At 41.4% G+C, this 72089-nt stretch overlaps 1 protein-coding gene and 1 long non-coding RNA gene across 2 annotated transcripts; both read right to left on the bottom strand.

Moving 5' to 3' along the window:
* Nucleotides 1–28248: 28248 nt before the first annotated feature.
* On the bottom strand, nt 28249–37394 carry mylipa (myosin regulatory light chain interacting protein a). Its single transcript, XM_043719071.2, has 7 exons — nt 37100–37394; nt 36274–36464; nt 31955–32140; nt 31390–31587; nt 30949–31113; nt 29685–30102; nt 28249–29489 (listed from the first exon to the last, which is right to left on the bottom strand). Exons 1-7 carry the CDS (start codon nt 37184–37186, stop codon nt 29400–29402), a joined length of 1335 nt encoding a protein of 444 aa, XP_043575006.1. The 5' UTR covers nt 37187–37394; the 3' UTR covers nt 28249–29399.
* Nucleotides 37395–55257: 17863 nt separating this feature from the next.
* Nucleotides 55258–63595, bottom strand: LOC148141159 (uncharacterized). Its single transcript, XR_015752791.1, has 3 exons — nt 63318–63595; nt 62906–63015; nt 55258–56149 (listed from the first exon to the last, which is right to left on the bottom strand). It is a non-coding gene; the product is annotated as an uncharacterized LOC148141159 (long non-coding RNA).
* Between the last annotated feature and the right edge of the window lie 8494 nt (nt 63596–72089).

The following is a 72089-nucleotide window of genomic DNA, read 5'->3' as shown; positions in this document are numbered from 1 at the left end:
CCTCAGAATTCCCTCCAACAACTTGCCCACCACTGACGTCAGGCTCATTAGTCTATAGTTCCCTGGTTTGTCCTTACCACCTTTCTTAAACAGTGGCACCACGTTAGCCAACCTCCAGTCTTCGGCACCTCACCTGTGACTATCAATGATACAAATATTTCAGTAAGAGACCCAGCAATCACTTCCTTAGCTTCCCACAGAGTTCTAGGGTACACCTGATCAGGTCCTGCAGATTTATCCCCTTTTATGCATTTCAAGACATCCAGCACTTCCTCCTGTGTTATATGGACATTTTTCAAGATGTCACCATCTATTTCCCTACATTTTATATCTTCCATGTCCTTTTCCACAGTAAATACTGATGCAAAATACTCATTTAGTATCTCCCCCATTTTCTGTGGCTCCACAAAAGGCCGTCTTGCTGATCTTTGAGGGGCCCTATCCTCTCCCTAGTTACCCTTTTGTCCTTAATGTACTTGTAAAAACCCTTTGGATTCTTCTTAAATCTATTTGCCAAAGCTATCTCATGTCCCCGTTTTGCCCTCCTGATTTCCCTCTTAAGTATACTTCTACTGCCTTTATACTCTTCTAAGGATTCACTTGATCTATCCTGTCTATACCTGACATATGCTTCCCTCTTTTTCTTAACCAAACCCTCAATTTCTTTCGTCATCCAACATTCCCTATACCTACCAGCCTTCCCTTTCACCCTGACAGGAATATACTTTCTCTGGATGCTTGTTATCTCATTTCTGAAGGCTTCCCATTTTCCAGGCATCCCTTTACCTGCGAACATCTGCCCCCAATCAGCTTTTGAAAGTTCTTACCTAATACCGTCAAAATTGGCCTTTCTCCAATTTAGAACTTCAACTTTTAGATCTGGTCTATCCGTTTCCAGGGCTATTTTAAATGTAATAGAATTATGGTCACTGGCCCCAAAGTGTTTCCACACTGACACCTCAGTCACCTGCCCTGCCTTATTTCCCAAGAGTAGGTCAAGTTTTGCACCTTCTCTAGTAGGTACATCCATAACCTGAATCAGAAAAATTTCTTGTATACTTAACAAATTCCTCTCCATCTAAACCCTTAACATTATGGTAGTCCCAGTCTATGTTTGGAAAGTTAAAATCCCCCAAAATAACCACCTATTATTCTTACAGATAACTGAGATCTCCTTACAAATTTGTTTCTCAATTTCCCCCTGAATATTAGGGGTCTATAATACAATCCCAATAAGGTAATCATCCCTTTCTTATTTCTCAGTTCCACCCAAATAATGTCCCTGTATGTATTTCTGGGAATATCCTCCCTCAGCACAGCTGTAATGCTATCCCTTATCAGAAACACCACCTCCCCTCCTCTCTTGCCTCCCTTTCTATCCTTCCTGTAGCATTTGTATCCTGGAACATTAAGCTGCCAATCCTGCCCATCCCTGAGCCATGTTTCTGAAATTGCTATGATATCCCAGTCCCATGTTCCTAACCATGTCCTGAGTTCATCTGCCTTCCCTGTTAGGCCCCTTACAATTAAATAAATGTAGTTTAATTTATCAATCCTACCTTGTTCTCTCTGCTTTGTCCCTGCCTGCACTGACTGTTTGACTCGCTTCTGTTCTCAACTGTACCAGTCTCAGATTTATTTCTTTATCACTATCTCTATCACTTCCTCACCTTACTAGTTTAAATCCTCCTGAGCAGCTCTAGCAAATCTCCCTGCCAGTATATCCAATTTAGGTGCAGTCTGTCCTTCATGTACAGGTCACGTTTACCCCAAAAGAGATCTCAATGATCCAAAAATGTGAATCCTTCTCCCATACACCAGCTCCTCAGCCATGCATTCATCTGCTCTATCCTCCTATTCCTGCCCTCACTAGCTCATAACAATGGGAGTAATCCAGATATTACTACTCTCGAGGACCTCCTTTTTAAATTCCTGCCTAACTCTCTGTGATCTCCCTTCAGAATCTCAACCTTTTCCCTTCCTATGTCGTTGGTTCCAATGTGGACAATGACCTCCTCCTGGCCCCTCTTCCCCTTGAGAACATTCTGCACCCTCTCTGAGATATCCTTGATCCTGGCACCAGGGAAGCAACACACCATTCTGATTACTCACTGCTAGCCACAAAACCGTCTGTCTGTAACTCGGACTGGAGAGTCCCCTAACACAATTGATCTCTTGGAACCCAATGTACCCCTCATTGCGTTAGAGCCAGTCTCAATACCTGAGAATCCATCACCCTGTACATTTTCCAAAAATAGCATACTTGTTCGAAATGGGTATGGCCATAGAAGACTCCTGCACTAACTGCCTACCTCTCTTACTTTTCCTGGAGTTAACCCATCTATGTGACTGTATCTGTGACTTTTCCCCCTTCCTATAACTGCCATCCATCACATCCCTTGCTCATTGCCTCTAACTGCCTGTCCAACTGAACCATTCGATCTGATAGGATTCGCAACCAACGGCATTTTTGCAGATATAATCTTCAGTAACACGTAAACTCTCCCTAAACTCTCACGTCCAACAAGAAGAGCATATCACTCTACTAAAGGCCATTTTTGGTCCTTCACAATCTACAGACCCAGAAAATAGCACTGCCTTATTCCTCTACAAAACACTGCTGCAGGTTAAATTAATAGTTATGGCTATATTTTAAGTTCAATCAAGATACATATCTCAATAAAACATATAATCAAGAAAGAACCCACTCTACTCACTACTGCAGACTTACTGTAAGGCCACGCTAAAATATTCACTTCTGTTTCTGTACTGTGACCTCTACCAAATGGGTTCCTCCAAGATTAGTTGTGAATTTCACTGTTTGTTAATTTTCTCAGATGCACTCCGATGTCCAGCGATACATGAATTCAAACAGCAAAGGCAGTAACTGTGCAGGTTCACTGCTCTGTCAGTTTCTTTCATTCTCTCTCTCCTGCACTGACCTCACCATATACTTCCTTCGTCTGTTCTTCTCCCTGTTAAAAGTGCTGTTGTTTTGACTATTTTTTCCTCCAAAGTTCCAAAACAATGCAACAGCATATAAAACAGTAATTGCTGCTCCTGGAATTCGAGGAAATCACCTCCAACACCTAAAATACCTCAATCATTGAGAGCTGTTACAGCCAGAAATTTGTAACCTCTTTGCATCCCCTTCACAAGTTACTTGTTTACATCTATTTGTGTTGCCAGCAAATCAAACCTTCCCGTCTTCATCTCAGTCATTTGTGTAATTTAGAACAGTTGAGGTCTTAGCACCATTTATGGCACAGCATTTTTGTCAATTTGTCAACCTAAAAAAATTGTACCTACTCTTTGCTTCCTGTTAGCCAGTCAATCTTGATGAAGGGTCCTACCCAAAATGTCAACTATCCTCCTCCTTGGATGCTACCTGACCTGCTATGCTTTTACCAGTGCCACACTTTATCGACTCTGATTCTCCAGCATCTGCAGTCCTCACTATTTTCTAGTCAATCTTCCAAAATGCCAATACGCTGCCTCCTGAGATATTTTCTGCAATAACCTTTGCTGTGGCACTATATCAAATGCCTTCTGGGAATCCAAGTTCAGTACATTGAATTGAATTGAATTGAATTGAATTGAATTGAATTGAATTGAATTTATTGTCAGGTGTACTGAGGCACAGTGAAAAACTTTGTCTTGAGAGCAATACAGACAGATCACAGAAGTAAGTAGATTAGATGAGTAAAGAATAGTAAACAACATAAAAACAAAAACATAGGTACACGCAAATATTAAGAGTTTGTGAGTCCATTCAGTATTCTAAAAACAATAGGGTAAAAACTGTTGTGAAACCGGCTGGTGTGTGTGTTCAGGTTTCTGTATCTTCTCCCCGATGGTAGAGGTTATAGAAAAATATTGCCAGAGTGGGATGGATCTTTGAGAATGCTGGCGGCCTTTCCTTGACAGCGGGCCTGGTAGATGGATTCTATAGATGGGAGTTTGGCCTTTGTGATTGTCCAGGCCGAGTTCACCACTCTCTGTAACCGTCTCAGATCTTGAATGGTACAGTTGCCAAACCAGGTTGTGATACATCCAGACAGAATGCTATCGATGGCACACCTATAAAAGTTGGCAAGGGTATTCGCCATCATGCCAAATTTCCTCAGCTGCCTGAGGAAGAGGAGACGTTGTTGGGCCCTTGTAACCAGTACGTCCACACGAAGAGTCCAAGAAAGCTTGCTATGGATGATCACTCCCAGGAGCTTGACACTCTCCACTTGTTCCACCTCTGTGCTGTTAATGTGTGGGAGGGGGGCATGAGTAACATCCCGCCAAAAGTCAATGAGTTCCTTGGTTTTGCTGACATTAAGAGCTAGGTTGGTCTCAGTGCACCATTTTTCCAGGTGGTCCACCTCCCGTCAGTAGTCTGTTTCGTCGCCATCTGAGATTCGACCGAGTATGGTGGTGTCATCAGTGAACTTGTAAATGGCATTAGTCTGGTATTTGGCGATGCAGTCATGGGTATACAGTGAATACAGTAGGGGGCTCAGTATGCTAGAATGCAAATGAGGAGACATTTCTTCAGCCAGAGAGTGGTGGGCCTGTGGAATTCATTGCTACGGAGCGCAGTGGAGGCCGGGACGTAAAATGTCTTCAGGGCAGAGATTGATAAATTCTTAATCTCGCAAAGAATTAAGGGATATGGGGAGAGTGCAGGTAAATGGCATTGAAATGCCCATCAGCCATGACTGAATGGCAGAGTGGATGGATTGGCCGAAATGGCCTTACTTCCACTCCTATTTCTTATGGTCTTCTGCACTCTCTCTTCAAAAGAATGCCAATAAAACATGATTTCCCTTTCTCAAAACCTTGTTGACTCTGCCAGATTGTCTAAGTGCCCTGCTATAACTTCTTTAATAATAACTAAGATTTTCCTATGATTAATGTTAACCTAACTGATTTTTATTTGCCTGCTTTCCATCTCCCTCACTTTTTGAAAAGGGGTTACATCCACTATCTTCCTACCTAATGGAACCATACCCTAATTAACAGAATTTTGGAAAATTAAAACCAACACATTAACTATTTCACTAGCCAATTCTTTCATGGCCATAGGGTGAAGTCCATCAGGACATGGGCACTTGTCAGAGTGCAGCTCCAACAATTTACTCAGTACTATATTTCTAGTGATTTTCCTGAGTTCCTTTCTTTCTTCCATCTCCTGAGTTAACACTACTGCGATATTACTTATAACCTCTATAGTGAAGACAAATAAGCAAAGTACTTTTTCAATTCATCTGCAGTTTCTTTATTTTCTATTATTACACCTCCAGTCTCACTTCACTTCATCTCTATTGACCTATCCTTTATTTTAATTTGCTGATTCCCTTTAGCCAACTCTGTTGTTATGCCGTCTTAATTGCCCTTATTTAAATTTTTTAAAATTAGTTTTTAAATGCACTTCTCCCTCTCCCCCAAACTGAACATAAAATTCAATGATATGATGATTGTTATTACCTCGGGACACTTTCACTATGAGATCATTAACTAATCCTGTTCACATTAACAGGAGGATTGAGAACTGGAAGACACTGATTTAATGTGGGTGGCAAAAGAACAAGGTGACAGAAGAAAAAATTTTTTTTATGCAGTGTTTGGTTAGGAACAGGAACTCAGTTCCTATGAATATCTGGGAGGAGGATTCAGATATGATATTTAAAAAGGGAAATATATAAACACCTGAAGAAAAGAACTTTGCAGGGCTATAGGTGGATCAGTGACTAACTTAGTTGCTCTTGCAAAAACTCAGCATGTACACAACAAGCTAAATAGCCTCTATCCTTTCTTTGATTCCATGATTCTGAAAAACTTTGTTTATATGCAACAGAGTAGATGAAAATAGCTAAAATATAATATTGGACATAAATTAAGGTATGTTGAATTAATATAGTATACTACACAGATGAAACATTTTAACAAGGCAGTTGCATGTTTTGGAACAGTTTATGAACAATGTGGTGATGCTGATATGTCTGTGAATGTGAAGAAGAACAAGATTGCTCGTTTGAATGTGCTGTGAGTTCAGTATGAGTCAGGAAATATTTCAAAGTAAACAGCCATTTGCAGAGTAAACCCATATGGGAAATACATTTTAAGGAATGGGGTAACATTTTGGAAGAACTCCATGTTTCTATTGGTTCAAAGAAATTAAACTGATTTTTAAAAGAAATACGAGTGCCCCTAAGTTATAATTTTGCACATGTCAATCCCCAAAGGCACAGAAGACTACAGACAGGTTTATTATGCTCCAAAATGCAACAAGCACAGGTTATAATAGCCGAGATGCATGAAGCACAGATTCATTATGTAATGACTTTCATCCTTTTTAACAATCTCTCCTAAATACAGCTGAGCAGTAACCTCTGAAGTTATTATTAGCACAGCCTTAAAGAAAATACATTGGAATAAATTGCACCAGTTCATATTAGCATTGGTCTGATTATTCTTGGTAAAAATGAGAACAACTGATCAGGCTTTATTGTAACTGAACATTCAGCTACAGTGTGAGTTCAAAAATACAGTAATGTGGGAAGGGAATGTGGGATCGTATTCAATAATGACAGAGATTGGTGAGTGGCAAAAATAGCCTCTTTATTGGGTATCCGTAGTAGCACAGTTAGAGGTGGCGATCGAATCCAAAGTACAGGTTTACAGTAGCCTCTTTAATGCACAGTTTTTACGTACATTTAAAATTTTAGCAGTATGGTGTTACATAGTTATATCTATTGTACACAAGTTTGCATGACATCTGTCATAGGGAAGCAGGAGATGGTTTAAGCACTTGCTAAATGCTGACTGTTACTCCTGATGGGATTAGAATGTCTGTCCGGTCTGAACTTGCATGATTAAGAAGTATTGGTCCTTTTGCTTTAAACTTGGTGATGTTAGTAGAAATACTAGACCTATATGATCTAAATAAATGAGAAATTATACGCATACTAAATAAAAGTATAGAGGATATTAAACTGATCTCCCACAGCTGGGTCATGAGAATACATCTACCATTATCAGTTCTGATAGTTCCTACACATTCATTCATGCAGTTTCACAGAAGCGTTGTTTTGATGGTAAGTTTCTTAAAGGGGGTAGCAGCCATATTTAATATGTATCTGTAAAGTATAAATCTATATGTTAGTACAAGATAGCAGTCCTAAATCAAAGTTAGAAATAGAAATTACAGTGTTATAGAAATAGGTAGTGTGTAAGGAAATTTCAAGGAGATAGAAAACAGCAGACTATAGGGTCATCTTAGTGGAGGGAACTGTTTAATGTCCTGCAGCCTATTCAGGTCCCGAGAAACGGTTACTAAAGGCTAATTAATATTATAATCTTCCTATAGTTTTGAGGGAGTTACGGAAACACGATGATGTGGGGGCATTGTTCTGAGTATGTTACAGTATTAACATGTATTCAGGGATAGCCTTTGATACAGAAATGAATCAAAACACTGCTTGCAGCATGGGGCCAATAAGAATTGGCAGCCGAGGATGAGATGTTTAGTTTATGTTGTAAGACTAAAATGTGCTACAAAAATGCAGTTTTATGAATGAATGAATTGAAATGAGGTATAGTAAATGTATAGCATCAAATGTGGTTTTATGAATGGAGAAATAGAAATGCAGTGTAGTAAACACAGGGCACTGTGATCATAATACAATATCTCACCGCGATAGGAAGACGACAAAGGATGATCTAATAATTTCTCGTGGAGGGACAAAATCAGCCATTGAGTTATTGTGTCATGCTTTTCCTTATTGAAGGTGTCACATGCTGAGAGTCTTTAGTACAGATGAGAATTAACCAGGTTTAAAGTTACAATGGTCATGCATTTTGAGTGAAAACCTACACATGCACTGGTTATTGGTCTATTTTCCACAGATTGTATCTCACTCTGATTTGAAAATAACCTTTGTTTGAATGTCTAATAATAAAATTGATTTTGTTTTCAAATCCTCTCACATGTTTTATCTCAAGAAATAAATTTATATTTGCATGGCACCTTGGCATTTCCTCACAGCACTTGGAAACACAACACCTGAAAGCATAACACCAAATGATTTATTTGTAAACATTGTGGTGTAGGTCATGGAATCATGGAATGGTTTCAGTACAGGAGATCATGTTGCTTGTGTTTGTACCAGGTTTCTGCAAGAGCACCTTCTGGAAGTCCCATTTGCCTACCTTTTCCCTGAACATGTGCAATGTTTTTCCCTTTAGATCACTATCCAATTCTCTTTTGAAGGCCCCAATTCAGACTGCATCCATACTGATCCTAAACACTCATTGTGGAAACTGTTTTTCCTCAGGATATTGTTGTTTCTTTTGTCAATCACCTTAAATAGATGACCTATTTCTGGATCCTTCTGCTAATAGCAAGTTTCACTTTAGCTCCTCTCAAGACTTTGAATACTTCTATTAAACCTCATTTCAACCGTCTTTGGTCAGAGGAGAACAGGCACAACTTCTCCAACGTTTCCACCACTTGAAGCGTTCCTGGAACTTCAAGAATGTTTTCAGCACTCTATGATGCTTAGCTTTAAGTAAGGGAAATTACAAAGGAATGAGGTCAGATCTGCCTAGACTAGACTGAGAAAGGATTCTGGATGAGTGGTGCTGGAAGAGCACAGCAATTCAGGCAGCATCCGACGAGCAGCAAAATCGACGTTTCGGGCAAAAGCCCTTCATCAGGAATAAAGGCAGAGAGCCTGAAGTGTGGAGAGATAAGCTAGAGGAGGGTGGGGGTGGGGAGAGAGTAGCATAGAGTACAATAGGTGAGTGGGGGAGGAGATGAAGGTGATAGGTCAGGGAGGGGAGGGTGGAGTAGATAGGTGGAAAAGGAGCTAGGCAGGTCGGACAAGTCCGGACAGGTCAAGGGGACAGTGCGGGCTGGAAGTTTAAAACTAGGATGAGCATGCTCCTGCCCCACTGAACTCATCTCTACCTACCTCGACACTGTCCTATCCCCCCTAGTTCAGGAACTCCCCACATACGTTCGAGACACCACCCACGCCCTCCATCTCCTCCAAGACTTCCGTTTCCCCGGCCCCCAACGCCTCATCTTCACCATGGATATCCAATCCCTCTACACCTCCATCCGCCATGACCAGGGCCTCCAAGCCCTCAGTTCTTTCCTCTCCAGACGTCCCCAACAGTATCCTTCCACCGACACTCTCATTCGTTTGGCCGAACTGGTCCTCACCCTTAACAATTTCTCCTTTGAATCCTCCCACTTCCTCCAGACCAAAGGGGTAGCCATGGGCACACGTATGGGCCCCAGCTATGCCTGTCTCTTTGTTGGCTACGTAGAACAGTTGATCTTCCGTAATTACACCGGCACCACTCCCCACCTCTTCCTCCGCTACATTGATGACTGCATTGGCACCACCTCGTGCTCCCGCGAGGAGATTGAGCAATTCATCAACTTCACCAACACATTCCACCCTGACCTTAAATTTACCTGGACCATCTCTGACACCTCCCTCCCCTTCCTGGACCTCTCCATCTCCATTAGTGACGACCGACTTGACACTGACATTTTTTACAAACCCACCGACTCCCACAGCTACCTGGATTATACCTCTTCCCACCCTATCTCTTGCAAAAATGCCATCCCGTATTCCCAATTCCTCCGCCTCCGCCGTATCTACTCCCAGGAGGACCAGTTCTACCATAGAACACACCAGATGGCCTCCTTCTTTAGAGACCGCAATTTCCCTTCCCACGTGGTTAAAGATGCCCTCCAACGCATCTCGTCCACATCCCGCACCTCCGCCCTCAGACCCCACCCCTCCAACCGTAACAAGGACAGAACGCCCCTGGTGCTCACCTTCCACCCTACCAACCTTTGCATAAACCAAATCATCTGCCGACATTTCCGTCACCTCCAAAAAGACCCCACCACCAGGTATATATTTCCCTCCCCACCCCTTTCCGCCTTCCGCAAAGACCGTTCCCTCCGTGACTACCTGGTCAGGTCCACGCCCCCCTACGACCCACCCTCCCATCCTGGCACTTTCCCCTGCCATCGCAGGTACTGTAAAACCTGTGCCCACACCTCCTCCCTCACCTCTATCCAAGGCCCTAAAGGAGCCTTCCACATCCATCAAAGTTTTACCTGCACATCCACCAATATCATTTATTGTATCCGTTGCTCCCGATGCGGTCTCCTCTACATTTGGGAGACTGGGCGCCTCCTAGCAGAGCGCTTTAGTGAACATCTCTGAGACACCCACACCAATCAACCAAACCGCCCCGTGGCCCAATGTTTCAACTCCCCCTCCCACTCTGCTGAGGACATGGAGGTCCTGGGCCTCCTTCACCGCCGCTCCCTCACCACCAGACGCCTGGAGGAAGAACGCCTCATCTTCCGCCTCGGAACACTTCAACCCCAGGGCATCAATGTGGACTTCAACAGCTTCCTCATTTCCCCTTCCCCCACCTCATCCTAGTTTCAAACGTCCAGCCCGCACTGTCCCCTTGACCTGTCCGGACTTGTCCGACCTGCCTAGCTACTTTTCCACCTATCCACTCCACCCTCTCCTCCCTGACCTATCACTTTCATCTCCTCCCCCACTCACCTATTGTACTCTATGCTACTTTCTCCCCACCCCCACCCTCCTCTAGCTTATCTCTCCACGCTTCAGGCTCTCTGCCTTTATTCCTGATGAAGGGCTTTTGCCCGAAACGTCGATTTTGCTGCTCGTCGGATGCTGCCTGAATTGCTGTGCTCTTTCAGCACCACTGATCCAGAATCTGGTTTTCAGCATCTGCAGTCATTGTTTTTACCTAGACTGAGAAAGGAGTTTAGCAGCAATTTGCAAGTTTATTCTCTCCCTGTTTGTTACGTTTTTGATCATTTTTATTGGCTTTTTAAAAAAATCTAATCATATTCAGCATTATTGGAGGATCTACAGCCTTTTACGAAACCTGTCTGGTCATCCTTAACAATAAAGGGCAGCACAGTTTCCAATCTTAACGCAAGGACCTTATATAAAATGTTAAAACCAGAGTTCAAAAGTGAGCTGGGCCTATAGGGAGCACATTCTTCTGGAATCTTCCCTCAGAGATGGCGGAGACGATCATGACTACACTAGTAATTTTATATATATCTAGCATTGGTACTGATAGGATACTCATAAATCCTTTGTCTAACTCACAAGGGAGACTGTCAGGGCCAGGCACATGCCCACTCTGCAACTGTTTCACAATCTCCTGCATCTCTTGTACTGTTAGGGGGCATTAAGGAAAGACACCTCTTCAGAAGTAACACTTGGAAGAGTTAGGTTCTTAAAGGATGAGGCGTTCTTCCTCCAGGCATCGGGCGTAGAGGGAGTGGCAGTACAGGAGGCCCAGGCCCTGCATGTCCTCGGCAGAGTGGGAGGGGGAGTTGAAATGTTCGGCCACGGGGCGGTGGGGTTGATTGGTGCGGGTGTCCCGCAGACGTTCCCTAAAGCACTGTGCGAAAAGATGTCCAGTCTCCCCAATTAAAAGGAGACCACATCGGGAGCAACGGACACAATAAATGACATTTGTGGAAGTGCAGGTGAAACTTTGATGGATGTGGAAGGCTCCTTTGGGGCCTTGGATGGAGGTGAGAGAGGAGATGTGGGCGCAGATTTTGCAATTCCTGCGGTGGCAGGGGAAGGTGCCAGGACAGGAGGGTTGGGGGGTGTGGACCTGACCAGGTAGTCACAGAAGGAACGGTCTTTACAGAAAGCGGAATGGGGAGGGAAATATATCCTTGGTGGTGGGGTCCGTTTGGAGGTGGCGGAAATGTCGGCAGATGATGCGGAGGTTAGCAGGGTGGAAGGTGAGGACTGGGGGGTTCTGTCTTGTTGCAGTTGGAGGGATGGGGTTTGAGGGCAGAGGTGCGGGACATGGATGAGATACACTGGAGGGCATCTTCAACCACGTGGGAGGGGAAATTATGGTCTTTAAAGAAGAAGTCCATCTGGTGTGTTCTGTGGTGGAACTGGTCTTCCTGGGAATCGATACGGCGGATGAGGAGGAATTGGGAATACGAGATAACATTTTTGCAGGAGATAGGATAGGAAGGGGTGTAATCCAGGTAGCTGTGGGAGTCGGTGAGTTTGTAAAAAATGTCAGTATTAAATCATTGATGGAGATGGAGAGTCCAGGAAGGGGAGGGAGGTGTCCGAGATGGTCCAGGTGAATTTAAGGTCAGGATGGAATGTGCTGGTGAAGTTGATGAACAGCCCAACCTCCTCGCGGGAGCATGAGGTGGTGCTGATACAGTCATCAATGTAGCGGAAGAAGTGGGGAGTGGTGCCAGTGTAACTACAGAAGATGGACTTTTCTGCGTAGCCGACAAAGAGACAGGCATAGCTGGGGCCCATGCAGGTGCCAATAGACTGGTCCCTTTTGTCTGGAGGATGAGGGAGGAGTCAAAGGAGAAATTGTTAAGGGTGAGGACCAGTTCAGCCAAACAAATGAGAGTGTCAGTAGAAGGGTACTGGTAGAGATGTTGGGAGAGGAAGAAACAGAGGGCTGGGAGGCCCTGGTCATGACGGATGGAGGTGTAGAGGGATTGGATGTCCATGGTGAAGATGAGGCGTTGGGGGCCAGGGAAACGGGAGTCTTGGAGGAGGTGGAGAACGTGGGTGGTGTCTCGAACGTATGTGGGGAGATCCTGGACTGGGGGGATAGGACAGTATTGAGGTAGGTGGAGATGAGTTCGGTGGGGCAGGAGCAGGCTGAGACAATGGGTTGGCCAGGGTGGTCTCAGGCTTGTGGATCTTGGGAAGGAGGTGGAATCGGGCGGTGTGGGGTACCTGAATTATGAGGTTGGAAGCTGTGGGTGGGAGATCTTCTGAGGCAATGAAGTTGTGTATGGTCTGGGAGATGATGGTTTGGTGATTTGGGTGGGAGGGGGGTGAGGTCATGGTCGAGGGGGCAGGAAGAGGAGGTGTCTTCGACTTGGCACCTGGCTTTAGCAGTGTAGAGGTCAGTGTGCCAAACTGCCACTGCACCCCCTTTATCCACTGGTTTGATGGTGAGGTTGAGATTGGAGCAGAGGGAGTGGAGGACTGCACGTTGTGAGGGTGAGAGCTTGGATTTGGGGGGGGAGGAGGGGGGGGAGACAGGTTGAGGCGGTTAATGTCTCAGCAGCAATTGGAAATGAGGAAGTCGAGGGCAGATAATAGGCCAGCACAGGGTGTCCAGCTGGATGGAGTGTGATGGAGGCGAGTGAAAGGGTCCTCGGAAGGTGGGCGGGAGTCCTGATTGAAAAAGTAAGCTTGGAGGCGGAGGTGGCAGAAGTGTTTGACGTCATGATGTGTATTGAATTCGTTGATGCTGAAGACTGATCGTTCATCCTCAGTGAGGGGGAGATCTGAGGGAGATGGTGAAAACTCGGCAGGGCTGGGAGCTAGGACCTGATATAGGTGTGGAGCTGTGAGTGGGGGTGGAGCCTGTAACTGGAGTGGGCGTGGTAGTAGGGGGAATGGGGGGTTAGAATCATGAGCAGGGGTGATGTTCCCCTCAGGGTTTTGGGGGGCGGGGATGCTCACAGTGGGATCCATGGGGGGTGGGGGGCGCGTATTAACAGTATGGAGGTGAGTGGCATTGGTCGGGGCGGAAGTGGTGAGAACAGCGGCAGTGGTGGGGGGGTGGGGAGGAGAGCAGAAGTGGCAGAACGCGTGACGTCAGTGATGACATGAGGGGCGCAAGTGATGTCATGCATGGTGAATGTGAAATCATTAGGGGCGGAAGTGGCTGCGGAAGTGGCTGCAGAAGCAGCTGCAATGGACCCAGAAGTGATGTCATCGATCGCTGTGAGGATGGTGGCTGTACCGGCCTTCTGGCTAATGGCAGCCAAGCAGGTCCGGAAGCTGGGGGAAGCTTCTGGAATGTTTGAGGAGTGCTGCTTATGGAGGTGGATATATAAAAGTTTGTTGTACTTACAATTTTTAATGTTTGAGATGGTGTAGAAATACTGTTTGTTAAGAGGATGAATTCTTCTTATAATATAGTACAGAAGGGGTCCTTTGCAGTTTTGAGAGAGTGTAGAGAGGTTAGGTGGTGGCGCAAGGCTGCAAGTGGAGCGGAGGATCCTGAAGGAGAACTGTTGCTGGTGGTTTTGAATTTGTATTCTGTACTGGTTGTCCTGTTTGGATCCAAACTGTGTTGGTTTGAATGCTCATGACCTGTCCTACCTGCCAGTCTTCCTTCCCACCTACCCGCTCAACCCTCCTCTCCGACCTATCACCTTCATCCCCACCTCAGCTACCATCTCTCCAGCTCGACTCCCATCCCATTTATCTCTCCACCCCAGAGGCTCCCAGCCTCATTCCTGATGAAGGGGTCCTGCCTGAAATGTCGATTTTCCTGCTTCTCGAATGCTGTGCTTTTCCAGCACCACTCTAATCTTGACTCTGATCTCCAGCATCTGCAGTCCTCACTTTTGCCTTTTTGAAAGCTCTTGCCTAATATCATCAATATTGACCTTTCTCCAATTTAGAACTTCAACTTTTAGATCTGGTCTATCCTTTCCAATCACCATTTTAAAATTAATAGAATTATGGTTGCTGGCCCCAAAGTGCTCCCCCACTGACACCTCAGTCACCTGCCCTGCCTTATTTCCCAAGAGTAGGTCAAGTTTTGCATCTTCTCCAGTAGGTACATCCACATCCTTAATCAGAAAATTTTCTTGTACACACTTAACAAATTCCTCTCTATCTAGTTTTGGAACATTTTCAAGGTTTTCTGACATTCCCTAAGGCAGCGTTGCTGATACACATTGTTTGCCTCTCCCATCTCTCAGCCATTGTAGTCAGCAGACAATGGTAGACTATGGTATGCTTCTCTCCTCTCACAAGCAAGCTATCAATACTAATATACCTCTTCCAAAATCATGGGCTCTTATGTTACTAACCTAATGGCTGGTACACTATCAAGCACCTTCTGAAAATCCAAATAGATTACATCCATTGCTTCCCATGCATCTGTCCTGCTTGCTTCCTTCTCAAAGAACTCTAGTGAATTGTTAGACTTTGTGAGGCCACACTGACTCTGATTGATTATACTGCATTTTTAAATGCTCTGCTATTCCATCCTTTACTATAGACTCTAACAATCTCCCAATACAGATGATGTTAAGCTAACTGGCCTACAGTTGCTTCTACTTCCCTTTTGAAACAAACATGTTACATTGGCAGTTTTCTAAAATTCTGGAACTTTTCCAGAACCCAAGGATTCTTGGATTACCATGAGTGTGTTCATTATCTCTGTAACTACTTATTTTAATATCCAAGGAAGCATCCCATCAAGTCCAGGGATACGTTGGTCTTTAGCCCCATTAGTTTCCTTAACACTTCTTCTAGAGGCCCATGTAATGTTCTGGGGACCCAGCTTTGAATCTTGCCATGGCAGATAGTGGAATTTGAATTCAATAAAAATCTGGAATTAAGAGTCCAATGATGATAATGAATCCATTGTCAATTATCAGAAAAACCCATCTAGTCCTTTAGGGAAGGAAACTGTCATCCCGATCTGGTCTGGCCTACATGTGATTCCAGACTCATAGCAATGTGTTCGACTCTTATTTGCCTTCTGGACAAATCAGGATGGGCAATAACTGCTGGCCCCACCATTGATGCCGACATCCCATGAGTGAATAAAAAGACATTATTGTATTTAGTTCCACTTCTCCTTTTGCCCTTGATTGGTTAAACATTTTAGAATGCACTTATCGTCTTCTAGTGTGAAGACTGATGTAAGGTATTTCTTCAACTCCATCATATCCTGGTTCTCAATCATCATTTCCCAGCCTCATTCTCTAAGGCGTCTATGTTCACCTTGGATTCTCTCTTCCTTTTTAGTATGATTAAAGAAACTCTTGCTATTTGTCTTTATGTTATTAGCAAGTTTACCCTTAAAGTTTATTTTCTCACTCTTCATTTTTTTTGGTCATCTTTTGTAAGCTTTTAAAACTTTCCCAGTGCTCTGGATTACACTAATCTTTGCCAATTTTATACTCTTTTTGATGATATCCATAAATTTCCTGTGTTAACCATGATTAGCGTTTCACCTTAGAATCCTTCTTCCTTACTGGGAAGTATTTTTGCTGTGAGCCATAAATTATTTTCTTAAATGTTCTACAATAGTCTTTGCTACAAAACTTTCCCAGTCCATCCAGCCAGCTCTGCCCTCATTCATTTTTAATTACCCTTATTTAAGCTGAGTACAGTAGCTTCTGATCCAAATTTCACCCTTTCAAGTGGGATGACAAATTCTACCATGTTATGGTACTGTTTCCTAGGGGATATTTAACTTGGACATCATTTATTAAAGCTGCCTCACTCCAAGTCACCCAATCCAAAATAAACTAATCCCTGATGGGAACCGCAACATATTCTAGGAAACTTTCCACTCTTATGCAATCTTCCTCATGGTTGCCTCTCCCAATCTACAAGATTGAAGTCACTAATGATTAATTGACTGCCTTTGTTATATGTCCTCATTTCTTCACTGTCCAACCACTAGCTACTGCTCAGGGGCGTACAGACTACTCCTACTGGCATCTTCCATCACACTTTATTTCTGGCGACTGTACTTATTCCATTTCATGATTTGGAGATGCCGGTGTTGGACCAGGGTGTATAAAAGTTAAAAGTCACACAACACCAGGTTATAGCAGGTTTAATTGGAAGCACTAGCTTTGGACTATAACCTGGTGTTGTGTGATTTTTAACCTTATTCCATTTCATACAGATATTGCTACCCGACCACCTTTCCTTTCTGCCTGTCCTTTCAAAACGTTTCATACTCCTGAATATTTAATACCCAGCTTTGATCTCCTTGTAATCATGTCTCCATAACGTATTTGTGCTGTTAAATTATTTTGTTCTGAATCCTATGTGCATTCAAAAGCCATTGGCTTTCTTTTTAATAATCTTTTTCCCTTTTGACCCTATTTATTGCTGTTATTCTATATTCGTAACCTGTGTCCTTTCCTGTCCTGCCCTGTTAAAAATCGCACATCAGGTTGAAAACTAGTGCTTTCAATTAAACCTGTTGGACTATACCCTGGTGTTCTGTGATTTTTAACTTTGTCCACCCCAGTCCAACATCGGCACCTCTAAATCATGTCCTGCTCTGGAGTATTGTTATTCTCATAGTTGTCCTATATTGCTGCCATATCCTTTTGTTTCATAGGTTTACACTTTTCCTTTCACTCCCATTAGTTTGAAGCCCTCTCTACAGCTCTAGTTATTCAATTTGCTGGCACACTGTTTCCACAATGGCACAAGTGAAGCCCATCCCACCAGAATAGCTCTCTTGTACCCCAGTACTAAGTGCCAATGCCGCACAAACTGAAACCTATTCCATGCACACCAGTCTGAGCTGCACATTTAATTCCTTGTTTTTATTTATCTTATGCCAGTTTACCCACGACACAGACAGTATCATTTAGGTCTTAATTTTTCAGCAAAGGTTTTTTCCCCAGTCCTGTCAATGTCCTTGATACTAACAAATAAAAACAACTGGATACTTCTTTTGCCTTTCCAAGTTCCATTCCAGACCTGAGGAATGTCCTTAACCCTGACACCAGGACTCCCATTCAAGACTCCCACAGCCTTCAAGACTCCCATTCAAGGCTACAGACAACACTATCTATCCCCTTATTTATACTGTCTCCTACCACTACTACATTCCTATTTTCTCTCCCAATTCAAATGTCTCTCCCTATCAAAGGTACATAATAAGTTTGCTAATCATCCCTACAGTTCCCACCCTTGTCCACAAAAGAACCTCTTAACCATTGGACAATTGCAGGGACGGAAGCTCCTCAATTGCAACCCCCAGGTTCTTGTATGTACCTCACCTGTGGTAACACTCTTCTGTTCCTGATCACACACCAGTTTTGTTTGGCCTTTGAAAGGTGTGACCATCTTCTGCAGCAAAGCATCTAGGTAACTTTCCACTTCTCTGACTTGGCACAATGGCTGCAGCTCAACTCCGATCTGAAGCTCCTTGAGGTGAAAATACTTACTACAGACACGAATCACATTGATGGCCAGCAGTTTCTACATGTTGCAGCAAGACATCACCTATTCTGCCATCACTAATCATATTTAGCTGATAAATTAATTCTTTGAGATTCCCCACTCTTTATACTTCACTATCCAATCAGTTCTGTTCTCATACAATCCCCTATAATAAGAAAACCGTGTAATAGCAGCATTATTGAAACTGATGGAGCTGGAATCATATTATAAACTGTGAGAGGTAATTTCGGTTTAAACTTTAAGATGTGCCTGGACCACAGACTTGACTATAATAAAAGACAAAACCTTTGTTTCTTTTCTAACAACCATTTTATATACTCAAAAGTAGAGTAGTTTAAATTGTGCAGAATGCTGACAATTTGTGAGCGATAGTAAAAGCAAGCAGGCTCTTGATTAATGAAGCCATTCACACAGCAGAGAAGGATGAGTCCTTGGCTGATAAGACTCCAGGATGGGAGTGCGACTTGAGACATCTGTTTCAGATTAAAAAGCTTTTGACTGATAAGACTACAGGGTGAGAAAAACAACAAACTTTGGAGACTCTGGAGCCTTTTGTTGCAGACTTTGTGATAAAAATAATGATGTTTTTAAGAATGTGAACCTCATGGCTTGTTGGAGCCAGGGAGAGGAGGGACTTGTCCTATAAATAATGGAGACTTTGTAAGCCTCAGCGCGCCTTTTCTTTAAGGGTGCCCGACTCTGCAGACTTGACTTGTTAATAAAACTTTGTTTTCCTGAATTTGTCTAGAGCGATTATTGAGAAGCGATTTTCATTTCTAACATAAACAATACACATTTTAAAACTTTGTACTTTAGAAACAATGTCCCCAATTCGTCAATTGTGCTATAGCGAAGTTTTGATAAAGAGTTGTGTTAAAGAAACATGTTATAGCAAAACGATCTGTAATTGTGTATTTTTATTTTCTATAAAAATGAAACAAGTCACAATACTTCTCTTTTTAAATATAAGTATTTTACTTTAAAGTCTAGAAGTATGCACTAGTCCTTCACAATCAGCTTCCTTCTTTTCATTCTTGTTACGGTATGTTTGGTGATGTTACTCCCTTGCCAGTCAGCCTCTCATTGCATGCCTCCAATCCTCTCCCAGTTACCTTTCACTCTGAAGAGTTTACTTCTTACAGTAAATCCTAGTTAAAGCACCTCCATCCCCCTTTATACCAAATTTCATCTTTGAACCAAACTTCCAAAGATTTTGTCAGTAACTCACTCAGCCATCATCTCAACCTGCTCACACTGACAGCTGCCTTATTAATCTACAGCCAGCCTATCCAAATACCAATGTTTAGCCTGTCCAGTGTCTCAGCTACCTGCTGGAGCTTATTAATTGGTCATATGGCATCTTGAATCCGCTAATTAGTTGTTTTTTGTTGAGACAGGCATATTAGCCAAGGCACCAGGATTACTGAGTAATGAAATATAGAATCTGCATGCACACATTTTACTTTTATACAGATATCCTTGAGAGAATGACTATCACAAACCTATCCACAAGTTGGTTTATAGCACACTGACTTAACAGTAATAAAACGCCCAAATCAATTACACTGTCTTGAAATTGCTTGACAAACAATATTGGCTAAGACAGCAAATTAACTCTGCACTGTTCAGTGCTAATTAATTCTAGTTGAGTGCCAAACAATTTATTGCTTGTTGAGTTGGCTGCAGAGAACAAAATTGAGATGTTGTATTGCTTAATGAAACAACCGAATTGCTATCTTCCGCAAAATATCAGTGTAAAGTGAGCCAATTTTAAACTCTCCATGGAATAGTGAGGGTGCAGTGGTCAAGGGGGAAAAGAGTTTTTGTGCTGCATTCCCATATTCCCATCAGTTTAATTTGCCAAATCCAGAAATGGTAAGCCTCTCACAACTGGGGACCTCATGTGCGTAACAAATATGTAAGCCATCAGGTCTGCAAGCCATTTTAACAGCAGACTTTCCAACTGGATAATGATGGGAGGGGGCCCCCCTCTTCTTGTGCAGTGGTAATGTCCCTAACCTTAGATCAGGAGACTGTAATTCAAGTCCCACCTGCTCCAGAGGTATGAAATATTATCTCTGACCAGGAAAGATAGTCTAACTGGGTAATGAAAATTAGTAGTAGACAGGGGAGAAATATTTAAAAGCTTCTGAAGAGGCAAAGATGACTATCCTGGCTATACAAGGATACCATGAGCCTTTACTACCGCAGTTCCACTTTCACCCTTCAACTGTAGAATTGCAGTCACTGCACCATTCCCTTACCAAACTTCTACCTTTCCAGAACTTTCCAAGGCCAGAAGGGAGGTGTAAACATACCAACTCAACTATGTTACAGTGGTTATGGGCATATAGCACAACACAAACAGCATTAAGGTGATCTTTGATCAAAATTACAAGATAGCAGAGTGAGGTATGCTTGCAAATATAGTCTTATGGTGCTTAAAGATTGGATTTTACATATATTTATACTTAAACTGATGGTGAAGGAGTCAAAGGAGGATAAAAATTACATCTGGATTTCTTGGGCATAATCATAAAAGTGTGGTAAATTTGAGTATGCATCGTATAATTTTTTTATACACAGTTCATTGGGTAAGTTCAGTTAATTTCAAATAACACTAGACATTAGAGTCCTAGAGATGTACTACATGGAAACAGACCCTTTGGTCCAACTCATCCATGCTGATCAGATATCCTAAACTAAACCCATTTGCCAACACTTGGCCCATATTCCTCTAAACCCTTCCTATTCATATACCCATTCAGATGCCTTTTAAATATTGCAATTGTACCAGCCTCCAACAGTTTGGCAGCTCATTCCATTCACGTACCACCCTCTGCATGAGGATGTTGCTCCTTAGGTCTCTTTTATATCTTTCCCCCTCTCACCCTAAACTAAATGCCCACTTGTTCTGGACTACCCTACCCTAGGAGAAAGATCTTGTCTATTTATCCTATCCATGCCCCTCATGATTTTATGAACCTCTACAAGGTCACCCCTCAGCCTCCGACTCTCCAGGGAAAACAGCCCTAGCCCTGAAAGATCGAAAGGGGGGCAAAGAGAGGAGGGGAGTGGTGTTTTTGATAAGGGGTAACATTATTGCTGTACATAGGGAAGGTATTCCTGAGAATGCATCCAGGGAAGTTAATTGGGTGGAACAGAGAAATAAGAAAGAGATGATCACCTTTTTGGGATTGTATTATAGATCTCGCAAAGTCAGCAGGAAATTGAGAAACAAATTTGTAAAGGAGTTCAGTTATCTGTAAGAATAATAGGGTGGTTACGGTAGGGGATTTTAATTTCCAAAATATAGACTGGGACAGCCATAGTGTTAAGGGTTTAGATGGAGAGGAATTTAAGTTTGTACACGAAAATGTTCTGATTCAGTAAGTGGATGTACCCACTAGAAAAGTTGCAAAACCTGACCACCTCTTGGAAAATAAGAGGGGGCAGGTGACTGAGGTGTCAAGGGGGGAGGGGGAGCACTTTTGGGGTCAGCGACTATAATTCTATTAGCTTTAAAATAAGTGATGGAAGAGGATAGACTGGATATGAAAGTTTAAGTTCTAAATTGGAGGAAGGCCAAATTCAACGGTGTTAGGCAAGAGCTTTCAAAATTTGATTGGGGACAAATGTTTGCAGGTAAGGCTGAAAAAAAATGGGAAGCCTTCAAAAATGAGAAATGAGTCCAGAAATATATTCGTTAGTGGTAGGTGTAGGGAATGCTGAATGACTAAAGAAATTGACATCCTAGTTAAGAAAAAGGAAGCATGTCAGGTATAGACAGCAGAGCTTGAGTGAATCCCTAGAAGATTAGAAAGGCAGGAGGAGTATATTTGAGGAAATCAGGAAGGTAAACGGGGACATGAGATAGCTTTGGTAAATAGGGTTAAGGAGAATTCAAAGACATCTTATAAATACATTAGGAACAAAAGGGTAACTAGGGAGAGAATGAGGAGATCAGTAAGGCAGCCTATGCATGGAGCTGCAGGAGATGGCCAGCGGCAGGGGGGGCATTGTGAGATACTAAATGAGTATCTTGCATCAGTGTTTACTCAGGGGAGAATAGGGCAGGATCAGCAAGGTTAGCTAATGTGGTGCTACTATTTGAGAAAAGGTGGTAAGAAAAAGCCAGAGAACTATAGACTGGTGAGCCTGACATCAGCAGTGGGCAAGTTGTTGAAAGTAAATCCTGTCCCTCAGGCTTGCATGTGTTTGGAAAAGCAGGGACTGATTAGGGATAGTCAACATGCCTTTGTGCATGGGAAATCACACCTCAACCTGGATTGTTACTACTTCCAAAAAAAAACTCAATGGAGGATTGATGAGGGCAGAGCAGTGGAAGTGATCTGGATTACACCTCTTCCCACCCTACCTCTTGCAAAAATGCCATCCCGTATTCCCAATTCCTCCGCCTCCGCCGGATCTGCTCCCAGGAGGACCAGTTCCACCAGAGAACACACCAGATGGCCTCCTTCTCTAGAGACCGCAATTTCCCTTCCCACATGGTTAAAGATGCCCTCCAACGCATCTCGTCTACACCCCACCCCTCCAACCGTAACAAGGACAGAACGCCCCTGGTGCTCACCTTCCACCCTACCAACCTTCGCATAAACCAAATCATCCGCCGACATTTCCGCCACCTCCAAACAGACCCCACCACCAGGGATATATTTCCCTCCCCACCCCTTTCCGCCTTCCGCAAAGACCGTTCCCTCCGTGACTACCTGGTCAGGTCCACGCCCCCCTACAACCCACCCTCCCACTTCCCCCTGCCACCGCAGGAACTGTAAAACCTGTGCCCACACCTCCTCCCTCACCTCTATCCAAGGCCCTAAAGGAGCCTTCCACATCCATCAAAGTTTTATTTGCACATCCACTAATATCATTTATTGTATCTGTTGCTCCCGCTGCAGTCTCCTCTACATTGGGGAGACTGGACGCTTCCTAGCAGAGCGCTTTAGGGAACATCTCCGGGACACCCGCACCAATCAACCACACCGCCCCATGGCCCAACATTTCAACTCCCCCTCTGCCAAGGACATGGAGGTCCTGGGCCTCCTTCACCGCCGCTCCCTCACCACCAGACGCCTGGAGGAAGAACGCCTCATCTTCCGCCTCGGAACACTTCAACCCCAGGGCTTAAATGTGGACTTCAACAGTTTCCTCATTTCCCCTTCCCCCACCTCACCCTCGTTCTGAACTTCCAGCTCAGCACTGTCCCCATGACTTGTCCGGACTTGTCCTACCTGCCTATCTCCTTTTCTACCTATCCACTCCACCCTCTCCTCCCTGACCTATCACCTTCATCCCCTCCCCCACTCACCCATTGTACTCTATGCTACTTTCTCCCCACCCCCACCCTCCTCTAGCTTATCTCTCCACGCTTCAGGCTCTCTGCCTTTATTCCTTGTGAAGGGCTTTTGCCCGAAACGTCGATTTCGAAGCTTTTCGGATGCTGCCTGAACTGCTGTGCTCTTCCAGCACCACTGATCCAGAATCTGGTTTCCAGCATCTGCAGTCATTGTTTTTAACTATATGGAATTCAGTAAGGGGTTTGACAAGGTTCCTCTTGGTTGACTGGTTAGCAAGGTCTCATTGAATACAGGGAGAACTAGCTGTTTGGATACAGAACTGGTTCAAAAACAAAAGAAAGTGGAAGATAGAGGTGGAGAGTTGCCTTTCAGACTGGAGGCCTGTGACCAGTGTGTGCCACAGGGACTGGTGCTGAGTCCACTGCTTTTTGTCATTTATATAAATGATTTAAGTGGAAACAGTAGTTAGTAAGTTTGCACATGACACCAAAATTGGAGGTGTGGTGGACAGCAAAGGAGGTTTCTTCCGATTACAACAGGATCTTCATTTGGATGGGCCAATGCTCTGAGTGGCAGATGGGGTTTAAATTTTATAAATGTGAGATGCTATATTTTGGAAAGGCAAATCAGAGCATGAGTTATACACTTAGTGGGAAGGTTCTTGGGAGTGTTGTTGAGCAAAGATATCAGAGTTCAGGTGCATAGTTCATTGGATGTGGAATCGCAGGTAGATAGGATAGTGAAAGTGGTATTTGGTACGTTTTCCTTTATTAGTCAGAGCATTGAGTATAACAGGAGTTGGGAGGTCATGTTGCGGCTGTACAAGACATTGGTTAGGCCACTTTTGGATTATTGTGTGCAATTCTGGTCTCCTTCCTCTCAGATGTTGTGAAACTTGAAAGGGTTCAGAAAAGATTTACAAGGATGTTGGCATGCTTGGAGGATTTGAGCTATAGGGAGAGGCTGAACGGCTGGGGCTGCTTTCCCTGGAGCAGAGGTAGCTGAGGGGTGACCTTATAGAGGTTTATTTAAAAAAGAGGGGCATGGATAGGATAATCAGACGAGGTCATTTTCCTGGGATGGGGGACAAGTCCAGAACCAGAGGGCATATTTTTAGGGCGAGGAGAAAATTATTTTAAAAAAGACATTAGCAGCAATATTTTTATGCAAATGAGCTGCCAGAGAAATTAGTGTGGGTACAATTACAACATTTCATAAAAGGCACCTGGATGGGTATATGAATAGGAAGGGTTTGGATGGATAAGGGCCAAGTTCTGGCAAATGGGACTAGACAAGGTTAGGATATCTGGTCAGCATAAGCTAGTTGGACCGAAGGGTCCGGTTCCATAAGGTACATCTCTATGACTCTATTCAGCCTCTCCCTATATCTCAAACCCTCCAATCTTGGCTACATCCTTTTAAATCTTTTTTGAAACCTTTCAAATTTCACATCATTCCTGGGGGGGGGGGAGAAAGCAGAATTGCACACAATATTCCAAAAAGTGCCCTAACTAATTACCTGTACAGCAGCAACATGATCTCCTAATTCCTACACAATGCTCTGACCAATAAAAGGAAAGCATACCAAAAACCTTCACTTTGATTTATCTGCAACTCCACTTAAGGAACCTGTACTCCAAGGTCTTTGTTCATGAGATCTTAATGCTACAGTATGAAAAATATATAAAAATATAATAGATTTGATTTTACAAAAGTTAGAAGTGTGAAACACTGTCAGCAGTAGGGATCATTAATACCTTAAAATGATTAAGGCAAGGAGTGTAAAAGAAAAATCCAAAATTCTGGTAAAGGTAAAACCTTCCCTTGGTTTGTGTCAGCAGCACTTTATATTAGATTCCCTAGAGTGTGGGAACAGGCCATTTTGCCCAACAAGTCCACACTGACCCTCCAAAAGAGAAACCCACCCAGATCCATTTCTGATTAATGCACCTAACACGATTGGTAATTTAGCATGGCCAATTCACCTGACCTGCACATCTTTGGCTTGTGGGAGGAAACCCATGCATACACTGGGAAACTGTCGTATGGAGTTTGCACACACAGTCTCCGGAAGCTGGAATTGAACCCAGTTCTCTGGTGCGGAGGCTGAAGTACTAACCATTGAGCCACCCACTTTACTTGAAGGTTTAAAGTCTCCCAAAAACTGGGTATAACTAGAAGTTAGGCCAAAGCAAATAATTAAGGTGGGGGGGGGGGGGGGGGGGAAGAGAAAGAAATGTTCTAGACATATTTATTGCTCAAGCAAGAAGCTGTCAAGTCATTTATCACACTGATGGCTACATGCACAAATTTGCTGCTACATTTCTTATGTTTGTAATTACACTTTAAAAGCACTTTACAGCCATTGAAATTTTTCTTTTGAAGTCAAAAGATTTTAAAAGTGGCTTTCTTAATCTCCCATTGAGGAAAGACGACTGGTGGTAGCAGTCCAACACAACCAGTGTTTCTATCTTACGTGCAACATTGTAGATATGGTCAAATTTGGGAGTCTGGTTGCTTTCAAATTTGCAGCTATTAAATTCCTGAAAACAGTATTACTAATAGTCCACTGGTCCAATATCAATATCCAACTAGTCAAATTCAGTGTCAATATTCCATTGCTGGCATTATTACCAAACACTGCACACACCATTACCTGGACCTTATTCACCAGATACCAGTACCCATGTTCTGAAACAGTTTTCAGTACTCTAGTCATAGAGGTATACAGAATGGAACCAGGCTCTTTTGGTCCAACACAGCTATGCTAACAGGTTTCCTAAACTAGTCCCATTTGTGTTCAGCCCATATCCCTCCAAACCTTTCCTAGCCACGTACCTGTCTAAAGTGTCTTAAAGTGTTATAATTGTACCAATTTCTACACCTCCACCATATACACCTGTGTGAAACGGTTCCTTTTAAATTCCTCGTCACCTTAAGCCTATGCCCTCTAATTTTGGAATACCCTACCCTCAAAAGACCTCCTCAGCTATTCACCAGGATTTTGAAAATCTCTAAAATGGTAATCCCTCAGCCTCAAACTCCAGGGAGGCAAGTCCCAGCCTATCCAGGCTCTCAAACCCCCCAATCTTTTCAGTTTTTAAAAACCCTTTCCAGTTTGATAACATCTTTCCTATAGCAGGGAAAGAAGAAATTGTGCACAGAACTCCAAATGTGGTCTTACGTGCTTTATACAGCTGTAACATGTCCTAACCCCTGGCTTCTCCTTGCAGCCTCTCTCAATGGCACAATGTTAGCCACCCTCCAGTCTTCTGGCACTTCACTCATGACTATGATACTAATATCTCTAGCAGGCACTTTTCTACCTACCCACAATAGCTTGGGATACATTTGATCAGGTCCCAGGGATTTGTTTACCTTTTATCTTTTAAAAGCCTCCAGCACCTCTACAAATGTCTGCTCTTAGACATCACTATTTCTAGTTTCCACATCTTTTTCTGTAGTAAAACACTGCCATTAGATAGTCATTTACTGTCTCACCCATCTCCTGTGCTTCTACACAAAGACAACCTTGATCTTTAAAAAGGAGCCTTATTCTCTCCCAGTTACTATTTTGCCCTTAATACATTTTAATGGTAGCAGATAAGAGCTTCCTTTTTTGCCCTCTTGATTTTCCACTTGTGTATTCCTATACCCACTATTACTATTCAAGGGGGTCACTTGATCTTAACTGCCTATACTTAACATGCCTTTTTTCTTGACTAGAACCTCTATCTCATTATCCTGTATTCCCTATTCCTACCAGCCTCTAACAGGAAGATGCTGGCCCTGAACTTCCACTATCTGGCTTTTAAAGCCAGACATCCCTTACTTTTAAAAAGTAATACTCCCCACTTCCCTCCCCCAAAAAACTTTTGAAAGTTCCATCTAATTACATCAAAACTGGCCTTGCACCAACTTAGAACTTCAACATTGTGGATCAGGCCAATTACATTTCCACAACTATAATTTCTATTAGTTTTAAAATAGTCACTAGCCCATCACTTGCCTTACCTTATTTCCCTTAAAATTCCTCCAATCCAAGCCCTTAACACAGTGGCAATCCCAGTCTGTTTGGAAAGTTAAAATTCCCTACTGTTAGAACTCAATTATTCTTACATCTGTGATCATGTATTTACTCTTCAATTTCTCACTGAAAGTTAGGGGCCTATAGTACAAAGTGATCACCCCCTTATTTCCTAGTTCTACCATCTGCCTCACTGGAAGATCCTTCAGGAATATCCTCAAGTATTGCTGTAATGTTTTCCTTAATTAAAAAAGGGCCATTCAGGGTCTGTACCTGGAACATTGAGCTGCCAGTCAGTCCAGTCCCTGCCTTTGCCATTTTTCTCTAATAGAGATGATATCCCAGTTTCCTGTATTCTTAACTCATCTGCCTTTCTACTCTGCTTAATTCAATCATTTCCTGCTATGTTCTTGCCTGCCTTGTCAATTTAACTTGCTTCCTAACTTCTGTAAGAGCCTCAACTTTTTGCCTACTTTACTGTAATAATTTGATTATGTGATAACGTGTGCAATAATCCACCTCCACCATTCTCCTGGCATGATTCAACCAGCACAAGCTTTACTAAAAGCATCAGGCTTTTCTGTTTCCAACACCATTCCATGAATGTATTTTCCTTTTTAGGAGAATTCACTTGTCTTTGAGAACTACCAATGATCATCAAATTCAAGAATTTTTTTGAAGGAATAATTAGAACAAAATAATTGAAGAGTGCATTGGCATTATTTGCAGGAAGCAGAAATCACTTTTGCCAAAACTCACCTGGGTCTGTATTCATCCAGTTATAGCTCAATGTGTTCCATAAAAGAGAAGCATTAAAAATGGTTCTACAAAATGAAACCTTGAACCTGAAGCATTTCAATCAATACAAAAGTTTTATTGACATTTTTAAAAAGGAATATAAAAAAGTCAGTTAAATCTAGCTTAGGCAATTTTCTTGAAATGGAAATAAACCTAAATTTATACAAAGTGAAAAAATAGATATCCCTTTGAACAAGAGGCTATGCACTAACATGACAATCAACAATATATATTTTTTTAAAGTCTGATAAACATCTGTGCAAAGAACCTGATCTGTACAGAAACAGATGGAATCTAATCATTGCTGCTACATTAAGGCAACCCTATGAATAATACATTTTGGAAATTCTTAATAAAGTGACACTGTAGTTTATTCCTAGCCTCAAAAGCAGCCAGAATTGCGCGCGCACACAAAAACGAGAAAGGTGTTCTTCTAGCAAGTCTTTGCATCTGAAAGATACTACTGACCATGCACTTCAGGGTGGAAATTTTCACAAACTAAACCTGGTTTTTGAAATGACAACTCCTTGTAGTTTTACTTTAGCAGTTTCATCATGTCTTGGGGCAGGGTTAAAGGAGTGGATAGGAGAAGTACTACTGGATTTGCATATTGCAGAATTGAAAGTATTTCTACTGTGGACAAATGTTTAAAATTTAAAAACAGGTTTAATATTTTCCACCCTGCAGAGTGTTTGGGATGAATAAAGCTATTACACACCGCAAATAATTCTGCTCAATAGCACCAACGCTGTTAAATTGTGGTGGCATTTACATGTGAAGTTTCAAATAAAGGTTAAAAAAAGAGCTTATTTTTAAAAAGCATGTCAAAACAAAGTTCTAACACTATGGATGAATAATCAAAGTTGATAATATTCAGTTAAAGATTGCTGAGGCAGTGTCATTACTCCATTACAAGCTTCTGGAAGAAAATGCACAAAATTTTCTTGTCAACTGATCAGAGCTTAGCAATTAGCTTTAAAAAAATGTTGCCCAGCCTTTAATACCATCTATGGCAGATGTTTGTTCAAGAATCTTCAAATGTTTTGGAACAGTCCTGCCAAAACATTCCATAATCCACAGAACAGAAAAGGGAGCCAGAACAAGCAGCTGTATTTGCATTGGACCAGACATTGAGTGCTTTCTACTTTCTTCTGTAGTGTTGCTCACTGAAAAATCATCCAGTCAGACCTGCTGACCCATAATTGTTCAAATTACAGTGAGGTTGAGGAGACTGGCACAAGTGGGCAAGAATACTTGCTGAATGTGATCAATGTTAGATCGACAAACTGGACAGGCCTAGGTTAAAAAGAAAAAAATGGTTACAAGTAAAATGGTGCAATTTTCAATTACTTCAAGGCCAATTTTAAAAAAACTTTTCATGTACTTAATTTTTAACTTGCTAAATTATGCACAAAACTAAAGAGAAGCTTCCCTATAAAAAGGTTGGCTCAGATGTCAGTATGTTGTTGGAATGGTATAACAAAATCTTACCTGTAGCTGATTAGCACAAGAGCCACAGCAAACCATGTGCCCACAGGGGCAGAAGGCAGTATTAATCTCCTCAGCACAACAGACCATGCATAATAATGCTTCTTTAAGTTTGCGAATCTTTTCCTGAAGCACTTGACTTTGCTGGCAGCTCTCCCCCTCACAAGTGTTACAGTTCAATTCATGTTCTGAAGATTTAAGTGGAGAGTTCTGACCATCTTGATTGTGTGGAACAAAGTCAACAATGCCAGCATGATACAATGTTCTTCGTGTATGATCATACACCTCCTTGGATGTGCGTTTGATATCAAAGACATATTTCTTACCCAGATTGATATTTTCATTGAGAAACAAAGAAGCAAGGTGGCCCTTGAAGTCTCTACTGTATTGCATCATGACAGCATTGGTCACAGTATCACACCTGAAGAGAATATTAATTCAGTCAAGCTCCAAAATGATAATTTTTAAAAAACAATATTCTAGAAACAAGTACATTGCATTGTGTTCCAAATATCTCAAGTTTTAAAACAGCAGAAGGCTTTAAGAGCAAAAAACTGCATTGGTCTATTGGGAGCTGGAAATGTGTTGCTGGAAAAGCACAGCAGGTCAGACAGCATCCAGGGAACAGGAGAATCAGGAAGGGCTTATGCCAGAAACGTCGATTCTCCTGTTCCCTGGATGCTGTCTGACCTGCTGTGCTTTTCCAGCAACACATTTCCAGCTCTGATCTCCAGCATCTGCAGACCTCACTTTCTCCTTGGTCTATTGGGAGCCCTGCTTCAAAAAACATTTTAAATGGGATGGGATGTGGGGCATTGGTGACGAGGGCAATATTTATTGATCACCCCCAATCACTGAGGTGGGGGTAATGGTTAGCCACCTTTGAACTGTTGTAGTATTTCTATAATAAATGTTTTGCTGTAACCAAGTTGTTTACTTGCCCATTTCAAAGGGATGAATATTACATTACAAAAAAGTCTGTAGACTTACACATAGAAGACTTTTCTCTGCCATCCCCCCAAAAAACCCAAGAAAAACAGTCAATACAAAAACCGGAGAAGTTTTAAAAAGACCACTGAACTTCAAATGAGGGTATTCCACAAGAGGTGTACATTTCTTAATAGGACTCAAATTTTTCAACTTCCATGATGAGCATCAACAAAAAAAGGTAGAAATAAAAAGCTACATCCAGGCTTGGAATGACTACAGCTCTTAGTTAAAATGAAAGTCTACAGAAACGAAAACCAAAACCGCAGTAATAGCACACCTGTAGAAAGCATGGGTTTCAGTTATCGCACGATAAAGGGCACTTGCTGCTCTGGTGCTGATCAGCTTCAATATTAGGACTATGCTGCTACCAGACTCCCTTGTGATTGTAAGGTAAACATTTTTTGCAGATTGGGTAGCCATCTGGATAATAGGATATGAAATCCTGTCAGGGAAAAATCAGAGCATTAAAAAGGGCAAGTTGAAATCAAAAGGCAATTTCAGTTACATGTCCTCAAATCATTGTTAACAGTCAACAGCACAGGAAGAAGAAAAATGGAACAGGACTAAGCTACACCTGAAAAATGCTCTTAGTTTAGCCATTATTATAACAGACCATAAAAGTCTACCTTAAAAAGGATTACACAATTTATGAAGTTGCATATGCACAAAACCTTTACTGACAATGGGAAGGAGTTAAAATTTTAAAAAGTTAGCTAACCTGTTAATTAGGTTCAAGTTCTCTTTGCAGACAGATATGCCATCAGGGCCTACTCCAATCATCAACTTCTGCCCATCGCCATCCTTCACCGAATGCCATTCCACACCATAGTGTTCCAGTTTACATGCAATCTGCAGAAGCCGGTACTCAGCTCTACATTGACTCATTCCTTCCAGTTCCTTGTGTTTTGCAACAATACTATTGAAACAAAAGTAGTGCTCACATTACTCCAAAGGTTATGGGAAGAAAGAAAAAAGGACAAAGGGAAGTCATTGCTCTCTTACAAAGCACACTCTGAAAAAGACAAGAACACTCAACTTCATCTACCTATTCCTTCCCAAAAATAGAAAATTTTGAGTGCAGATGAGCTTCGTGGCAAGTTCTTTAAAGTGATTTATGACTTTACAAAAAAGGAAAATACACAGGCTCAGAATTTGAAATTACAAGCTTGAATTGGAGAGAGGATTTGTTAATTCTCAGAAAAGGATCAGCTTCTCCAAAAACAAAAAAAGGTGTTCGAATAAACAGAAAGGCGGCTGAATGCAACTTTATCCAGTTGACTCACCTGTTCAAAATGGTAGTATTCAATTCATTCGCACAGAGGTCTTCATAAGAATACTTGGCAGTGTTTTGATTATAGTCTCCAAATTCTACTTGCGCTAGAAGTGCACTCAAGTCCAGAGCCTGTTCTGGTGAACAGAGTAGGCGCCCATTTAGAAGATCATCCTGGACATGCAGAAAAAACTGATGCCTAGAGTTTGAGGGACGATTAAAAAAAGTGATTTGAAGTCATTACATAGAGATTAAGAGAATGTTTATACAGTAAAAATTCTTTAAAATTTTGGCACTGGTGGGAAAACAATCCAGGTGTAATTTGTTAATGATACATTTTAGTAATGTTTGTTTAGAGATAACAGGAGACCAACAATTAGTATCATCACATTGGAAGTCAGCTGAACTTATCAGCTAAGAAAGGAGTTTTGATTTTAAAAAAGTCAAAAACAGCTTTCAGTACATTACATTAAGTATTGCCTACTGAAATTTTAGCCAAAGTTATACTAATGTCCAATATTTCTATGTCCAATATTCAGTAATTAACCAACATTGGGTAGGCCAAAAAAAACCATTAGATTTAAATTTGTCTGTTGTAAATCAAAATCTCCAAGTTAATTTGTTTTTCCATACTTTACAAGTTCAAATTTCCCACTTTTTTTTTTATAAGGGAAGACCACAGTAATGACTTCCTTAGGAGTAAAATGTACTCCTGGAAAATGCAGTGGAATGGCTTCCAAAATTATAGGGCTGATCCCTCAAGGTCTGTTCAGATAAATAAGGAAGTTTTGCTGCTCCATAAATTTCAGAAATAGATAAGGCTGGTCAATTTCAAATCCAAGCAATTTCCAATGAAATACATCCTTTTGATGCACATCCCACTAAATCACCATGAATACAAAACATTCATTTATGCACTACATTAAAAGGTTACCATACAGGCTTCAAATTATGTCAGTTATGATATTCAGAGTGGTAGATGGTGTTTGGCACAGTCAAACTCTTCTGAAGAAACGGGTCAGGAATTTACCTTGCTAAGCAAGGTAAGAAACAAAACAAAACTAGCTCCATTATACCCAAACTTTGTATTCAAAGTGGAATAGGTCATTCCAATTTCAGTAACAGTGGGCAATCTGCACACACTACTTTGAAGCGCAATAGAGGATAGTAAAATGAATGGCGCACTGTCAAATGCTAGACATGAAAAACTGCCAGGGAAGGCAGTGTGTGAAGGGCACAGCTGCACAAAGCAAAATTAAAGGGAGAAATGAGTCCATGTAAATTGGGAGAAGGAAGAGAGTGAAGGGAAACAAAAACAGTCAGATGTTATAAGAGATTAAAAAAAAGGGGAAAGAGCATGAGCAGAAGGCTATTTAGTCTAGCCTCTGGAAAAATATGGCCATAAAATTAACTTGGGCACCAAGTTCCTTCACAAATACCATAAGAACCCCAAAACCAATAACAAATGTTTAAAGATCAACAATACATGTGCAAAAGTTGGTTATTACCTCATTTAGCTAAAGGCATTAGTACTTCCAGAACACCATATTTGCAAAAGGTTACTCTCGGTCAAATGTTAAGTGTAAACAGAAGGTTACTAAAGGGCAAGCATGTTTCAAAGGAAACAGTTTCAATATCACAAAAGTACCACAGTCTCAACTGTACTAAGTTACTTAATATTAACTATTGTTAATTCAATAGCAAACATTGAATTACATGACTAGCTAGAAAATACCATAGAACACATTTAAAAAAAGGATTGTTTTATCCCCACAGGTTAAAGATTGTATTTTTGAAAAATGCAAAAAATTCTGATATCCAGCAAATAACCAAGTTCAGCAAATAACCGAGTTCAGCAGGCTAATAAATTTCAATACTGAATAAAAACCACTGATTAATTCTTAGCAATGCCCTGCTTTCTGAAGTGTAATTTTAAACATCAATATCTCAACAGAATCCTAAATCAGACCATTACTACAAAACCCAATGTAAAGGACATTATAGAATGGTACCTCCTCGATAATAAATGCACTTTTTTCAGCATGGATTCAGGAACAGAGCCAGTTATTGTCAATTCTCCAACAGCTGCCAAACAGTTGAAAGCCAGATCAAACAGTGAACCCTAGAGTCTTATGCCAGAAAAAAGTTTGTCTACAGTTGCTCACTCATTTTGTGCAAGATGACAATTTGTGTTATACAAAATAACTGAAAGTTCCAGGATTCCTTCAGGCTCAGAATTTTAAGATATACAAAGTTTTGATTTGTTTATTGTAATGCGCTTTGGGGCAGTGAATTCCATTTGCTTTGAGTAACTATACCTTGTAATTTTTAAAACTGGACTGGATACAGCCACTGATCAGGCTGCTTGCCAATGACAAACTAAAATTTGAACTGGACATCTAAAACCAATTTGGATTTCAACAACATTTGCACTCATTTCTGTCCAATATTTCTTCAATTAACTAAGTTCTAGAATAAGTCAGGCACCTGAACAATTTCAAGTTCCTACTGAAAGATGGCAAAATCTAGATGGACAAGTTGCATGATCTCTACTTCAACATTAATACATTGTGAATATTCACTGATCAACAAATCACATTTTAAGAACAGGACAAAATTAAATCAAACAAATCTGTCCACAAACACAGATCAACCAGACACTTTAGTTGGCAGCTATGGCTCAGGTGAATAGATCTCGTCCGAGACTCAGAACATTCTGAACTCAAAAGTTAAATACATCAATCAAGTATGTAGATGTTAAAGACTTCCACCATTATTACAAAGCTCTTTAATGCCCTTGCTAATATTTAGTTCAGACCAAATAGATCTTTCAACATATAGCTGTTTGTGGAATGATCAAAAGTCATGAAAAGGTGTTATATAAATACAAGCTTCTTGGCTATGCTAGGGGTTGAACAAAAAAAACTTAGTCAATGCACCAATGAGACATTAAGCTGACCTGCCAGAGCATAAGATACAATTCAACCAAAACAAAAAATTGTCTGCTTGATCTGGACAACTCAAATGAAGTGAGCTGCTCCCACCATATCTAATAGATCCTCTGACAAGTGGCTAATTCAACAGCAAAAGGTTAGAGGCCAGATAACAGATTTCCAGTTTGTCTCGGAGAAAAACAAAAAGTTGCCTGCAGCAGACTGTATTCAATCACCCTGCAATTTTAAGTCCCGAAACTAGCCAAAACAGAAGCTAAATCACAAAAGTAGCGATTTTCTAGCTGCATTGTGGCCAAGCATCAGTACTGTTGATAACTTTACTCAGAAAGCAAATGGTCAGCAGTCAGAGGTAACAATCAGTCAATGCATTCAAATGTTTTTGTTTTACCTTTTGATAGATCTGAATTTTGACTATTGTTAAAAAACTTATTGGTGGAAGAGGTGACATTTAAACAGTTTAGATTTGGATCAAGTAAAAACTACATTAAAAACATAGCTAAACAACAGAACCATGGATACATAATGCCAAAAGTTCATACAAACTTAGTGGTATGCTTCTCTCAATACAACAGAGAACATTTAGTGGAGCTTGTACTGGGGAATGGTGGGGCAGAGAGTAGAACCACACACTCCTATCAAAACCAATAACAGAACTGTCCTCCCACATACCCCAATTCATCTTGAAGCTAAACATGAAAGCGTGCATTTTTCTATGTTAAATTATACCGTCAATTCAGTGAAACCAGAGCCATGCGTGGGTCAAAAAAGTCATTCATACAAGCTTAAGAAATAGACACCCATTCTATCTGGTTTAAGTTCTTGTGTTATCACTATACAAAGCGCACTTTGGGAAAGCTATTTCAAAGTTTCACTCGCTTACCATTATCTTAAAAAGGAATTAAACAATTTTAAAATCATTTTTGAAAACTTGCAGTACAATTCATTCCTGAAGAGTCTCTTTCAGAGCATTTTTCTGGAACGGCAAATATTAGAATTTGATATTTACCTCAATTAATTAACAAAATCTCAAGTGTAAATAAAAACAAGCAAAATTACGAATATTACATCCTGACGCATTTCGGTTCAGCTTAACTGAAGAGTTAAATGTTATGAGTCTGGAACGCTAGAACCCAGTAGCGCCTGGCTGCAGTTAAAGCGCTAGTTTCTGCTACAATGACCTGTAATAACACTGCAACGGCGAGGTTACTATCGGTCATCTGGAAGTACAAACTAACAGAAAAAAAAAACTTAATGATTCCTTGCTAAAGTCGATACAACCAGACTTAGAGACCACACGCGAAACGCAAAAAGAGGTTAAATATCAGAATTTTATTTAAAACAACAAGAACTCGAATTTGCTTTTTTTTAAAAAACACACCTAGTTTGCTCCTGAAGTAAAAGATGAGGCTCCACAAAAAATTTGACTTTGAGTTTGAATCTGTAAGGAGGCATCCCTTCGATCTGTTGGGAGATTCTGTTCCTCAGGTTCAGCCACAGAGTCTCCCCCTTGTTGGCGGAATACTGCAGACCCAAATAGTCATCCTCTATAATGCCGAGCCTGTGGCAGACCTGGGCAAGAGCAAGCAGAGAGACCACCTTACACTATTAACTAGAAAAGAGAGGGAGGGAATGACTGAACTACCCCAACGTCAAAAAATACCCAGACCAACCTTCCCCATCTCCCAGAATTTAAAAAAAAAAACACGAAATGCAAAAAGAAAAGACCCAAAAATAAAGCGACAAATTCCCTCCTCCCCAACGGGAGGAGCATGAAGCCGAACAAACAACAAAAGCACAATCCATTAACGAGAAAGTTAGTAAATACGGGGAACACGGGCAGATTTAACACAATACAAATAGCTATAAAACTGATCAATTCGAGTGGGCAGCTCGGACAAACACCGGGAAGCGTCTGCACCAAGCTCCAGGCGGAGGTTTCGGTGTTTTCATCGGCGACAGGTCGAAGGGGAAGCTCAGGAAAGGGGGGAGTCCAGGCCACAAAGACAACCCTTTCGGCAGAGGGGAAGGGCCCCGGGGGTCAGTGTGGACTCGGTGGGCCGAAGGGGATGTTTCCCCACTGTAGGGAATCTAACCTAACGGGCGGGCAGAATTGGATGGGCAGAGTGGCCCGCCGCTGCTCTGACGGCCCCGGGATTGGGGGGGGGGGGGGTGAGTGCGGAGCGGCGCCCGCTGCGGGGCCTCACCTGGTTCAGGCAGTCCTCGCCGTTCGCTTTGGGGTCGACCTCCACCTCCATCACCACCGAGTCGGGCCTGGTCACGTAGCACAGCATGGCGATGGCGACGGCTGCCTGGGGACCCCGGGCACTCACCCTCACCCTCGCGGTACAGCGGCGGGCGGCACCAACCCTCCCTCAGACCGACATCGAGGCTCAGGCGGGGTTCGCCGGCCTCGGCCGCTCGTCCTCGCCCCGGCACCGGGCCCACAGTGCGAGCAGGGGCCCCCTCCCTGGCCTGGCCTAGTCCGATCCGGCTGCTCTCGCTGAGCCCGCTCCCCGGGTTCTGGACGCCCCGCTCCAGCTTCTTTCCACAAATACCCGGCCTGACGTCAGGCTCACACCGGAAAACCAATCGCAGTGAAGCCTTTCGCTGCTCCCTGACCAATAGGAAAACACCTCAATCCCAGACACAAACAGAAAGTGAGTGGATCCACTCCCTCCGAATGAGATCACCGCAGATCGAGGTGGGATCTATCATTGCCGGAGGGAGGTGACCTTATAGATTACATTAGATTAGATTACATTACATTACAGTGTGGAAACAGGCCCTTCGGCCCAACAAGTCCACACCGACCCGCCGAAGCGCAACCCACCCATACCCCTACATTTACCCCTTACCTAACACTACGGGCAATTTAGCATGGCCAATTCACCTGACCCTGCACATCTTTGGATTGTGGGAGGAAACCGGAGCACACGGAGGAAACCCACGCAGACACGGGGAGAACGTGCAAACTCCACACAGTCAGTCGCCTGAGGCGGGAATTGAACCCAGGTCTCTGGTGCTGTGAGGCAGCAGTGCTAACCACTGTGCCACCGTAAAATCATCAGCGGTACAGATACGGTGAATGACAGCTGTCTTTTCCCCCAGGGCGGGGGATTTCAACACTAAGGGGCATAGTTTTTAAGGTGGGAGGAGAAAGATTTTAAAAATGATATGAGGGTCATTTCATTTCAGTGGATTGTTTGTGGGATACATTTCCAAAGAAAGTGGTGGACGCAGATACAATTACAACATTTAAGTTTTTTTTTTCTGTCTCTAACCGTTTCAGTGGAATATCTAATCTATGAAATCAGTCAAGACAGTGAGTGGCTTTGAAGGAAACTTGCAGGTGGTGATCCCATGTATATGCTGTCCTAGTCAGTCTAAATGAAAGGCAGAAGTCAAATGACAACAGGTTAGAGTCCATTAGGTGTGTTTGAAGTCACACGTTTTAGAAGCACTGCTCCTTCATCAGGAGAAGACTTATGACTTTGTCCACCCCAGTCCAACACCAGCACCTCCACATCATAAATGAAAGTAGTCCTTGGAGTTGGAAGGAACTGTCTTTGCTGCATTTCATAGATATTACACAATGCTACCACCGAGCATCAGTAGTGGACAGAGAGTACATCATAGAAACATATAGCACAGAAACAGTTCAACCAGTCCATGCTGAACATAATCCTAAACTAAACCAGTCCAACCTGCCTGTGCTTGGCCCATAGCCCTCTTAACATTTCTTATTCACTTGCTTATACAAATGTCTTTTAAATATTGTAATTGTACCTGCATTCACCTCTTCCTTTGGAAATTTATTCCACACACAAAATAACTGAAAAGAAATGACCATCATATCATTTTTTAAGTCTTTCTCCCTCCACCTTAAAAATATGCCCCTTAGTCTTGAAATCCTCCACCCTAGGGAAAAGACACCTATCATTCACTTATCTATAACTCTCATGATTTTATAGACCTCTATAAGGTCACCCCTCAACCCCCTATGGTCCTTTGAAAAAAAGACCCAGGTTGTCCAGCCTCTCCTTTTACAACTACAATGTTTAAAAGGCACCTGGATGGGTACATGAATAGGAAGGATTTAAGAGGGATATGGGCCAAATGCTGGCAAATGGGACGGATATCTGGTCAGTATGGATAAGTTGGACCAAAGGGTCTGTTTCCATGTGTATGACTTTCCTAAATGTCAAACATCCTATTTTCCTGATGAGCTTGTTTAAATTCAGTCAACAGCAGGAACAAATCTCCCTGCACAGATGTAATCCCTAGTCCCATTAAGGTGTAATACGTCTAGATTGTACAGGTCCCATCTGCTCCAGATCAGTCACAATTCTTCAGAAATCTCACTTACATCAGTTCACCAGTCACACAATCAATTGATTAGTCCTTCTATTTTCATGCTTACTAGCATGTGGCACTGTGGATATTACTGCTTTTGATTAGGTTAGATTCCGTACAGTGTGGAAACAGGCTATTTGGCCCAACTAGTCCACACCGACCCTACAAAGAGTAACCCACCCAGACCCATTTCCCTCTGACTAATGCAGCTAACACACTGGTCAATTTAACATGGCCAATTCACCTAACCTGCACATTTTGGACAGTGGGAGAAAACTGGAGCACCCGGAGGAAACCCACACAGACACGGGGAGAATGTACAAACTCCACGCAGACAGTTGCCCGAAGTTGGAATCGAACCCAGGTCCCTAGTGCTGTGAGGCAGCAGTGCTAATCGCTGAGCCACTGTGCCACCCTTTTGAGGTCCTGCTTTATAAATTCCTCCCTAATTCCCTGAATCATGGTCATAGAGATTTACAGTATAGAAAATGGTCTTTTGGCCCATCACATCTGTGCTGGTTGAAAATAACCACCTAACAATTCTAATCCAGTTTTACAGCACGTGGTCATAGCCTTGTATACCTTGGCATCACAAGTGCCCACCTAAATACTTACTAAATGTTAGGAGGGTTTCTGCCTGTACCACCCTTACAGGCAGAGATTTTCAGATTCCCACCACCTGCCGGGTGAAAAAGCTTTTCCTCACATCTCCTCTAAACCTTCTGGCCCTTACCTCAAATCCATGCCCCTTGGTCATTAATCCCTGCATCAAGGGGAAAAGTTTCTTCCTGTCTATCTATGCCAATCATTATTTATATATCCGAATCACGTCCCCTTTCAATCTCCTCTGCTCTAAGGAAACAACCCCAGTCTATCTAATCTCTTCAAAACTGAATTCTCCAGCTCAGGCAGCATAGTGGTAAGTCTTCTCTCCAGTGCAATCACATCCCTCCTATAATGTGAATTCCAGAACTGCACACAATACTATGACCTAACCAATGTTTTATACAGTTCCAGCATAACCTCCCTGCTCTTAAATTCTGTGCTGCAGCTAATAAAGACAAGTATCCCATATGCCTTCTTAACCAATTTATCCACCTATCTTGATACCTTAAAGGACCATTTTACGTGCACACCAAGGTCCCTTTGATTTTTTATGCTTACCCCTTTCAGGACCTCATCCCTCTCCCTACATATGTAATTGATTGCAATGACTTCTGGCTAAATTCTCTCTGCCAGAAAGATTCCATGAAGCTTCTCCATAACATATTTGACCCTGGCACTAGGGAAGTTACACATTATCCTGGAGTCACAATTCATGTTGCAGAAACACCTGTCTGATTCTCTGACTATGGAATCCTCTGTATCTATTGCTACATTGTTGTCTTCCATTCTTCTTCATTCTTCCCTATACATATGAGCATTCCATGATGCCATGAACTGCACTCAAGCTGTACTTCCCTCAGGAACGATCACCCTCACCAGTATGAGCTGACTATGAAAACTTAACAAGCTATTTCTGAGTGAAAGAGAGAATAAAGTCCACAGACTTAAATACAAACTAAGTAGCCAACTTTCACTTTGAAGGTTAGAAATACTGCCCAATGCTCTCCAAACAGTTGCACTTCCTGCATTGATGACATCACATTTCCATTGATCTCAGTATTCTCAATTTCTCTTCCCTGAATTCCCACTTTGATCCCAAAATGTCTGTTTCTTTCCAGTGAAGACTCCCCCACACTGACCAAAAGCTACTTGTTAGCTCCTACGATAGTAATGAGTTTCCTTTTCAGCAAAATTCACTCCATGTTGTTTTCTTTAGTTAATGCATCTTCCTGAGACTATTAAACAAACAGCTAAATGAGCTTACTTACTAGTTAACATATATTCCTTAGAATGATATCTTCAACAGCCTTGTAGAATGTTTTCTTCTAACACTTCAACAGACTTCTGCTCCTGGAACTTTTCTCTTTGACTTCTAAGCCACTTAGGACTTCTTTTCAGCCCACACTGATTGGAGGCTGTTAATAACAGTACCTCTACTATTAGGCATCTCTTTTCTTTGAATAAACTTGTACATGGCCAGACATCTGGATTGTTCTAATTGTGTTCCAGACTCCTACTTATAGGCAACAGCTTCTTTTATCTTTTTTTTCTAAGGCACTGAACTGTTTGCCACAAAAGGTTAAATACCTAATTAAAATGCATAAAAAGGAAACAAATCTCTAAATACTGTGTCACCACTTACAGAGTACATCTAAAATTAAACTAAAAGCCATGTAGGAGCAAATTACTGCAGATGCTGGAACCTGTACTGAAAACAACAAACACTAGAGATCACAGCGGGTCAGACAGCATCCCTGGAGAGAGAACAAGCTAATATTTCGAGTCTGAAGAGTCATCTAGACACAAAACATTAGATTGCTTTCTCTCCATGGATGCTGTCTGACCCATTGTGAGCTTCAGCATTGTTGTTTTCAACTGAAAACCATGTCTTCCCGTTGTTAACATATATATTAAAAAAATCACCTTCAGAGCTTTATGATACTACAGTAAATGACAATACATCTTTAAACAGACAGTAAAGAATGTAATGGGAAAAATTATCAAATGTCATCAAGAAAACATTTTAAAAGTTTGATTTTTAAGGATACTGTTAAAAACCTGTTTAAAATATTTGCATTTCGAGTAAATTGTTTTGTGAAATAATAGCAGTAACCTGCATTAAATGAACTAAAGCAGTTAAAATATGCTCCCAGGAGCACAGCTTCACTGAAAAATCTTGTAATCTAAATGTCTTTGTTTGGAGTATAGGAGTCAATGCAGGACCCCTACATCATTTGATTTCCTTGACTCTGAAAGCTTCCAGCTATAATGTTGTAGGTGATCTGCTCAGAGACATTTATCATTGATGTGAGAGAACTCACTAAGCTTTGGGCTAAGGGATGACTTTTCTGACCATTCTTCCCTCTGTGTGAAAACCATTTGGCCACTCAGCAATATTTTTCCAGTGTAGTATGGATGACATTGTAAACTTATTGGGATCACTGCACGAATCCATCTTGATTTAATTCATGACAAAGGAGATCAACTTTATTTGCACAAGAACCCCATCATTTCTCCTGCCAATTTTTGTACTTTGTTTTGGCTCCTTTACATTACTTCACTTGCCTTAACATCCAAACTGGTGGAGCGGAATCCCAGGCAATGGGTCAGAGACGGGCTTAAGACTTGACCATCTGAGCTGAGTTTCCATACAGACAGGCTCTCCTAGGAACACTGTTTGGTTGAGTTTACACAACAGTGCCTAAGGAAAAGGGTAACTTTTATGATAGAGTACTCCTGACACATAGGATAGTGTGACGGAATAATATTTTGAATTTTACCATGAAGTTTAGCCTGTTCCCTTTGTGATCTGCACGATAATTTTATTTTACAAATCAGGAATGCTAACATGCATACCTAAATTCCTATCAGCCTTGCAAGATCAGTTGGGCAGAGAAACGGCAGATAGAATTCATTTGGAGAAATTAGGTACTGCATTTGGGAGGCCTAACAAATCAAGGGATTACACTGTGAATGATAGGACCCTGGACAGTACTGACGATCAGAGGGACCTTGGTGTGCATGTCTGCAGGTCTCTGAAAATTGCAGGACAAGTAAATAAGGAGGCATTTGGAACACTTGCCTTTATCATTCAAGGCATAGAATACAACAGCAGGGTGGTTATGCTGGAACTTTATAAAATACTAGTTAGGCCATAACTGGAGTACTGATTGTAGCTCCAGCCATGTCATAGGAAGCTGCAGGGGAGATTTGCCAAGATCCCAGCTGGCCAGGCATACTGAACTATAAAGAAAAGTTGGATTGGCTGGGGCTGTTTTCCTTAAAGTAACAGCAGTTGGAAAGGGACTTGACAGTTGATTATGAGGGCCATAGATACAATAGATTGAGGGCAGTTTTTCCATTAGTCAAGGTGTTTAGGTTTAAGGCAAATGGAGAAAACGAAAAGGAGAGTTGATGAGAAACTGTTTCATCCCGAGAGGGTGGTGGTAATGTGGAAGAGTCTGCCTGAAAGATTGTTTAAGTCAGAAACTTGTGTGACATTTAACTAGTATTTAGAAATGCAGTTGCATTGCTACAGCTGGCAAGGTTACAGAGCTAAAAGCTGGAAAATGAGATTAATGCAGTCAAATCTTTGTTGACTGATACAAGCACAGTGGGCCAGGTGGCCTCTTTCTGCATTTTAAACTGTGTATGAGTCTGAGATTGAATGTTTCACTTCCGCATTCTAATAGTGTTTTAGCCGGACTAAATGTCAGGAAGGCAAGCTTTTGGTCTTATCAGAAATAACAGAATAACACCTGAAGGTAAATCGAATGTCAAACTGAATTCAAGATTCAATTGCGAGGATACAGAAAAGATTCAATCACAGTAAGGTCTTACTAATTCTCATGAAATTAAACCTATGACTCTTAATATTATGAAGCATTACTTTCGAGCAGCTCTTCCTCACTAGTTTATTTGATGAATTAATTAAAATTGGTTGTAGTTTTGATTGCCAAAAAATCATTCAAGCCAATCATTTAATTCATTAAAAATTCTTGTTTCAAATCGCTCATGTCAATACAGTTGGGTTATTTACAATTGTTAAAGATGATTCGTAGGGTCTGTTTAAAAAAAACGTTCTGGCTCAGAGACAAGATGCTAGCACTGCATTATGATATCTCCTACTTTAGCAATATCTAAACAAACAATCAGGAGTCAACTAATTGGCCCCTGAAGCCTGATCAGTCATTTAGCAAGATCAAGGCAGAGTTATGGCCTAATTCCATAGATTTCTATTGTCCATTATTCTTCAACACCTTTGGTTAACAAAAATGTATCAATCAGAGAATAAAATTAAACTGTTGATCTCGCATCAATCACTATTTATGGAAACTAATTCCTACCTGGTACTACCCTTTGTTAAACCATCATAGAATGATATAGTCATTATACTCAGAAGGCAGCCACAATTCCTAACTTCACTCTTGAAGGGCTTATGCCTGAAACATCCATTCTCCTGCTCCTTGGATGCTGCCTGACCTGCTGTGCTTTTCCAGCGCCACACTTTTTTATTCACTCTTGAAAGGTCTGGCTGTAATTTTTAAATTATGTATCCTAATCCTAGATCATAAAGCACAGAAAAAAATCTTTTGCTCTTCCATCTGTTCCCTGAGTACCCCGAAAACACTAATCAAATAGTTTCTAAAGTCCATGGAATATAATTCTAGTTTGTGCATTTTCTTTTACCTCAAGTCAACTTCTCTAGTCTAGATATTATTTTCATAAATTTATGTTGTATTCCCTACAAGGTAGATCAATATATCCTCCCCAAGATGTGGTGACCAGAACACTTTCAGGTATGGTCTAACCAGGGTTTGATATAACTGAAAAATGTCTTCTGGATGTAAAAGTCATCATTTCATTCACTTTTGTCTTATTACTTGCTGTATCTGTTCATGTTATTTTCAGTGATCTATGTACCCAGATCCCAAGTCTCTTTGGACCTCTTGTTTATGGTTGTATATTTTTTTCAGAAAAGTACCCAGTTACATCAATCTTGGTGAATCATCCAGTGGCCTTTTAAATAATTCCCTTCAGTCAATCTTCCAAACATAATCAAACGGACTTCCTGTAGCAAGGTGACCTCTGGAGATTCCTTGGCATTTGAGTCCCCAAAACTCTTGCTTCTTTGAACAAGGATTCTGTTCTTACCAGCCCTCTGCTTGATGATTAACCCAAAAGCAATCTTTTTCTTCTGCCTGACAAAGCAGCTCCTGCTTTTGATCTTTTCTCCTCTTCCATTCTAACTGGCTCAGAGAGCCTGAACAGCAACAAAGAGATGTTTTTTTCTTTAAAATTTATACCTGACTGGTGGTGAGTTTAACCTGAGGGCCATCACACCTCAGATGAGCATTGGGGTTCAGAAGGTGGGACCTTCCTGGTAACATCAACCAGTACAGGAACCTAACCTGTGCTCTTGGTGTTACTCTGCGTCTCAAATTAGCCATCCAGTCAGCAGCACTATTAGAGGTGTCATTATTCAAAAAACATGTTTTTTTGACATTTTGACAAACTGCCATTCTGGTTGTTTCTCTGGTCTCCAGCATCTGCAGTCCTCACTTTCTCCTAGACAGGGTATGTACAGGATGTTTGTTCCCAATGACTGGGGAAGTCAGAACAAGGGGTCACAGTCTAAGGTTATGGGTAGGCCATTTAGAAATGAGTTGAAGAGAAATTTCTGCACTTTGAGAGTGGAGTACCTGCAATTCTCTGCCACCGAAAGTGGTTGAAGCCAAAACATTATATATTTTCAAGAAGGAGAGAGTTCTTAAGGCTAAAGGGATCAAAGAGTAGGGGGAGAAAACAGGTACAGGGTACTGAGTTAGAGGAGCAGGAGAATCGACGTTTCGGGCATAAGCCCTTCTTCCTGCTCCTCGGATGCTGCCTGTCCTGCTGTGTTTTTCCAGCACCACAATTTTTAACCATACCCTGTCTAGTCCTGTTTGAAATTTATAGATTTGAATAAGAACTGTCCCCCCTTCCCACCACATTTCTTCTGAACTCTAGTGAATATTGGCCCATCTGCTTAGTTTCCCTTCACACATCAATCCTTCTGGAATCACTCTGGTATCTTACAATCGCAGAATTCCTATAGTGCAGATAGAGGCCATTCAGACAATCGAATCTGCATCAATCCTCCGAAAAGCATCCCATCCACTCTCCCCTGATCCACCTTCCTCACACATTAAATAAAAATTGCTATAGAAAGTGGTAAGCCCTAGAATTGACAGCAGTTTTAGAATCCACCAAGATATGACCAAGAAATTACAAAGAAAATTATATAGAATCATACAGTACAGAAAAGGCCCTTTGGCCCATTGGGTCAGCACCAACAACTCTAAGTATGTACTATCCCACGTTCCAGCACTTGGCCTATAGTCTTGAATGTTATGATCTTTCATGTGCTCAACCAAATACTTTTTAAAGGTTGTAAGGTTACCACCTCAACTACCTTTACAGGCAGTACATTCCAGATTCCCACCACCCTCCAGATTCAATCATGTCTAGTTAGCTCATCATTCAATCTAGTCCACTACATTTGCTGCTCAATATGTGGTCTCCTCGATATTGGAGGGACACAACGTAGAATGGGTGACTGGTTTGTGGAAAATCTATGTTCTGTCCGTAAAAATAACCCCAAGTTTCAATATTCCACAATGCTCCCTCGCCAACATTTCTGTTCTGAGGAAGGGTCACCGGGCCTGAAACATTAACTTTGATTTCTCTTCCACAGATGCTGCCAGACCTGCTGAGCTTTTCCAGCAATTTTAGTTTTTGTTTCTGACTTACAGCATCCACAGTTCTTTTAGTTTTTATTTCTGTCTCAGGCCCGTTACAGTACTCCAGCAAAGATCAATATAAACTGGAGGAACAATATTTCACCTTCTGCTCAGGATCCTCACAGCCTTCAGAACCCAATCGAATTTAACAATTTTAGAGCATGAGCACCCTCTTCCTCGTCTACTATCTATATCTACTAGCGCAGATTCTGTCATGAAATGAGTTACTCTTAGTATAGCCAATTCGTTTTCAACTACTCATAAACCCCATCATCACCTAAGTAGCTTTTTATCTTTCCCGACCTACTATCAACAGTCCCTTTGTCTGCCTACACTTTTTTCTCTTTCTCTGGGTTCCTTCTCTATCTGAACCTCTACTGCCAGCCACCTACCACCACTCCCCACCCAAATGCCCCCTTTTCCTAACTGCTTCTAGTCCTGAAGAAGATTCACGGTACTGCCAGCCTTGCTGAGTTTTTCTTTCAGTTTCTGTATTTGTTTGTTCCAATATTACCTCCCTCCTCTTATAATGTATATCATGACTGATAAAGACATGTGCTACTTACCTTCTTTGCTACCCTATTAAAATGCCCTATCACCTTCAGGAATCTGTGGATATGCACTCCAAGATACCTCTACTTCTTTGAGTTTCCGAATAACAACGTTAGGACACACAGGAAGGGGCAAATATGCCATTATGGAACAGAGTACTTTAACAATCAGTACTGGACCCAATCTGCTCACAATCTATTTCAATGATTTGGATGTGGGAACTAAATGTAAAATTGCTAAATTCACTCGATACCAAAGTGGGTGGAAATGTAAATTGTGAGGAGGATACAAAGAAATTTCAATTTGATTCAAGCAGGCTAAGATTGGGAAAGCTCATTCCTGATGAAGGGCTTTTGCCCGAAACGTCAATTCTCCTGCTCCTTGGATACTGCCTGTCCTGCTGTGCTTTTTCAGCACCACACTCTCAACTAAGAATGAGAAAGAACGTGGCTAATGGAATATAATGTGTAGCAGTGTGAGGTTATCTGCTTTTGTAGAGAAAACAGAATGTTTCTTTCATGGTGAGAGGTTGGGAAATTTTGATGTTCAGAGGAATCTGGATGTTCTTGTTCATGAGTTATTAAACGTTAGCATGCAGGCATAGCAATAAAGAAGGCAAATAGAGTCATGGAGATTTACAGCACAGAAACAGACCCCTCAGTCCAACTCATCCATGCTGACCAGATATCTAGTCCCATTTGTCAGCACTTGGCCGATATCCCTCCAAACCCTTCCTATTCATATACCCATCCAGATGCCTGTTAAATGTTGTAATTGTACTAGCGTTCACCACTTCCACTGGCAGCACATTCCATACACACACCACTCTCTGCATGAAAAAGTTGCCCCTAAGATCCCGTTTACATCTTTCCCCTCTCACCTTAAGCCTATGCGCTCTAGTTCTGGACTCTCCCACCCCAGGGAAAAGACTTTTTCAAGTTTCACAACTCACTTTTAATGCAAGGAGACCAGAATTGCACGCAATATTCCAAAAGTGGCCTAACCAATGTCCTGTACAGCCGCAGCATGACCTCTCAACTCCTATACTCAATGCTCTGACCAATAAAGGAAAGCATACCAAAAACCTTCTTCACCATCCTATTTACTTGCAACTCTACTTTCAAGGAGCTGTGAATCTGCAGTCAAAGGTCTCTTTGTTCAGCCACACTCCCTAGGACCTTACCATAAAGTGTATAAATCCTACTAAGATTTGCTTTCCCAAAATGCAGCACCTCGCATTTATCTAAATTAAACTCCTCAGCCCATTGGCCCATCTGATCAAGATCCTGATGTAATTTGAGATAACCTTCCTCGCTGTCCACTACACCTCCAATTTTGATGTCATCTGCAAACTTACTAACTATACCTCCGACGTTCATATCCAAATCATTTATGTAAATGACAAAAAGTAGTGGACCCAGCACCAATCCTTGTGGCACTCCACTGGTCACAGGCCTCCAGTCTGAAAAACAACCCTCCACCACCACCCTCTGTCTTCTACCTTTGAGCCAGTTCTTTATTCAAAGGGCTAGTTCTCCTTATATTCAATGAGATCTAACCTTGCTAACCAGTCTCCCATGGGGAACTTTGTCGAACACCTCACTAAAGTCCATATAGGTCATGTCCACTGCTCTGCCCTCATCAATCCTGTTTCTTATTTCTTCAAATGACATGTTGGTCTTACTTGGAAGGGGAGTATTAAATAAGGGAGTAATGGTGTCTCGCTGCAATTTGACAGAGCCTTGGTGAGACTGCACCTGGAATATTGCATATAGTTTTAGTGCCTTTATTGAAGAGTGTACTTAACATAGAGGGAGGGCAATTTAGATTCACCAGAGTAATCCCTGGAATTGTGGGATTGTTTTATGAGAGGACATTAAAGAAACTGGGCCTTATTACTCTTAAATATACCATTTGCCTTTCTAATTTGTTCTTGTTTCTGCAAATCACACAATCTACTCCTAGATTATCCAGTTTTGGCAAAAATGGAAGTGCATAGTGATAAGAATGTTACTAAGAAGTGTCCTAGTGATAAAATTGTGGGTTGTGAATGGATTTTTTTCAAGACTTTAAAGGATATGAACCATCAGAGGAGCTTCCAAAAGTCATAAGAGTGTTGTGTTGCCCTTGCAAAGCAGGTTTTGAAGAAGTGGTAAGTGAGGATATTGAAGAGCTGCTTGAGTCCCACTGTGAAGACCTCTCTACAGCTGATCTACAGCAGCTTGTCACTGAGGAGGATGTAGAAGCTGGAGGTGAAGACGATGAAGTCCAGGATGCAGTACCACGAGAGCTTTCCACTTCCCTTTTGTCTTCTATCCTGAGGGAAATTGAGAAGCAGTTGCAGCTCTTAGAGGACAACAATTACAACGCAGAATGCAGCAGGATAGCAGTTTGTTCAACAAGATATCATCTAACACCCCATGAACAGCTTCTTCAAGACAGAAGAAAATGGGGAAAGCAGCAAAAACTGGAAATCTTTTTTAAACCAACCCTCATGAAATTGTCGGAAGACAATCAACCATAACCATTCACTTCTGAAACTACAACTGCACCTGAAGTTGTTGATGATGACCCTCTGTCCCTGTACTAACAATGTTTTTTCAATGTAATGTGTTAAATTTACTTTTGTTTTGTTAATAAATATTTAATCCTTCATTCAGGCTGTGCTATACTTTGTGCTAGGCTTTTGGGTAGTTTTTGAGTGATTGTGAATGATATTTTATGTTGGTCTGACCCAACCCCACTTTTCCCATACTTCTACTGAGCGAGGTTTCACTGGAACACAACTATAGCAATATAGGAAAACTATCTGTATTGACTTTCAAAGTTCTTCCAACCATACTGCATCATCTCACACTTCTCTGCTATGAACCTCATCTGCAATCTGTCCATCCACAAACCACTTTGCTAACTTTTGTTGGAGTTCCACACAGTTCTCTTCACTACTTCCCAGCCTAGTGTTACCTGCAAACTTTGAAATGGAATGAAACCCATCGGTAAACTGTTGCTTAAAAGATTAAAGAATGGCTAAAAATGCAAGAGAGAGAGAAGAGCCATTTAAGACTGAAAATGAGAAGAAGAGGCCTTTAATTATTTGGTCAGGAGAGAGACAAGAGTTGTGGTTGAGGTCAACATTGGGAATGTAGCTTCCAAAACACAGATGCAGTGCAAGAAGAGGTTTGATGATTCCACATAAATTTAATCATGATGAGTAAATCCTACTAACTGCACCATAGTACATCTACTTTACAGGACTCAGTGTTGAATTTCACAAGTCTAAAGCCTGATCTTGTAGTTGTCCATTTTTCTTACATTCTGTCCATGATGGGTTCGTTTTGTTTGTGTCCTATTTACTTCATTCTTAGCTAAGGGGACCCATTTCACCCTTCACAACGTAATATATACTAATTTAATACCTTTACTTCTCTTTTAGTCCAATTAGCGATTTATTTAGCAGGTATAGTGGTCAATAGTGCAGAATGCCAGCTTGATGAAAGCTGAAAGTGTTCACTCATTGAAAAGTCAGTTCAGGATTTTGATGGTCTGCACTGCAAAAGAAGCCTTTTAGATTAAAACAGTCATATCTGGTGCACTAATGGTTTAACAGAAAGGCAAAGAACTTGGAAGAAGCTCAGAGTTGTGCCTAGCAAGCTTAAGCATTATAGTTGCAGCTGTCACTGCTCAAAGGAGCTTCCAGCATCTCTCAGTGTTCTGAAAAGTGGCAGTGGCTCCATGGAAAAGGAACCTGCTGTGCCTTTCAGAACAGCTGGCCTCCTGCTCTCACTCTTCGGTGAGTGCCGAACCAGAGGACACTGCTTAAAAATACGGGGTAGACCATTTAGGACAGAGCTCAGGAGAAACTTCTTCACCCAGAGAGTGGTGGCTGTGTGGAATGCTCTGCCCCAGAGGGCAGTGGAGGCCCACTCTCTGGATTCATTTAAGAAAGAGTTGGATAGAGCTCTCAAAGATAGTGGAATCAAGGGTTATGGAGATAAGGCAGGAACAGGATACTGATTAGGAATGATCAGCCATGATTATATTGAATGGCGGTGCAGGCTCGAAGGGCTGAATGGCCTACTCCTGCACCTATTGTCTATTGTCTATTGTCTTGCCACCACTTTATCTCTCAGCTAGTCCAGGTTGACACAGCCATGTCAAAGTGATGCATTCTGAAGCAAGGCCCTCTAGAACCAAGGAAGTCCTCAAGAACAATTGTTATTTCCTCAATTGAAAGACAGCAATGTCCTACAATCTATGTTGCAGTCACTGGAGAAGAAGTTTGTTGAAGCACTAGGATGGATATAGAGGATTTTGCATACTTGATATACGAATGGCTATGAGTTAGTATCATGAGCCAAGTCATAGGTGGTTTACCTTTGTCATTTGGAAGCCAGTTTCTGCATTGGCCTCATGGTCTGATCCAGCTTGATATCAAGCATTCATCTTCATCATGTACTGCCTGTGTTCCAGTACAGCTACACATTGAGGGAGTGGAATGTCTTTCAGCTGATAAAAAGAGCTGAGCTCAGTAGAAGAATATGAATGTGTAATTGATGGCACTGCACCATGGAAATGTCTCCAATCCATTCTGTGCTCACTCCACCTGTTGTACCTGGCAAGAAGGATTGAGGATGAAGCTGACATTCCATGGGTAGCAAGTCTCAGCCACCTCCCTTATACAGCAGCATACTGCAAGTTATAGATGTTGATTACTGCTCAAGCAACAGCCTAAAGTAAGTCAGACAAATTAAAAGAAAGAGCCATGGTCACCTTCACAGTCACAAATAATTCTGTTCATATCCTACTTTGAGGCAAAATTTGTAGCTGCAGAAATTAACAGATTTCTTCCATACCTCCCTTTGCAAAGTAAAGACATCTCGCTCATTCAGTATCACCAAGTTGGGGTAAAATAATTTTATCACAAACACAACAACAAAAATAGAACTGAACAAAGGTCACTCAACTCAAAATGCTAACTCTGATTTCTCTCCACAGATACTGCCAGAGCTGCTGAGCTTTTCAAGCAATATTTGTCTTTGTTTTTGATTTACCGCATCCGCAGTTCTTTCAGTTTTTATTTAAGAGAATTTTGTCTTGAAGATATATGTCTGATATGGCCTATGCTGAGTGCTCTTCTCCCTACCCTTCTCCTTTTCCTTTTTTTAGTAACTTGTTTTGCTTTGTGTAACCTTTTATCATTCTCTTACACTTGTTCAATTCCTAGAGGAAGTTGTATCATGGAAATCTACCAAATCCAGAAGCAACCATTTCCAGAACAAGTTTTTATGTGATAAAAATGTACTGAAAGACCACTCTCTGTAGACTATTCAAACTTTAGCCAAATATAGGATACCTCCAAAGAAACTGCACAATTGCACCAGTGACCAAAATAAATAATGCAACAAATAAGGTGTAAGATCTTCATGGTACGAGTTTAAGTCAATGTGATGACTGGAAATGGCAGGATTGGTTTTGAATTGGTGTCACACAGTGATTGGCATTTGATGTCCCTGTTCTACATGCTGCATGTGGATCTTAGGAGCATGTGTGCAAGCAAACTTCTTAATAAGATGGTACCCTGTGCATATTGTATTGGAATTGTGTTGAAACCATGTTGAAGTCTTATTTAGCATTGTGCCTCAAGGCATTAACATTTGTTGCTCAGTTTAATCTCTAAAATGTGAAAACAATCTCAAAGAATGTTTTACGTAAGAACATTAAAACTAGGAGCAGGGGTAAGCAGTTCACCTCCTTGAGCCTGCTCTGCCATTCAATATTATCATGGCTGATCTCTTCTTGGCCTCAATTCCACTTTCCTGTCTGCTTCCTATAACCCTTCAACCCATTATTAAGTAAAAATCAATCTCCTCCTTAAATCTCTCGGCATCCACCAAAGGTTGTGGTGAATTCCACAGATTCACTACTCTTTGAGAAAAGTAATTTCTCCTCATCTCCATTTTAAATCTGCTATTCCTTTTGCTAAAACTATCACCTCTCATTCTAGATTGCCTCCCAAGAGAAAACATACTTTCTACACCTACTTTGCCAATCCCCTTTGTGGGCGGCACGGTGGCACAGTGGTTAGCACTGTTGCCTCACAGCGCCAGAGACCCGGGTTCAATTCCCGCCTCAGGCGACTGACTGTGTGGAGTTTGCACATTCTCCCCGTGTCTGCGTGGGTTTCCTCCGGGTGCTCCGGTTTCCTCCCACAATCCAAAAAATGTGCAGGTTAGGCAAATTGGCCATGCTAAATTGCCCGTAGTGTTAGGTGAAGGGGTAAATGTAGGGGTATGGGTGGGTTGCGCTTCGGCAGGTCGGTGTGGACTTGTTGGGCCGAAGGGCCTGTTTCCACACTGTAATGTAATCTAATCTAATGATAATGATTGTTCTAAATTCACCCCTTTCTATAACCTCTTCACTACCTGTTGTTATTGGAATGCTGCTAGTGTCTTCTATCATGAAAACCAAGACAAAATATTCATTTAGTATCTGTGACATTTCTGTGTTCCCCACTATTATCTCCCCAGTTTAATTTTCCAAGGGACCAACATTCACTTTAGCAACTCTCTTCCTTTTTATGCACTTATTGAAGCTTTTGCTATCCATTTTTATACTTTGTACTAATTTTCTTTTATAATTTGACCTTTGCTCATTTTATGACTTTTTTTAGTAACCCTTTGTTGATCTTCCAATCTGACATTAGCCTCTGCAACATTGTATGTCTTAGGTTTTGTTTATGTTATCTTTAACTTTCTTGTTTAGCCATGAATGTTTTCTCTCCCTCTTACAATCTTACATAATGATAATCTTAAATAATCTTAAACATCTTGAAACAATGAAATGGGACAAGATAGGAAGACAGATCCTTTAAAGAGTGAAAGTGCTTGCATTTTTAGCATCGTGTGCATCGGCACTAAATTATCTTTTAAATTACACTCACTTGGCAAATTCAACAAATAATTTGCACAGAGGATGTGCCTGCAAAGAACAAATGAAATGAATACTGTATTAATTTATTTTGGTTGATGAATCAATGTCCTGCAAGAACACCCTTTTTGCATCTGACACATGGGTATCATCACATTTTGTACATCCACTTGAACTGAACTTTCCTTTGACATCTCAAGTGGAATATCGCTGGCAATGCAGCACTTACTCAGTACTATCGAAGACTATCAGCCGAGAGTTTTCATTTACGTTTTGGAGAATGGTATAAATCTGCAACTTTCTGATGCTAAAATGAGAGTGAGACATATGCCATAATATATTAATACATGGGATTTTTTTCCAAAATGCCTAAATGTTGAACTGAGTTCTCAAATTTTACTACCCTACAGGGAGCCTGCTCAAAGGGAGCTCAATACAACATCGACAGCGAGTCACATAATTCCTTCGGTCAGGGATTAGTGCTTGTCAAGACAAGACCTTGCAACATCTGTGGCCAGAAACTATAGGGTTAAAATATAATTTGTTTTACTTCACAAACTGACCAAGATTATCTTCTATTATCGACCAGACCTGAAAGGCTGGAATTGCTGGTGCCTGATATGATGTGTGGTATGGCAGAAAGCTGTACGGTTACAAAATGATGAATCCTTGATAGCTGCTATTTGCATTGCACCAGACTGTAATATATAAAATCCTGTTTTAGGATATTAATCTTTGTCTGCTGAAATCAGCACAAAATGGTTACTGCAGTCAGAGAAAGGTACATATGGAAACAACACAGATAGTAAAATTGCAGTATAGATCAAAGAGATCTTTCCAAAGAACATTTTTCATGAATTTTTGATTCATTGGCCATGTTCCAAAAGTAATATTATTAGCTGATCATGCCATGGAAGTTATTTTCAGAGTGTGATGGAATGAGGTAATTCTTTGATATGTGCCAGAAGTTTAGTGCATTTGCTTCAATGTATCTGAGCGAGACATTTGGAAACTTAAAAATTGATAAGTCTTTCTTCCTAATAGGTGCCTCTGTGCTTAGTTTCAGGTTGGTCATTGTGTGCAATTGTGATGTTCGCTGGTGCATCAGTACATCACAACCAAAGCCTTGCAACAGATCCATTCGCTGCCTGGGTCTGTTTAATGAATAAATAATAGCCTCACAGACATGGGGCATACATATGAACATTAAAATTAAGAACAGAAGTTGGCCATTTGGTCCTTCAAGCCTGCCTTGTCATTCCATAAGATTGTAGCTGATATGTTTGTGTTCCAAATTCCACATTCCCATTTATTCAACAGCCTTTGATTCCCTTTGTCCTTGAATAACATAATTTAAAACATAAACAAAATTATACTGCAGCAAATCTCTCACTGTTTCCAGTGGATGGGTTTCTGTATCAACATAGGTAATTTTCCAATTCCATATTTTCTAAATGAGTAGAGATCCATTTGAAGGTTGATACACCATGACTTTCACCTGTCCATCATTCCCAACACTGATTTTGCTGAACTTTCCAAGACCAACTTAATTATCTTATTGGGGTCAGGTTTGAGACAGCCTAGATTCTTGTGTCTGGGAACATGTCTATTTGAAGTGAGAGACCTCATTGGTGGAATTTTCAAGGCCCCGTCTGGGACTTTTGGAGGGGTGGGAGGCAGATTTATGTTTCCTGTTGGCCGATTAGCATTTTAATGCTAAATTCTCAGGGACTTTCAGGCAGGTTGGTCCTTTCACGGTCAAATTTCTTTTGTATTCATTGGCATGTCATTATTAACCCAGCCCATTGGAATCACATTACTGTGCACAATTTTGACAAGCAAAAACAGGAAGCAGCTTTGTTAGAAGCACAACCCTATATACAAGACATGTTCTTAGTGGGGTAGACTCCCTTCTATGAGTTCCATTAAGTACAAAACATGGATCCTTCAGATACAAACGGATTTCTTGTGCAGACACTTGTCTTGAGTGAAGGATCAGCACGTGGAACAGCTTCTCAAAGATATTGTCTGTCTCTGAAAGACAATACATACACAGACAAAACTACAATGGAGACACTTAGAGCTCTAAAAACCACAATTCATTTATCAAGCACATAAATAAATAATACACACTTTTAACTACTAGACTTATCTCAATCACCATCTTTCACTACCCTGACTCCTGTAACTAAACCCACACGTTATTACCCAGGGGACTTTGCAGCACGCCAGGCTGAAACACTGCTCGATGTCTTGACCACACCTCCTATCATAGACCTCTTCTTGCATAAAGTTAATCTTCGAAGTGTTGTTGAACAAAGGGATTTCTTCAAGCTCTTTCTGCACAAGTCTCTGTGCCTTAGAAGGTAGAACATCGAACATTATGGTGCAGTAAGGCCCTTTGGCCCTTCCTTATTTGGAATTATGCATGCATGTGAGCAATCCCGAATGTTTTCTCCAAATGTATGCCTTATCTGATAGAGACAGCAGTTCCTCATTCCTGCAGTTTTAACTCGTAACAGCCCTGACTGACCAGTGTAATTCCATTTACATAACAGCCCATTGTTAAGCCTATCATCAGTTCCTGTTATCATCAGCCTTATCCAACAAAGGGAACAGGAACAGAAGTGCAGATTTACACAATTTAAACAATTATAGTGATGGGGTGAAGTTTTACAGGCCGGTTTGATTTCTCAATCCAGAGCAGTCGCACTGTTTCGTGTAAACTGGAGACGAGCAGTCAAGCATGCTTAAAATAAAAATGGTGGTCAAACTTAAAAACAACTAAGAGAAAGAGGATACAACATAAAACTGGGGTCAGCAAAACAAACTCTTCGGCAAACAGGCTGTAAAGGAAAGAAAGGGTGTGTTTATAGGAAGCTGTTTAATGTTCCTAGAGAATGGAGAAAGCAAAATGGGATGAAGAGGGGAGAGTGACTGTTATAATGTTAACAGGGACAACAGGAAGGAGGATGGAGGTGGATTTTTTTTTTAGATTAGATTACTTACAGTGTGGAAACAGGCCCTTCGGCCCAACATGTCCACACCGCCCCGCCGAAGCGCAACCCACCCATACCCCTACCTTTACCCCTTACCTAACACTACAGGCAACTTAGCATGGCCAATTCACCTGACCTGCACATCTTTGGACTGTGGGAGGAAACCGGAGCACCCGGAGGAAACCCACGCAGACACGGGGAGAATGTGCAAACTCCACACAGTCAGTCGCCTGAGGCGGGAATTGAACCCGGGTCTCTGGCGCTGTGAGGCAGCAGTACTAACCACTGTGCCACCGTGCCGCCCACGGATATAGCTTGGGGAGCCATGATGTGGAGGAGCCGGTGTTAGACTGGGGTGGGCAAAGTTAAAAATCACACAACACCAGGTTAGAGTCCAACAGGTTTATTTGGAAGCAGTGGTTTGAAAGCAGTGATGAAGAAGCAGTGGTTTGAAAGCTAGTGTTTCCAAATAAACCTGTTGGACTCTAACCTGGTGTTGTGTGATTTATAGCTTGGGGAGTAAGGTGAACACTCTTGCTCTGCTGGGGAGGGAGAAGGACCAGTCAAACTGAATCAGAGAAGGTATATGGATGATACTGTGCAATGGGATTTGAATGGAAATTGCCTCTTCTGGAAGAGAAGGTATTGGAAGGGAGAGAGTGAAAGGCCCCAGATTGGGAGGACAGTGAAGATGAACAGAGGGGAAGGGAAAAGAAAAGTCAAGGCCATCTATAATAATAGGGGTTATGTTGGTGGACGTGTAATCAACCGGGAGAGGGTAAAGGAGGTCATATTTTAAAGTAAAGTTGATCACGGTCATTATGCTCTTCAATACCTTTGTCAAAAGGAAGGATAATGAGAATATGTAGTGCAAAATGAAGGGGCACAGATCTGCTCTCCTGTGTTTGTCATGGTGAATTCATGCCCCAAAGAGCTCAGTAAAAACAAATCTACAAAAATGTAATGAGCAAGCGTTCCTCAGTTACTTTCCATTGAAGGCAAACAGTAACTTTGCTGTCATTGTGCTCAATCACTTCTAAGCCCCTGAATTGTTGCAGTGTTCAAAGCTTAAACTCCTGCTAACCAACTCTGAACCTCAAGCAAAATCATTTGTTACACATGTAGTCACTATAATCACAATGGGGTCCACCAGCTCTCACATCAGGCAGGTACAACACATCACCTCACCCTGTATCTCTATTTTGTTTATTCTGCTCTAAATTTGTTTTTTTTAAATTTCTGACTGGTCTCTTAGTATTTAATCAGTAAAATATTTCTCCTATTTAACTTTAATTTGAAAGCTATTTATTGTAGATCATCAAATCAACAGCTTTTACCAACCAATGAACTTATACTTTTCCTGTAATGTCATTCGTTGCTTTGTGTTGTGTCACCATGCCTGAGCCTTCAACAGCCCTTACAAATGATGAACCAGAAAAAAGCAAAAAAAAACCTCTTCCTTTCTGCACTGAATTCCCTCACTACTCCAAATTTTCAGAAATACGCACTTGCTTCAAATGTGTCTCACTCCAGATATGAACTCCTCTTACTTCCAATGCTTAATGCTGCATCTCAAAATTCTTAAAATTATACAGAATCCACAAAAATGTTAACAAAATCAAAATTTTCCAGACAAAAACGCCTCCAGGAAATATTTTTTGCTTCATCGTAACTCACTTCTCTATTTGAATGTTTCTAAATATTTTGCAAAATATTGTACATTTGACAAGTTCTGTTTTCACCCTATAGAGCACAGCTGCATTTAAGTCTCAGTCGTTCATGTGTCACTGTAGTTCAACTTAATTATTCATTTTTATTCATTAAATGTGAGGATATTGAGATCCAGTTTTCTAGCAAAACAAACTGAACTAGGGAAGGTGATCTCAAGCTAATAAAAACCCTGAATTCCAATATTAATACAAAAGAACACATTCAGTTGCATTAAAGCAGCGACCTTGGTCAAGGATCACAGAAGTAACATAGAATGTAATAGTTTGAAAACCACTGCAGTTATTCTTTTCCATAGAGTCATAGAGAAACATAAAGATGTAGAGCACGGAAACAGACCCTTTCGTCCAATTTGTCCATGCCAACCGGATATCCCAACCTAACCTAGTCCCATTTGCCAGCACTTTGGCCATATCCCTCTAAACCCTTCTTATTCATATACCCATCCAGATGTCTTTTAAATGTCGTAATTGTACCAGCCTCTGCCACATCATTTGGCAGCTCATTCCATATATGCACCACCCTCTGTGTGAAAAAGTTGCCCCTTAGGTCCCTTTTAAATTTTTCCCCTCTCACCCTAAACCTATGCCCTCTGGTTCTGAATTTCCCCATCCCAGGGAGTGTATATTTACCCTATCCATGTCCCTCATGATTTTATAAACCTGTAAAATGTTACCCCTCAGCCTCTGACACTCCAGAGAGAACAGTCTCAGCTTATTCGGCCTCTCCCTCCAGCTCAAATCCTCCAACCCTGGCCATATATTGTAAATCTTCTCTGAACCCTTTCAAATTTTACAACATCCTTCCAATAGGATGGAGACCAGAATTGTACACAATATTCCAAAAGTGCCTAACCAATGCCCTGTACAGCTGCAGCATGACCTCCCAACTCCTATACTCAATGCACTGACCAATAAAGGCAAGCATACCAAATACTTTCTTTACTGTCTTATTCACTTGTGACTTCACTTTCAAGGAGCTATGAACCTTCACTCCAAGGTCTCTTTGTTCAGCAATACTCTCCAGGATTTTACCATTAAGTGTATAAGTCCTGCCCTGATTTGCTTTTCCAAAATGCAGCACCTCACATTTATGTAAATTAAACTCCATTTGCCATTCCTTGGCCCATTTTCTGTATTGATGCATATTTTTATTATTTTTGTCAAAATCTATTAATTTTAAATGCCTGCCATTTTAGTCAGCCACAGATATGAGATTAAGTAACTTTTAAGTAAAGATTGACACGTGAGTCACCTGGACATGATTCCCTTCTATTCATATTCTAAAGAGCACCCTTGATTTCTGGCAACAAGTTGTCTGCATTCATTTTGAATAATGATTGGGATGTAATTTAGTTAAACCACATAAAAGGGCAGTGCAAAAATATATAGATCGCAGATATAGAAGTGCATTAGAGTGCTGAAGATGTGACACAATAACTACTACTAGGGAAAATTTACTAGGTAAATCACTGGATCAAAATGCCAATGTTCAATGGATCTAATGACTTGCATTCTAAAATATTAAAAGAAGTAGCTTCAAAAGGAGGGGATAGACTAGTGGGTGTTTTCCAAGAATCCTTAGATTCTGGAAATGTCCCAGGTGACTAGAAAATTGCTAGTATAATACACATATTCAAAAAGGGAGGGAGATATAAAGCAGGTAACTATTAGCCAGTTAACTTCTGTCATTGGGAAATTAGAGCCTATCACAAAGATGCATTAGAATGCAAAACATTTAGGAACACATAATACAACAAGCACTATCAGCATAGCTTCATGAGGAAAAATTATACCTGGCAAATTTATCAGAATTCTGTGAAGATGCAACAAGTGGTATAGATATAAGGAACCAATAAATATATGTGAACTTCCAAAAAACAGTCATTTTGGTACTGTACATTAGGCTAATTAATAAGAGGCAGTAGTGTTGAGAGTAGTTTTAGCATGCATAGAGGATGGCTAAATAATAGAAGGCAGAAGTGGGTACTGCAGATGCTGGAGATTAGAGTCTAGATTAGAGTGGTGCTGGAAAAGCACAGCAGGTCAGGCAGCATCCGAGAAGCAGGAAAATTGATGTTTTGGGCAAAAGCCCTTCATCAGGAATCCCTGATGAAGGGCTTTTGCCCAAAATGTCGATTTTCCTGCTCCTCGCATGCTGCCTGACCTGCTGTGCTTTTCCAGCACCCCTCTAATTAATAGAAGTCACAAAACTAGAATAATTTAGACTATTTAAGGATGGAAAACCGTAGAGTACCACAGGGATGAGTGTTGGGGCTATTCTTATTTACAGTATAAATCACTGCAATTTAGAAGAATGAGAAATGATCTTATTAAACAGATACTTTTTTGTGTTTGAAAGGATAGATGCAGCATGGTTGTTTCCCCTTGTGGTAGAGCCCAGGACCAGAGGGTATAACCTCTGAGTAAATGGTCACCCATTTAAGACAGAGATAAGGAGGACTTTCTTCTTTCAGAGTGTAGTGAATCTGTGGGATTATTTATTGTAGTTGTATGTAGAGTTTGAGTTATTAATATATTTAAGGCTGAGATGGACAGAACGCCTCATCTTCCGCCTCGGAACACTTCAACCCCAGGGCATCAATGTGGACTTCAACAACTTCCTCATTTCCCCTTCCCCCATCCTAGTTTCAAACTTCCAGCTCAGCACTGTCCCCTTGACTTGTCCGGACTTGTCCGACCTGCCTAGCTTCTTTTCCACCTATCCACTCCATCCTCTCCTCCCTGACCTATCACCTTCATCTCCTCCCCCACTCACCCATTGTACTCTATGCTACTCTCTCCCCACCCCCACCCTCCCCTAGCTTATCTCTCCACGCTTCAGGCTCACTGCCTTTATTCCTGATGAAGGGCTTTTGCCCGAAACGTCGATTTCGCTGCTCGTTGGATGCTGCCTGAATTGCTGTGCTCTTCCAGCACCACTGATCCAGAATTTGGTTTCCAGCATCTGCAGTCACTTTTTTAACCTCGTAGAACTTTTAATCAGTCAGGAATCAAGGATTACAGGGAAAAATCAGGAAAGTGAAGTTAAGGGTTATTAGATCAGCCATGATCTCACTAAACAGCGAAAGAGATGCATTGGACATCCTATATCTCATGGTCTTATTGTTACGGTTGTACAATCATTCCCGATTGATAAAAGGACCCTGCAGAGCCATTTGTATGCAGCCAACAGCACTCTGTACCATTAGGAAGTTCACAATCCTGCCAATCCTATGTGCCCTTTCATCCTGACTTTTCTACTTCAAAGGAAGAGAGTGAAATCATCTCTTTTCCTGAATAGCCTCTGTTATTTCCCGAATACTTTAGTGTGTAACAACATTCATGATTTTGCCTTAGCTTTCTTTTTAACCAATTTAGTTTGAATTTTTGCCAGTGGGGCAATTAAGAGGACAGCTGTTTGCAAGACTGTGGTTAAATAATCAAAGGCTGCCTAAGAGTCTAGGTTAAGCAATTGCATCTGTTTTTATTACACTAAGTACAATTCATTGTGTACCAGTTTTAAAGAAATAAGTGAAATGTTTGAACTTTGCAAATTGAAATGAGTCCAAAACCTATCTTTAATTAAGAATCATGTAATTCGAGCAGGTTTTAGTTTGCTGAGTGATTCAATCAATTAACACAAGTTTTAGAACTAAACATACATAATTTTAAACATCTTGATATTCTACTAGAAACTAGACTGATTTTTCTTAATTGCTTCAGTATTCCTGTGAATGTTAGGTTAACAATTTATTAACAATTTATTATTGTTAGCATGATTAATAAGAGGATGTAACATTGTTTGTACAACTTCTCTGTATCTAAACAGATATGTCAGTTACTCTAACAATGAAACGTTGGTTTCGGGGGCCTAGGGAATAAGAAATGAGCATTCGCTTAGCATACATATCTCTGGGTACAGAGGTAAGGTGATACCTGAAACTCTCAACCTAAGCTGATGAAAAGAATCAATTCAAAGAATTTCTTAATTAAGAAAATGAACGCCTTACAATTAGGGACTAGAGTTTGAAACTCCAGAGTGTTTTATGGCACAGTTTTACCTTATCTTCTGTGATGTAATACTTATAAGATGCAATTCAATGTAACGTCACTTCAGAGACAGGAGAAGAAAGGCACCATCTGTGCTGGCAATGTCCACGGCATCCTGGCCCTTAAAAATAAGTAACATATTTACTGATTGTTTGTTAAATACTAATGAAATAGTTCTCAATAAATTCTACTTGATTCATGAATATTGGTTGTTTGTATCTTGATAGGTCAAGCAGAACTGTGGATACTATCATTATAAATTAAGAATTTTTCAGTAAAAGGCCTTTAATACTCAAAACCCCGTAAATTTACAGGTTGCATAGAGGAAAGGGGTGACAATGACCTTTACAGCCACTGAGAGAGATGTCATCAGTTGGCTTCAGGCATTACCTCTTAATCAAGAATGTAACAAAACTTAGTCACCATCATCTTTTGAAGTTCTGTCTCCTGAATCGCAGTGTATTTCTGGGTAGGGGCACCTCATCTTTTCCTACTTCCTCCTGAAGGTTTCCCTCAGTACCTCCTCATTTGCACATCCTGCCCATGCTGGAGAGCAATTTGTATTTAAACTATCACTCTAGACTGATGTAATGAAATGTTATTTTCTATCTTCTTGTGGTAGGCTAAAACCTCACAGGTTACGTTTGCTGATACTCAGCAGAGTGCATAGTAGCAGTGACATTTCTGAAATAAATTAGAAATGAAACAAACGTGTAAGTGAAGAGATGAAAATGTTAAATTAAGTTTTTTAAATTTTTTAAAAATATTAGCTTTATAATATTAAGTGTATGCACATTTAAAGCAAAATTGGAGGTGAGATCTCACAGTCAGAATTTATCATTGGATCTTTGATGCCAGCAGAGATTCGAACTCTCAAAATGCTGACCACAAGTCTTTCAACCAATTTGCCTCTGCATAAGTAATTCAAAAGCATATCAGCTCCAAATTATTGAATGACACTTTTTAAATGTTCCCTAAACAGAGCTAACCTGCTTCAAAAAGGTAGTTATTTCAGGACTGTATAAGGGAGGGTTTCTTGAACACTTAGTGACCAAGCTTGGTACTTTTTGGAGCATTATTCCATAAAAGCAATCTCACCCTTTCAAATCTCTCAGTGTTCACAGGGTATACACCTGCACGTACCATTTCCAGTCACACGATGCTATGCAATCAGCTCAGAAGCAAACAGCAGCACCTCCCCCACTCCAGAACAGGTATGTCTGGCACATGTGATTGCGTTTTGTACCCATGCAAAAAAATTATCGATGCATTCAGCACAGAAGGAGACCATTCATCCCATTGTCTTCACCTTAGTTTCTTTCAAAGCCATATGCAATTAATCCTATAAAAGCAAAATAACTGTGGATGCTAGATATCAGAAATAAAACAAAGTGTTGAATAAGCTCAGCAGGTTCTGCATTTGTGGAGAAAAAATGAGTTAACACTTCAAGTCCAAAGACTCCTCTTCAGAACTATTCCATAAAAGAGTCATATTGAACTCAAATTATAAACTCTGTCTCTCTACAGATGCTACCAGACTTGCTAAGTTTCTTCAGAACTTTCTGTTTTCATCCAATTAGTTCCACTTCCCCACCATTACAGAATCATATGTTGCTATTCATGCTAATTGCACCTCAATATATCACTGTTCTTAAGAATTTGACCGTATGCTGGCATGTGGAAGATTCCTCACATAATTTTGCAGAATTATATAAAAATCTGTCGATGGTTCAATCAACACAGTGTATTTACAAATGTTCAGTGCAGTTTCTTCTTTTCTTTTGATTAGCTACTGACATTCCCAGATATGCCACACTGACAAAAGCTTTGCAAGAAATAAATCCTCAGCATTTTCACAATACAAGCAAGTGCATATCGAATTTAGAAGAATCAGAGAAGGAATCATATAGTCTCAAGAAAGAAGATTAAATAATCAAAATGTTCACATTCTCAAGTAACATACACAGGATAATTTTCCAATCAAACATCTCCAGTGCAGTATCGAACATGTACAGATTGCAGAATTGGCATTTTTACTTTACGACCTGATTTCGGACTCCTGAAATCCCACACTGCCAGTTTTCATGTTGGAAACCTTGCTTTGCAAAATTACCACTGTTGTTTAATTTTCAAAAGGTCAAGAACAATCCAAATTTTTAGCAGCTTTCAGTTTCTGTATTACTTACTGATGATAAAGAGCACATGCTGCATGGTTGTTCTCAAGTCACACACAGAATCAGAAGCATTATTTACATGACACAATTGCTCAGCCATCTGGAACCTTTTAGCAATGGACCCTTGCCACCACCACAAGCCTTCTGGGCACGGCTAACTGATGCATCATCGGGTTAAATTAAGAACTGTTTTTCACTCTGTGCTTGTTTATGAACAATGAAAATAAGCAGCCAGGACTTTGGCTCACCAGCACAGATCTTTTTCTGTAATCTGATCATCAGATACTTGAGCTGGAGCGCTAATTTACAAGATTGTCTTTTCATTCATTCAGTTACATGAAGAGTCAGGGATCTATATTGCAACTGGATAATTATCTGACAAAAGTTCCAGTGAAAAGAGCAGAATTATAAAGAAAATTACTGTTGAAGCAATCTTCTGGGACATGAATGAAAATCTGCTGAAATAAGCAAAGGTGATTAGTGTATAATAATCAAATAGCTAATTTTTGGGTTATAAACCTAACAAAAACAGTATATTAACAATCTTTAATTACAGGAAAGAACTATGCTAAGCTGAACAGAAATCAAATCCAGTCTAACAACTGAATCGAGCATATGATAATTCTTTTCATTTTCCAGTGTGGTGTTTTCAAATACTCGGAGCTAGCTGCAATTTAGATGCAAAACTGCACTGTTATCCCAAAAGAAATGACATATTTGCTGGCAGGGACCTGGAGGTGCTAGTTTACATGGTGGTGGAAAGGAGGGCTGTCCTTTTTCCAGCTGACTGCCAAAAGAGGCCATGTTACCATACTCACAGCCTGATTTGAAATAGCAGACCAGGTCAGCGCAGTGTCCCAGGCGAATTGCTATGCACAGCAATACAGAAATAAAGTTAATGGTCTTCTGTGCTCTAGAAGGTTAAATGCCACTAGTTTTCTCTCTGCTACCTAACACTGCACATATATCTCATATAGGCTCATGGACTACAACTCATTATTGAATACATCATGTCTACTCAATGGGTCTTGATTCACATCATCTGCCAAAACTACTAATCATTCCTGAGCTCTACACTTCCTATTTATTCACTGGGACACCTCACCATTCCCACCCCTATTTTACCTCTAATGGCTCTTCCATCCACTCCTATCATATCAAGTTGCCAATTTTGTCCCATTGCCAGAAGGAAATGTCTCATGATCATGTTGGCTCCAGCATGCCTGCTTCCATAGATTACCATAGACACCCAGGTCCAACAAACTCAATGTTTGCTAGATATGTGCAAGGACATACTTTTCACCATCATTCTAGCCATTGGCACTCAGCATCATTGGCAAGGCAAGAGGAGGTTGAGAAACTCAACCTCAATCCTGGTACCACTTCCTGTCAGAGAGAGGAGGTGGCACACACAGGACAGCCAAAGACTTCCTCATAGAACACCAGATGTACTCACCTCTCCAACTTGCCTGCCTGCAATGCCAAAGCTAACAGAAGGATTGCATAAGCTTGCATCTGGGCAGGATACTGTCAGCCCCCAAGGGTCATTCAGCAATGTCTTTCAGACTAGCAAGGCCAATTGCAGAGCATGGTCATTGAAACCCTGAACACTGAAACACTGAAGTAGGGCAGCACGGTGGCTCAGTGGTTAGCACTGCTGCCTCACAGCACCAGGGACGCAGGTTCGATTCCAGCCTCGGGCGACTGGCTGTATGGAGTTTGTGCATTCTCCCCGTGTCTGCGTGGATTTCCTCCGGGTGCTCCGGTTTCCTCGCACAGTCCAAAGATGTGCAGGTCAGGTGAATTGGCCGTGCTAAACTGCCTATAGTGTTAGGTGGATTAGCTAATGGGAAATGGACCTGGGTGGGTTACTCTTCGGAGGGTCAGAATGGACTTATTGGGCCGAAGGGATTGTTTCCACACTGTAGGGAATATAATCTTCAACCTAGCTGTGGAAATCAGAAAAACACTTAAGACGTAGTGGGAGAGAAAAGGTAGTGCCATTTTTAACTGGTTTCGTTTACATGTGACTACAGACCCACAGCAATTTGGTCAACTCTGAACTACCCTCTGGGCAATAATTATTGGTCTAGCCCTCAGCCTGTGAGTTTTAAAAAAAATTATCTACAACATCAGGCAGGAACTAAGGATATCCTGGGCCACCATCATTGAGCTGTATCATCTGCTGGAGTAGGACTTGTGCTCAGAAGGAATGGGTAAGGATTTGATCCCACTGGCTATCAAAGTTACATCTCCTTGGAATTTTTATGCCAATGGCTCTTTCCAAAGAACAACTGAGTCTGTGTGGCATCTCCCAGTCCACAGCCTACATACATATTAAGATGTCACTGATGCCATCTCTCAATATAAATTTTACTAACTTCTTTCTTCCCCTGTGATGAGGAGGGTTGAATAGATTGGGCAGTGGGATTCTCCAACTTTGCTAGCTTTCCCTACTAATGGTACTATAGATTCTATGCAGGTTGTTTCAAGGATGCCCTATTGCAAGCCTGTAAAAGTTGTCAAGTTCTGCTTCATCAATCTCCAGCATATCTGTGACCATTGCTGCTAGATTTTGGAAGGGTGTGCCTGATACTTGGGAAATGCAATGATGTGTAGATCAGGTTCCCTACAGTCCATACCGACCCTCTGAAGAGTAATCCACCCAGACCCATTTCCAACTGACTGATGCACCTAACACTTACGGGCAATTTAGCATGGCCAATTCACCTGACCTGCACATCTTTGGACTGGGGGAGGAAACCGACGCAGACACGGGGAGAATGTGCAAACTCCACACAGACAGTTGCCCGAGGCTGGAATCGAACCTGGGACCCTGGTGCTGTGAGGCAGCAGTGCTAACTACTGAGCCACCTTACTGTGTGTACTGACTAGAGAACTCAGATGTTCCAGTCTCCTTCCAAGATTCTCTGGTCATTTGGGGAGGCAAGAGCTAACCTTGCAAATATGCCTCATGTCACCTTTATGAAACTTTTGGACTGACATACAAGCCCGTGGCAGGGCTCTGCAATATAGCCCAGAAAACATATGCTGTACCATTTATACAATTGATACTGTACTTGGAATGAGTGGCTTTACTAGTTTGGATAGGGTGGAAAGGCTGAGCTTGTTTTCACTGGAGTTTAGAGAAGTAGGTGTTGGGGATATGTGGCGGGGGGTTGGGTGACTTGATTGAAATGTATAAGATCCTGAATAGTCTTGTCAAGCTGGACATGGAAGGGGTGCATCATCTTGTGGGTCAGTCCAGAACTTGGTGATACTGTTTTAAAATCAGTCGTCATCTTTCAGGGCACAAATGACACAAATTTATTCTGTGCACTTCGGAACCCTCTGTCTCAGAAGGCAGTGCAAGTGTGTCATTGTATATTTTTACGATCAAATGGACAGAATCTTCTTAGTCGTGGAATCAAGGATTATCGAGGGTAAGTAGGAACACAAACAGTTTAGTCATGATCATGTTGTATGGTGAAGCAGGCTGGGGAGACTCAATGGTCCAATTCTGATCCTATTTCATATGTTTGCATGTTCATTTTTTTTGTAGCAAACAGTACCCTTCATATATGTGGCTGACAAAGAGGGAGACCACAATAGAGCTATGCACCATTGAGTGGGAGAAGCCAGATGGAAACCAATTGAAACCAGCTTCCAGCATAAAAGAGCTGAGTTTGAACTTCCTTTCATTGCATACTTTTCAGTTGATTATATAGCATGCAACCATGGTCATCCACATATGTATGGATCTGGTTATTTCTGTACTCCTTGAACTCTTCTGTTGCTGAATAAATGTTTTCTTCTCCACGTGATTGCAAGTGTAGATTTCTGCAATGAGACAATGTCAATAGTTTAAGATCTGGTTATTCTCATTCACCTCCTTGGGCTCTTCACCCCTTACATCTCCTTCTGAGGCTGTGTGGCTATCGCAAGAACTTTCTTTCTGGGCTTCTCTGTGATGATGTAATTTCTCTCCCTTTTAATGCTGTAATTGGCATTGCGTCGAAACCACAAGAAATCCTTCAACTACAAAGTCCATTTTAGCTAGTGCATCCAAAATCTGTGGAGGAAGTCAGCAATAGAACAACATGTGAGTAATGGTACTCCTGAGCCCTTGCATCAATCACAGTGAAGTGTCATGGGCTGATGCAGTTTTCTGTGGAGCTTTTGCAAGGAGGACAATGTCATGCTTCGATAAGGACCTCTGAGCTATGTAACCTTATCCTGATTGTGTTGCCCAACCAAAATGATAATGCTACAATGGGAAAGTGAAATTCAGGTACCCCTCTCTCCAAAGAAAGCCATCCTTTGAACATCACAGACCTGCACACTTACAGCTTGGTGGGAGGTTGTGACAGATCTAAGGCCATGTATTCCCATATTAGGTTTGAGAAGTGATGTAGAAATGGCAAATCCAGATGGGACTTCTTTGGTTAGAGTTGTGTACGTGACAAAACAGGGAGGCATTTAATGATCAATGATTTCTTGAGGCCATTGTTTTTAAAGTTCTTTCTCACAGAAAGAATGATCTGCCAATGAATGCCAGAGGCAAAAAATCAATAAAACTTGCAAATGGTACACACTGACCTGACTTGTCTTGTACACTTCAAAATTTAGCTGCAGTATGCCCAATATGTACATTTCAAAGTATTACTTTTTTAAAACTTGTTTTTCCTTCTGGGGTAGCAATTTGGTGCTAAATGAATGGCACTATTGAATCAGTGGAAGCATGGTTAATGCATTTGCCACCAGCAAGGCCTTACATTCAAGGAAGGCTCTTGCAAAGAAAACAGCAATGTAACCCACCCACTCTACAACAATTTTGTCTCCTTATTGCAAGTTGAGACTGTATCAAAGATGGGAAAGTTTAACTTTGTGTCCTTCTGAGTGACTTGTAGACTCCATCAGAGAAAGGCTTATGCCCGAAACGTCGATTCTCCTGTTCCTTGGATGCTGCCTGACCCGCTGCACTTTTCCAGCAACACATTTTCAGCACTGGCCCTCTTTGGCCTTAGATATAAGCATTTAGAGTCATAGAGTTGTACAGTGATATAGCATGGAAACAGGCACTTTGGTTCAACTCGTCCATACCAACTGAGTTTTCCAATATTAATTAATCCAATCTACTACCACTTAGCTTAAATCTCTCTCTTAAGCTTTGCTATTCACGTACATGTCCAAATGTCTTTGAAATGTTGCAACTGTACCTCCATCGACCACTTCCTCTGGCAATTCATTCCACGTATAAACCACTATCTGTGTGAAAAAGGTGCTCGTCAGGTCCCTTTTAAGTCAAAATCCTCTCACCTTAAAATTATGGTCTCAAGTTTTGAACTCCCCTACCCAGAGAAAAGACCTTATCTATGGTCCTCATAATTTTATAACCCCCTATTAGGTCATCCCTCAACCTCCTACACTCCAGAGAAAAATGTCCCAGTTTATCTAACCTCTCTTTATAGCTCAAACTGTCCAGTTCCAGTAATATCCTTGTAAATATTTTCTGCAACCTCTCCAATTTAATAATATTCTTCCAAGAGGAGGGCGAGCAGAACAGTATTCCAAAAGTGGCCTCACCAAAATTCTGTACAACCGCAACATGATGTTGCAAATTCTATACTCACTGGTATGAGGCAATGAAGACAAGGGTGTCAAACGCCTTCTTTACCATCCTTTGTACCTGTACGCAACTTTCAAAGAACCATGTTCCTGAACCCCTAGATCTCTCTGTTAGACAACACTGCCCAGGGCCCTACATTAACCGTATAAGTTCTGCCATTGTTCATCTTCCCAAAATGCAACACCTTGCATTTATCCTAATTAAACGCTAGCTGCCAAACTTCAGCCCATTGGACTAATTGATCAAGATCCTTTTGTTATCTCATGAAGATAACCTTCTTCATTGTCCACTATACCACCAATTTTGGCATCATCCACAAACATACTAACCATGCTTCCTAAATTCTCATCCAAATGGTTAATATAAATGACAAACAACAGCGGACCCAACACCAATCCCTCTGGAACACACCTGGTCATAGGCCTCCAGTCTGAAAAATAACTCTCCACCACCTCCCTCTGTCTCCTGCCATCAAGCCAATTTTGTATCCAATTGGCAAGATCTCCCTGAATCCCATGTGATCTAACTTTACTAACCAGTTTACAATGTAGAACCTTGTTAAAGGCTTTACTAAAATCCATACAGCCAACATCTACTGCTGTACTCTCGATTATCTTCCTGGTCATGTTCTTAAAAAACTCAATCAAGTTTGTGAGACATGATTTCTCATACTGACTATCCCTAACCATTCCTTTCCTCTTACAAATGCATGTAAATCCCATCTCTCAGAATCCCCTCCAACAACTGAGCAATGACTGATGTCAGATTCACTGGTCTATCGTTCCCAGGCTTCGCCTGACAGCCTTTCTTAAAAAAAAGGTACAACATTAATCACCCTCCAGACCTCAGCACCTGGATTGAAGCACATGCACAGTGTTTGAGGCAAAAGCTGTTGGCACAAGCTTGATGTTAGCCCATCCACTTGTTCAGGATTTCGAACCATGACAAGCCGTCTACCTCAATCTGTGCTGAAAAGCATTGCAAGTCATAGAGGCTAGCAGTCTTCAAGTAAGCACAAAGTGAGTGAGTGCTAAGAAAGTAAGCTAAGAACCAGAGATGTATCTGGTTTAGATGCATGACATGTGTGCGTTCCTACACACAGCGCAAATTGGCAGAAAATGCAAGTATTAAGTTCTATAAACTCCAAAGTGATGTCTTGAAGGGCTGAAGTGGTGTTTGGGTTAGTTTGAATGCAAGCATGATGATATGTGGTCAGCTTAGTGCGTTAGCAATGCCCACTCATGTAGTCAAAAAATGGAAATGGTCAGTGTCCATGCAGGGAATCGTTGGTGATAGTGGATTGGATGAAAGTCCAGAGAACCAACTGGGGAGATGTGTCACCAAGTAACTTTTCTGACTTTCTTATCAGGCTGGTTATGTTGTCCCTGGAGC

The sequence above is a fragment of the Chiloscyllium plagiosum genome, unplaced genomic scaffold, assembly GCF_037043375.1.
Source record: "Chiloscyllium plagiosum isolate Xiang-an unplaced genomic scaffold, Cpla_swu_hap1 HiC_scaffold_34, whole genome shotgun sequence".
In the NCBI taxonomy this organism is placed as follows: domain Eukaryota; kingdom Metazoa; phylum Chordata; class Chondrichthyes; order Orectolobiformes; family Hemiscylliidae; genus Chiloscyllium; species Chiloscyllium plagiosum.
The sequence above is the reverse complement of the archived record's forward strand: the minus strand, read 5'-3'. Positions and strand labels throughout refer to the sequence as shown.

Bases quoted from the DNA above. Each gene is read 5' to 3' on its own strand.
- mylipa (XM_043719071.2), bottom strand. From the start codon at position 37,186: ATGCTGTGCTACGTGACCAGGCCCGACTCGGTGGTGATGGAGGTGGAG. The intron at 36,465-37,099 runs GTGAGGCCCCGC...GCTCTTGCCCAG, and splicing joins GCGAGGACTGCCTGAACCAG to GTCTGCCACAGGCTCGGCAT. The intron at 29,490-29,684 runs GTAAGATTTTGT...TTTTTAACCTAG, and splicing joins CTTGTGCTAATCAGCTACAG to GCCTGTCCAGTTTGTCGATC.